Below are 72,089 nucleotides of genomic sequence, written 5' to 3' on the forward strand. Positions count from 1 at the left end.
TCTCTGTCATACAAAGATATAACATGTCCCTGTGTCTCTCTGTCATACAAAGAAATACCATGTCCCTGTGTCTCTCTATCATACAATGAAATAACTTGTCCCTGTCCCTCTGTAATACAAAGATATAACATGTCCATGTGTCTCTCTGCCATACATAGCAATAACTTGTCCCTGTGTCTCTCTGTCATACAAAGAAATACCATGTCCCTGTGTCTCTCTGTAATAAAAAGAAATACCATGTCCCCGTGTCTCTCTGTAATACATAGAAATACCATGTCCCTGTGTCTCTCTGTCATACAAAGAAATACCATGCCCCTGTGTCTCTCTGTCATACAAAGAAATAACATGTCCCTGTGTCTCTGTCATACAAAGAAATAACATGTCCCTGTGTCTTTCTGTTATACGGAAATTATATATTCACATGTCTCTGTGTCAAACAGAGAACCAACACGCCCCTGTGTCTATCTATCATACAAAGGGATAACATGTCCCTGTGTCTCCCTGTCATACAGAGAACCAACACGCCCCTGTGCCATTCGTTTAAACCTAGAAATGATCTGTCTATGTTTCTTTGTAATACAAACAACTTACAATATCCTCATGTCCCTATGCCTTCCTGTTATACCAAGATATATTCAAACACCAGAACTTGTAACTCAGAAAATGGTTATTATTTCATTTCAAAAAGATTTTAGTGAAAATTTCAATGGGTATTAGTGAACAGACTGAGCCTATATACGTCCGGCTTATATAACACATTTGAATTTGACCTTGAAATTGACCGAAAGTTATTCATCTGAACTAATAAGCTCCTGGTCTGTAGCTATCATACCAATGGCTATTGTTCAGCATCAGTAAAAAGATTCTCGATCACCTCAATCTACGTCACAATGACAACTGTAATGGGTGTTAGTCACCTCAATCTACGTCACAATGACAACTGTAATGGGTGTTAATCACCTCAATCCAATTCACAATGACAACTGTAATGGGTGTTAGTCACCTCAATCTACGTCACAATGACAGCTGTAATGGGTGTTAGTCACATCAATCTTCGTCACAATGACAACTGTAATGGGTGTTAGTCACCTCAATCTACGTCATAATGATAACTGTAATGGGTGTTAGTCACCTCAATCTACGTCACAATGACAACTGTAATGGGTGTTAGTCATATGAATCTACGTCACAATGACAACTGTAATGGGTGTTAGTCATATGAATCTACGTCACAATGACAACTGTAATGGGTGTTAGTCATATGAATCTACGTCACAATGACAACTGTAATGGGTGTTAGTCATATGAATCTACGTCACAATGACAACTGTAATGGGTGTTAGTCATATGAATCTACGTCACAATGACAACTGTAATGGGTGTTAGTCATATGAATCTACGTCACAATGACAACTGTAATGGGTGTTAGTCACCTCAATCTACGTCACAATGGCAACTGTAATAGGTGTTAGTCACCTCAATCTACGTCACAATGACAACTGTAATGGGTGTTAGTCACCTCAATCTACGTCACAATGACAACTGTAATGGTTGTTAGTCATATCAATCTATGTCACAATGACAACTGTAATGGGTGTTAGTCACCTCAATCTACGTCACAATGACAGCTGTAATGGGTGTTAGTCATATCAATCTACGTCACAATGACAGCTGTAATGGGTGTTAGTCATATCAATCTACGTCACAATGACAACTGTAATGGGTGTTAGTCATATGAATCTACGTCACAATGACAACTGTAATGGGTGTTAGTCATATGAATCTACGTCACAATGGCAACTGTAATAGGTGTTAGTCACCTCAATCTACGTCACAATGACAACTGTAATGGGTGTTAGTCACCTCAATCTACGTCACAATGGCAACTGTAATAGGTGTTAGTCACCTCAATCTACGTCACAATGACAACTGTAATGGGTGTTAGTAACCTCGATCTACGTCACAATGACAACTGTAATGGGTGTTAGTCACCTCAATCTACGTCACAATGACAACTGTAATGGTTGTTATTCATATCAATCTATGTCACAATGACAACTGTAATGGGTGTTAGTCACCTCAATCTACGTCACAATGACAGCTGTAATGGGTGTTAGTCATATCAATCTACGTCACAATGGCAACTGTAATAGGTGTTAGTCACCTCAATCTACGTCACAATGACAACTGTAATGGGTGGTGGTCATCTAGAACTACTACACAATGATAAAATTGATGTTGGTTACATGCATCTACGTCACGGTGACAACTGTAATTGATGTTGGTAAGCTGTATCTACCGTCTCGTCACAGTGACAAGTGATATGGGTGTTGGTCACCTGCGTCTAGGTCACAATGACAAGTAATATGGGTACAGGTCACTTCCGTCTAGATCACAGTGACAAGTGATATGGGTACAGGTCACATCCGTCTAGGTCACAGCGACAAGTAATATGGGTACTGGTCACCTTCGTCTAGATTACAGTGACAAGTGATATGGGTGTTGGTCACCGCCTAGGTCAAAATGACAAGTGATATGGGTACAGGTCACCTCCGTTTAGGTCACAGTGACATATGGTATGGGTAATGATCACCTCCGTCTAGGTCACAGTGACAAGTGATATGGGTATTGGTCACCTCCGTCTTGGTCACGGTGACAAATGATATCAGTACTGGTCACCTTCGTCTAGGTCACAGTGACAAGTGATATGGGTGTTGGTCACCTCCGCCTAGGTCATATTAACAAGTGATATGGGTACAGGTCACCTCCGTCTTAGTCACATTGACAAGTGGTATGGGTACTTGTCACCTCTCTCTAGATCACAGTGACAAGTGATATGGGTACTGGTCACCTCTCTCTAGGTCACAGTGACAAGTGATATGGGTGTTAGTCACATCGATGTACATTTATGTGATACAGTTTGTATATGTTGTAAATGTTATTAAACAAGATGTCCTGTATAAGATGAACATTGCTCCTGGACTAAATGCGACATATGTGCCACCGCCGGCGAGAAACATTTGATTCTGTGAGACAGACAAGAATGAGTACTGGCTTATTTCTATTAAAACTGTTTATAGAAATATAACTCATCGTACCAAAAATTAAAAGTATGATAAATAACAGATCGAAAGGTAATCTATGGTGTGTCCTTACCGACCGGCAGAGCAAGGTATACCACTACTGTTACATAGATCTTATTATATATACTGAAATATTTAGTCTACCATCTTCTTTACAGGTTTAGATCTGAAGGGTTGGAACCAGAAACTAGATAACTAAATATTTTATGAAGGAATGGCGTGTTTTAATTGTATGGCTAATGGAAATAGTCGAATACTATTATCAGAAATGTATTACATATAAGTTTCTGTTTGATTTCTGATAAGTTTATGAGTAATTCGGAAAAGAGACCTCTTCTGTTTTATACAGGATCAGTTCAGATGGTATAGTTTGGTTGTCTGGGTCAACCCGAGAACCCCTACAAAAGTCATGTACCACATATCCCTTACAGTAGCAATCAACAGCGGAAAGCGAATGTTGTTGACAATACTGTAACAGGGGCCGTTACGAGTCCATTATGGAATGAATTATATTAAGTTATTAGCTGAACAATTTGTGTTGCTTTCATCATATAGCTGTCACTCTACGCCGAGGACATTACATCAATTAGAAAATAGAAATTGCCATTTCATAATCAAATTCGATCCGCGCCTTTGTTTGGTCTCTAGCCTGCCCATTAGAGCGGTATCATAGACTAGCTGTCGATATGTTTCGGGCCAGATCACATATCGCTGAGTGTAGGGATCGTCACGGAGTTCTAGTGAAAAATAATAACATTATAAAAATGTCAACGGGAAACATCCAATAACGAGAAATAAAAACAGAATTTGATACAATATTGTAGAGGATGACTAATACATGTGTTTTACTGTATATCTCTATGTAGAGCTGGCACCGAGGATTTTTTTCTGTCATTAAATATTGGACTGTAGAGGATATTGGTACTAAGCTGAAAATGATATTTCAAAAGCCTGTCGGTATCGGGAGAATTAAAAATTTAAGATTTCTATCAGCTTTCAAAGCATCACTCTCTCTGGAATCTGTTGTCAAGGCCCGTGATATTTGGCCGTGTCGGATCTATACGATCCCAGAAATTTAAAACTAGCGAGTTCTATATCATGTTACACACTCGCCATTTAGACGACCGGGAAAACAAAACACTGCGCTGTGTTGTAACAATTTAAATAAACAGTATTTATTCAATGTAAAATTAAAAATTGATTTTAAAAAAATTGGATCCGATAAGTTTAATTACATTTTATTGCAGCAGAAATGTGTTTGCCGTGATTAAGGTGTTTATCGCTAACTGATTATTTAGGTATTCTGCTAAATGCATGACAATACCGGTAATACAAAACTATCTACTATGATTTCGCCTGCCTTGGTGTCGGTATTCATCAATCAATGAATTTTACCTTTAATCGATATTTTTTGACTCTCTGATTTGAATCGATTTGAGTCACCGTATTCTAGTGAGTAACTAGATATAAAAATATTAATTGTGTTTGTTTTCCAAACTCCTTATTCGTTACCATGTAATCTGAACAGTAAAACAGTATAAATTTAATTTTAACTGGTCCAGACTTATGTAGTTAATACTCACTAATGTAAATGTATCCTGTGATAATTTGTATACAGGCTAACAGCAAATATAACTTATGTAAATATTAAAGTGAAAAACAAAAAACAAACGACGACAGGAACACTGGAACGTTCCCAGCTGAGAATGAAAGATTTCAGTATCAGTGGACATCAACTTAATATCATGCACTAAATCAAAATTCTTCTTAAAAGAGAAAGAGCTAAAAATAGATTTCTATCATTCATTTGACCTTTAGGACGTGGATCTCTATTTCTTAAGAGGGGTGTATACTTTTGGTGTTGACCCCCCTCTCGTACTCACCGACATACAATATCTATATAGGTCCATAGGTCCAACTTTATACACATCTAATGTAACATCACCAAGTCCGTCACTTCAAATAACTTAAGTAAACAAAACGAATTTTAAACCGTTTGATTTTACTTCTCAATGAACGGTATTAATGTGAGTTTAGAAATAGATAATCTTTCTTTCAAAACTTGTTGATTATAATTCACAATGTACATCATATTTCATGATGATGACTGTGTTGTGACAATCCACTATCTGCTATTAGTCTCCGGCTGAACTTGTCTGTGTATTATCTAGATTTCTTCTCTTATTGGAAGAAAAGTTAAACAGTCATTACGACCTCATATCAACACAGAACGCGCTTACTGTTCAGGTATCCTTTAAAATGATTCGGCAATACAGGGCTAAGAACATATAAAGGGAGATAATCCCTACAGTAAGTAAACACAATCTCGCCCTTTATGAGAACCATCAAGATCAGCCATCCCATCACTAATATAATCCACCAAGATCAGCCATCCCATCACTAATACAATCCACCAAGATCAGCCATCCCATCCCTAATATAATCCACCAAGATAAGCCATCCCGTCCCTTATATTATCAAACAAGGTCAGACATCCCATCCCTTATATAATCCACCAAGACCAGCCATCCCATCCCTAATATAATCCACCAAGATTAGCCATCCCATCCCTAATATAATCCACCAAGACCAGCCATCCCATCCCTAATATAATCCACCAAGACCAGCCATCCCATCCCTAATATAACCCACCAAGATCAGACATCCCATCCCTAATATAATCCACCAAGATAAGCCATCCCATCCCTAATATAATCCACCAAGATAAGCCATCCCGTCCCTTATATTATCCAACAAGGTCAGACATCCCATCCCTAATATAATCCACCAAGACAAGCCATCCCATCCCTAATATAATCCACCAAGACCAGCCATCCCATCCCTAATATAATCCACCAAGATCAGACATCCCATCCCTAATATAATCCACCAAGACCAGCCATCCCATCCCTAATATAATCCACCAAGACCAGCCATCCCATCCCTAATATAATCCACCAAGATCAGCCATCCCATCCCTAATATAATCCACCAAGATTAGCCATCCCATCCCTAATATAATCCACCAAGATCAGCCATCCCGTCCCTTATATTATCCACCAAGACCAGCCATCCCATCACTAATATAATCCACCAAGATCAGCCATCCTATCCCTAATATAATCCACCAAGATTAGCCATCCCATCCCTAATATAATCCACCAAGACCAGCCATCCCATCCCTAATATAATCCACCAAGATCAGACATCCCATCCCTAATATAATCCACCAAGATCAGCCATCCTATCCCTAATATAATCCACCAAGATCAGCCATCCCATCCCTAATATAATCCACCAAGACCAGCCATCCCATCCCTAATATAATCCACCAAGATCAGACATCCCATCCCTTATATAATCCACCAAGACCAGCCATCCCATCCCTAATATAATCCACCAAGATAAGCCATCCCGTCCCTTATATTATCCAACAAGATCAGCCATCCTATCCCTAATATAATCCACCAAGATCAGCCATCCCATCCCTAATATAATCCACCAAGATCAGCCATCCCATCCTTAATATATTCCACCAAGACCAGCCATCCCATCCCTAATATAACCCACCAAGATCAGACATCCCATCTCTAATATAATCCACCAAGATAAGCCATCCCATCCCTAATATAATCCACCAAGATAAGCCATCCCGTCCCTTATATTATCCAACAAGGTCAGACATCCCATCCCTAATATAATGCACTGGTACAGTTCATCCAAACTTTCAGTAACAATTTTACATAAAACTCTCACTGTACTTTTACGGTTGTTGAAACAAGAGGCCCAGAGGGCCCCTGTCCCTCACTTGGATCTTTATGACCAACAGTACTACATCTGTGCATATGTTCCACGTTGAACACATTTGACCCCTGTGACCTTGACTATGGGTCAAGTTCATTTCTTTTTGCAAACTTTCTTGGATTTCATAAAAGGAACATACTTTTCAAAATATAATGATTCTAAGCATTTCGATATTTCATAAAAATTTGTTTAAGGTTTTAACACAGTTGACCTCTGTGACCTTGAATATGGGTCAAGGTAATTTCTTTTTGCAAACTTTGTAGGACACTATAAGAGGAAAATAGTAACCTAATATAATGATTCTAGGCCTTCCGGTATTTGGTGAGAAGTCGTTTTAAGGTTTCAACACATTTGACTTCTGCGACCTTGAATATGGGTCAAGGTTATTTTTTTTTGCAAACTTTGTTAAGCTTCATCAAAGGAAGCTTCCAGCCAAATATAATGATTCTAGGCCTTCCAGTATTTTGGAAGAAGTCATTTGAAGGTTTCAATACATTTGACATCTGTGACCTTGAATATAGGACAAGGTAATTTCTATTCGCAAACTTTGTTGGGCTTTATCAAAGGAACCTTCCAGCCATATATAATGATTCTTTGCCTGCTGGTATTTTAGAAGAAGATGTTTAAAGGTTTTAACACATTTGACCTCTGTGACTTTGAATATGGGTCAAGGTCATTTCTTTCAGCAAACTTTGTTGAGCTTCATCAAAGAAACCTTCCAGCCAAATATGATAACTCTAGCCTTTTGGTATTTCAGAAGTTGAGACGCAGGACGGACAGATGGACGACAGACGCCGCGGTATGCCACAACCTCACTTGGCCCTTTGGGCCAGGTGAGCTAAAAATAAAGAAAATCCATACCACAATTTGTATGAAGTATATGTGCAATATGCATACTTTTATTAGACAAATGCATGATACAGCAAAACGATGTGAAGAACTTTATCCCAAAGAGACAAGACTGAACTTCTTACAATATGTTACAATGACAGAAGAAAGCACAAAAACAATCAGAGTCTCTCACCAGTAGTAAGGGATCAAAGAGTTGGCCCATGAGCATTTAAACAACTAGCTGATGAACATCCATGATTTAATGAAAAATTATAAGACAATATACTGTTAGTTGTAGTTATTGAATTAGATATTTGAAGCCTTGCTTGTTAAAATTAACACAAAACGAAAGTTATTAGAAAAAAATATCAAATTTGGTTCAATTCAACAATAAGCAATTAAGATATAAAACAAGAGCCTTTGAGGAAACATACAAATACATGTAATAAAGAAAATATCAAAAACGTTATCTTTGGAAAAGCTGTGTTACTGTAAAAAGTTCCAGGAATAGTGTCATACAACAGTTGTGGAATGTAACAACTAACAAATTGTAACAATGATAAACATAGTGGGCATCATATGCCACTTACTTTGGAATACAAACAAAATCTGGCTCACACTTTGGAATCAGAACATTTCATAACAAAACAGTTGTTTTATAGAAAACATTTAGTGAAAGAATGCCTTGCTGGCTTGTGATAAGACGGATTCTGATGAATTTAATAATTTTAGTGTTTCCAACATCTTAATACAAGACAAAATCTGTAGTTCAGTTCTGTTGTAGGGGAAGCAACTCTTCTGAAGAATCTATACAGCACGAGTATGTATTGGTTATACATTACGCTACAGATTTTAAGTTATAACCTCAGACATACCAAATTGAAATCCTCTGAAATATGTTATAGAATTGTGCTAATACCAATAATCCCTATTAGGCTGATCCAATTGATTACAGGGAGGTAACTCCAAGGTAAACATATCAACAAGGAATACACAACTTTCATACAACTTGTGTTTTTAGTACATTAAGGAGAACCATGTACATAAGGATTTTTGAGACCAATTATAGTTGGTACACATACAAGTTACACTTGGCGAGACATTATTCCAAGGATTTCAATCGTTAGTTCCTGAACTTGCCATTCTACATAAATACATATTCCATTGGACTCTGTTAAGCTCTTACCAGAATCTTATTTATCTCACTTAAAATCTCAGGGTTTTATAAAATATAAGTACAAAAAAATATTAACACACTACATAGTTTATACTATTGAATTAATGGGTACTTTGAATCGATTGTAATTTATTACGATGTTGTTAGGAGTATCAGATTGAATTTGTTTACAGTATATTTATATAAACCTAATCAAATTCAAGTATAATTATGTAAAATGTTATTACAGAGAGATAAAATGAGACAGTAAATAATATATATATATATATTTACATTAAGTACTTTTTTACCAATATGTATAATAACAGTTACCTCCCTTCCATAAATTTAGACTTCATATGCTAAAATTACACAATGAGGTTGACAAAATCTCAAAATTTCAACTAAAGATATTTAAATTCAAAGTCAAGTTCTACAAATGTCTGATTCCTTTCAATATAAAACATCTAAAAATTAAACAGAATTATCTTATAACAAGCCAAATGTAAAAATATATTTTACAAATTCTATCCTAAACAATGAAAATGAGTTTTCCATATAAACCCAATTATGTAATGTACATATACAGATGTATATACATTTTAAACTATAAATAACACTACTTTTCAATGTAAGTTGTATGGATATCTATTAGTAACATCAGAAGTGTGCGCTACCTGTTCTAATCTACCTCTCTAATCAGTCAAATTTATTAAAACCGTTAGTTTGTGGTTATTTATTCTGTACACATAATTCTATTACTTTACACAAGCTGAGCAGAAACACAAAGAAATGAGTAAAAGGAGAGATCTGCCAGTCAGCATTTGTAGGAAAAAGAACATTAACTTTTCTTAAACAGTCTATATATAGTTGAGCTCAAACTTAATAATCACACATATTTTCCTGATGGGATGGAGCTTCACGAGTTTGCAGTAGGAAAGAATTGGATTCCCTCTTAATTATATACCATCAACTACAAACTGGCAAAGAAATGAATTCTAAGCTTAATAATATTGAACTGAAGCCCAGTTTAAAGAATATATATTGATATAGGGATACAATTCTAAATAGATGTATGAATGAGACTACATGTACCTATGTGTTTAACAGGATGTAAGTTGAACATGGGACTTGTGATGTACCGGTATTACAGTGTTTGACTGAGACAAGTGTGTCGTAGAGCCTAATAACTGTGTGTCAATTACAAGGCCAAGAGGACAATGCAGTTGACAAAATCTAACCAGGGACAAGAATCCAGGAATCCAGTAATCAACTACATAATTTTCATATCTGCAATTTCAATTAAATAAATGGTAAATTAAAGACAAACATGCCTTACTGATCATAAAAAAAGACAAAAAAAAAAAGAAAGAATGAATTGAATACACTTGAAAAATTCAAATAGTAGTCTTTCTAACATATGATAAAATCTGAGGATATACAGTACAGTAACTGGCAATCCTTCATGTAATGTCTTTATATATCAGACACTGGATCAGTTTAAGATTCCTATAAGAAATATGGCAATACATAATTCATATGTCCAAAGTTGATCCTTTAAGACATGAAGTTGGCATCGACCTTCTTTAGGTTGTCTCCCCTCAATAGTATCTGGGTTTTTTTATTACCAGGAAAACATGCTATCCAGAAATGAAAGTGAATGTTTTAATTTATTTCAGTGATTTAAATGTATGTATCATATTAGACTTTACAAAAAGTTAATGTTTTTTAGAATTCTAAATGGTTAATATTACACCTTTATAAAACAATTACCATTTCTACATACATTTTTTTCACTTCCTAAATTGTTCCTACTTCTGATTAAATAGTTTATGTATTTGAATTCTCTGAACAACCCATCCGAGATATGTCACCTAAATACAGGGAAGGATGTTCATGCTACGTACATAATCACCTAGTTCCACTGGAAATAAAATCATCAGCAAACATTTCAATATTTAACAAATATTTTACCAAAAATAGCTATCAACTGTAAGCATATATGTACAAAAACAGATGTAAATTAAATAAAAAAAATACAACTTGAATTCAATTGGAATTACATTATTCCCAAAGATGAAAATTTGCTATATTCATGAATACTATACCCATTTACATCTTCACAATTATACACAACTATATAACATATAGAAACAAATACAAAATGAGAAATACCATCTATATATATACAAATACACAAATATATACTATGACAACAATCACTGCGGAAAATATGTGGTCCCCTTCATCCCAAAATGTATATGTAAAGTGATTTGCTACAGTACATTTAGAGAAACCAGTATATATTGAAGGTCAAGGCCCTGTGCAAGTATTCAAACATCTAGATATGTAAATAGCTTGATTTTACTTGTTAATTCTAAATTTCTGAAAACTTGCATAATAATTGGGTATCAAATACAGAGTTAATTTTGAACTATACATATAAAATATTAGCTGATCAATAAGTAATCAACTATATCATTATCAGTAGACAATATTTTGACCAATCAGATCAATGGATTAATCAAACTGATAATCAAACACCAGTTACTTAAAACAAAAAAGTACAATCACCCTGACCAGTGCTAGTTTGAGAGTATCATGGATAGACAGTATCAAACCATTCACACTGACAGTAACACAAAGATACAATGTTGTACTTCAATTTATACCCATGAAGTGTATCTAACTAGGAACTGTTGAACACCCACAATACATGTATTAGTAACTGCTACATACATTAATTTCTACTTTCGTTTTCCATATAATTGGCACATGACATTCTCACAAATCTGTGAAGTGGTTTTCATGGACTACATGACAGCAAATGTATGATTGAAGTTTAAATGGTGTTGATTTTCCTACATATATCCCAGACAGCTACACATTTACAGATTGGTAATGATAATTAACATCAATTCATAGCATAAATTAACATCAATTCATATCATTCACAATAGTCTACTTAATACGCCCATCAAAACAAAAAATGTCAATAATAAATTAGCTACTGGCTTAATTCTACATAGAACATTTTAGGTGAGAGACATATTTACAATAACAATTTCCAGATCAACTTAACTGATTCCTGGAGACCAGCTCCAATTATAGGTCAAACAAGTCGACTTTGCAATGGACTAACAACTGATTTGTCTCTTGTGCTAACATAGTTGCTCTGCTTCAAAGTATTGTTATCAAACAAGGTTCAGTCATAGGCATTCTATCTGTATATCTGTACTGCTTGTGAGTATTTTTGTTTCAATAAAGCTTGAATGCTTATCAATTTGAAGAAAGTTTCTTTCAGGTTAGCCTTTTTTATCAATCTATTTTGCTTCATTTTTAGCAAAATTTCCATGAATCTTTTGAACAAATTTAAGTAAAAGTTAAAAAAATGTAAAAAAAAAAATCAATATTTTCCTTACTTTTTCAAATGTTTTAAACAAGAATCTTTGGTCTATTGAATGTTTGGCAAGACTCCTGGTGTCTACTGAACCTCAATTCAGTCCAAGTAACTAGGAAATACTATTTTCAAAAATCAAAGAAAATATCTTGGCTGGATGAATCATTTGATTTGAAAATTAAGTTGTATCAGGACCTAATCCTGAACTCTACTTACTATAACAACTCACAATATTTGAATACTTTACACACATAATGTATATACCAACCCACTTACATTCAAGCTTCATAACATTTAAGGTAGAATTGAAATATCTATCTAAGTGCAAAATTACTCAGTTTTGGTTTTACCAAGGGAAATATAATTGAAGAATAATATCTCAATGAAAAATACCTATACTGATAAACATCAAAGAAAAAAAAACTTAAAACAAAAAAATTGAAAAACGTTTTTTTTCTCCCATTTCTGAGCAATAAGCTTTCGGAATGTAAGTTCTGCAATGTACACAAACATTCATATGGACAGTTTTTCATTAAATGTTTTTTTTCATTCTTTTCCTAAATAAAAAAAAAACAAAAAAAAAAAAAAAAAAAAGATACTGTAAATATAACTACCATCACTGACAACCACACAGGACTTTTGTGCATCCACAAACAGGCACTCGGAGCCCACTCTGACCACCGCAATTCTTTCTAATATGTACCTTCAATCTTATTACCATGTTCAAGGAACAAGGGATGAATTATCCCCAGACAGAGGAAACTCTTCATCTGAGGTCTAAAGAATATGTCATCCAGTGTTATTCTTATAAATAACAACTTTTATTTATCATGTCAATCAATGAAAAATTGACATTCTAATCTTTTTTATATCTTGGGAGTTTTTCCACTGTATGGCTACCAGGTCAATGACAGTGGGGTTGTGATGCTGATATCTACCAATGAAATACCCCAAGGTCACAGATGTGTATTTCTAATGGATGGATGATACTGAAGTAACATTTTTGCTCTGCAAAATAGAAAGCCGCTAACTGAATGCAGTTTTAACACAACATCTTGAGCAGCCTACTAAATGTAGGTTTTTCACCAAACCTACAGCATCTACTGAATATAGGTTTGACACATGACCTAATGCAGTCTACTGAATGTAGGTTTGACACCAATTCTACAGCATCTACTGAAAGTAGGTTTTACACTAGACCTACAACAGTCTAGTTAATGTAAGTTTAACACCAAACTTACAATATTTTACTGAATATTGATTTAACACCAGATCTACAGCTGTCTACTAAATGTTTGTTCAACACAAGACCTACAAATCTACTGAACATAATTTCAACATCAGACTTTGTAAACTGGTCTGACTTGTAATCCTGAAGAGAAACACATTGAGGATAAAACTAGAACAAGAGATCAGCACTGCTATTGTCTGTCCAGTTAAATGTATCATCATCAGCAATAGGTAGAATGTCAGTTTCCTCTGAATCCTCCACAGGGTCAGGGTCAGGGGAGGCAACTGGAGGTTCTTCAACCATAGACATCCCAAACTCAAAGTCTACAGACATCTTGGATTTGTAGCCACCAAAGGTACCTGTAAAAAAAACAATAATTCTAGAAAATTTCAGAAAATGGAACAACTGTTTCAATATTTTATATTGTGTACTTTTATCTTAAAAATTTCTGAATGACAGATTGTGAATATCTACTCATTGCTTCAGGGATTTTATGTTTTACTTGTTTAGTTTTTTTCAAATATGATCTACAACTGAATGTAGATTATCACAGGACACAACAAATGCATACAAAACAGAACTAACCAGAAGTTTATATCTACTAGTAATCTATATTATTAGGTACCCATTTTAAAGCAGATCATATCAAGTTTGACTGATATACAGTAACCATATATATTTCAGCAATAATCTTATCATAGTGACTTTTGAACTAAAAATATTGTACCAAAATATGATTGTGATAACTAGATTCTGTATGTTGTTACAATAATTAATGTCAATGCATGAATCGTATCCTGATTTGCTAAAAATCAATAATTCATTAAAATTTAATTGTGCCAAAATAAGTATGCTTTCAGTAATATCAGCCTAAAGCCAGTTATAGGTAAATTAGACTGGCATATACTCAGAGGATTGATTTTGTTGTGTGTCCTGTCCTCCTGGTGCTATATAATAAAATCGTCTAGACTATTCCCCAGTAATGCTGTTTTTTTGTCATTATTCAGCACTATAATTTGGTTGATCATCCTTATGGTTAAACATGACACATCAGGAGGTAAATGACCCAATGCTGGCCGACCACCTAACTAATAGTTACACACTTGCCCTTTTCTTGAAATGAACATTGTTTCCTTGTTGAAAAAAAAACTTGAGATATTGAGATTTGCCACTGAAGAAACTGATTCATTGTCTAGACATAGATAACATTTATCACTTGATAATGTGCAGCCCTCCCCCTTCCCTCCCCCACACCACCAACCTTTACGATCATTGTACTGTTGTTGATACCTGTTGATTAAACTTACAATATAACATTCCATCTCAATATTGAACAGAAATAAGACAATTCTGTTGCGGAGAGGTAAAAACTCCACATTTTATCTTTCTCATCATTATCTTACTCAACACATCATCTTTATCATACATGTACAAGAAGTGTGAAAATTCTGATCTTCTGTCAATGATTGTAAGTTACAATACAACAAGCCTTTTTGAAACAATGTTGGTTTCCTGGTAATAATGAACTCATTCTGTGCTTTGTACAAGAAAATAAAGCACAAGATCCACGGGGATCTTGGCATCCACCAGTTTTTAATCTTCATTTGTTCTTTAATATCTTTGGATATTTTCCTTTTTTCTCTTTTTTCCTTTGTTTTTTTATTGAAAATAATGTGAAATTTGAAAATTCCACTTAGATAATAGTGATAATGGGCTGTTCAAATTACTCTCCGTCCATAAAAGGAATTTAAAACATCAGTACGCTAAATGCTAAACGATGCTATACGGCCAGCTTTCATTCCTACTTTGGTATTTTTGTACAACTATAGTTTTCCATTGGATGGACCAATAATCAGTGAAAATGTGCCCAGAGAGAATTAACCTCAAAGATTTCTACACTCACCATGAAGACAGTAATGTACTCTATAAATCCCAGACATGATTAATTTGAAGTAACCTAAATCCCCCGGCCTACTCTATCACTCTGCCAGTCAACTGGAACCTAATACGTAAGGAAAACTTTCTAGGACACTTTATATAATACAGTGCAAACCAGCCTGGGAAAAACATTATGATCTGGATAAAACCAAACCCTAGTTTAGTGAGTAATATACCAAGTACATATTTGTTATAAAGACTGTGTCAGATAAAAAGGCAATAGGATGATATATTGTTTTCTTTTTCTTCGATTAGAATTTTTTTTATTTTTGAAATAAAATAGAACAAGTAAAAACCAGATGGACCTCGGCACCCAACCTTAGTTTGTTCTTTATTTGTTCTATAAAAATAGGATATTCTCCTTTTTAACTCTATTTTTTTCTTCTTATCTGCTCTTGATTTTGTGAAATTTTTATTAAGAAATATTGATGATAAACTTTAATTCATGATAGTTGCCATTTTTTTTCTTTGAATCAGTCACAAAATCAGAAGGGCACATCTTGTGACTAGGGGTGGGGTGGGGGGGGGGGGGAGGTGAGAGACCTACATAAGGAATCTCACAAAGGTCATTCACAAACTTGAAGACCCATTCAAAATCTGTTAAGAAATAAAAATAGAAAAAAGAAAAACTTTCACATTCAAAATCCGAGTCATTTACTTTCTCCTAATAAGGAATCTCACAAAGATTTTATTCATACAGTACTTTCCCAGAAACAATGATTACAAGAGTTGTTTAAAGACCAATAACTGACCATAAGATGCAGGTGATTACCTATCAGATGATGGTGGGTTAAAAAATGTCCCTTTCATGGTTCATGCCTGGCAGGATTTATCTACTATATAGCAGGGTATAAGGAAATTCTACACACAGAGCAAGAGGAATTCCAGGTGCAGGAACAAACATTTTCCTTGTGTAAGAAATTTTGAAAGTACATAGTACATCGGGAATTCAAAGCAGGTGAAAAGCACTTCCGTGCGTGAAGAATAAGGAAGTTTTTTGTGATTCACAGGAATTTCAACAGCAGATCAACAAATTTCATGGAAAGGAAAATTTTGAGAGATGACCATCCGCTATGTGACGAACTGTGTTGATGATATATACATTTTCATCAAGCTTTAGGCAAAACCTCAAAAATTTTAACCACCAAAAAAATTCTTTGTAGTTGTAACACAGTGTGTTTGTGAAAGGTTGATGCTTTACCTGCTCCTGACAGTGGTGTATTGCTACGTATAGAGCTGTCACCCGGGCCTCCACTGCGAGGAGTTTCTGCCACATCATCAGATGACTCATCTGCATATTCAAAGTCTTCTAATTTGATGACTGGTTTTTCCTCTTCTGCCTCTTTCTTAACTTCTTCCTCCTCCTTTGGGTGAATGACCAGGTAGTCATGCAACGCTGCATTCTCAGACTGGTACTCATGTGTTGCAGTGGCTTGATCATTGAACGAAATTTTTAACTGCAAAGACAGAATAGAGTTCAAGGTCAAAATAAGACAAGAATTTAAAACAGCTTTCATTTGACTTATCCAATCCTATTACATTGCTCATGTGTATATAAAATCATTTTAAACATCACTGTGTTGCAGTCCTTAATCAATTAATAAATGCACACATTTAATTTTATGTTACACTTTTGAAAATTAGAGGTTTGCATAAGGGTTAATGATGTCGTAAACACATAAATCACTTCAGTGCTACATTCAATTTGTATGTCTATCATGTAGAGGACATCACCACAGAAGGTTTCTGCTTTGTATCATCCCTCTGTGGAGTGTTAATAGAATAAAAGTCACTCTATAACGTCCCTCATCCAAATGTGTACCGTCATAGTACAGAAGTCTGTGGCTGTGTCAGGATAATATCAAGAATGTAATTATACATCTTAGTAATCAAACTATAAACTTACAGCTATCTGTACAAATTCACATCCGAAGTCAATTACGACTCATTACAAATAGTCAGTATAATCTTCTAAGTTATTTCTATCCCTTGAATTCTGTCATCAAACAGATTTTAAATGCTCTTTACTTAAGTTTTAACTAATTCTCCTTTCAATCATTCTATTAATAAGCATTGATTTAATTGGGTAAAGGTGACAATATGGTATATCACCTTAGTGGACACTTTGGCCCTGACCATTGGTATTAACACAATCACAGGTGTCCTTGGGACCTAGAAATGACCACTGACAATAGATTAGCATTGTCTTGCACCAATGATCTGTACATCTAGAACATTAGCTGACATTTTTCCGAAGGGCAATATAAAACAGGCATTACAGTGACAGTTTTCTACGGAGTGTAGCCAACAGCTGAATTTAATCACTTGTCCATATGGTCAGAGGCCTGGTCTTAATGGACTGTGGACCTGTTAAAGTTATACTGATTAGTGTACATGATCTGTTATCATCACACTACAGTGGTGCACTCTATACATATGTATAGGACACACCTACATGAATCATACTGTACACACTAAAATAACTATAGCTTAAGGCAGTACTTGTATGTAATTTCCTTCATTGAATTTCATTTTATTCATAGCAGATATCCCTTTATCTACAATATAATGGCTACAGTGTACAAATTCAATAAAACACATCGACTTAAGTCATTACAGTTTAACCTCTTAGTAAGAACCAAATTCTACCACCATATCAGTTATATCTGTCTAAATAACATCTATTATAATTATGATAGTAAGTAAGATAATCACTGTTGGGATTCAAATCTTTTCTCTCCCGAATTCATCACTTCTACTGATTGAAGAGTTGGGGTTGTTATCGTCTGAAAAAAATTCCCAGTTATCGTGCCAACACTGGAATTTCAAATCGTGCAACAATTTTTTGTCATGTTCATGTTTATGTCTGGTGTAGACAGATTTCTGTATAGTGTTGATATCTCGGACTATACAATATTTATATTTACTGTAATAAGGCCAGCAGGCCAACACTTTACTTCCACTCAAAGTATGGGCCAACATTACAGCACAATAAAAATACTCTACTGAACAGTGATTGATAAGGATAGACTGATTACCAGACATGGGCTTATTGTTTGATAAATACCAGAATGGTAGGTGTTAAACTCTTATGTTTAACAAGTTTATTTTCCCCATTTCATTGTTGTGATGTTTATGTTAATGTTTGGTCTAGGTTGCCAGTTTCAATGTTTAGATAGCTGTTGGGATCCTCACTGACATGGAATCATTTGCTTCAGCAATACAAATGAATTAGGTAAATGATCACTAGGCAGACACTTGACTGTCTTCAATGTTTATGTATATAAAGAAACATGGATAAATTCTGCATAAATCTGCACAATATATATATCGTCTCCATGTATATTAACGTCAACATATATTTATGATATTTACATATATCAGCTTTAAAGATGTATCAATGATTTCTTTACCTGACTTCATTGACTTTTTTAAATGAATATCCTCAATTGAACAATTTTCAATGCAGACATATTATGTAATACCACAATCCTCAAGATGTTCACATGTACAAACCGGTCATAAATCAGGAATCTGACATTAGTAACAAATCAAATAGAAGTCAATTTTAAATTTACGTATCTTCAGCATTAAGCACCCAATAAAGACCAACTGTAGTCACCTTTAATGTGTACAATACTGTGTTCATACTGCAATAAACCTAGGGGACAATCAGGTCTTAATAAAAGTCTTGGGGAAGCCTGGGAAAGGGGCAACATATACTTCTTACTTAAAGTCAAAGTCAGGGAGGGGGGCAACATATACTTCTTACTTAAAGTCAAAGCCTGGGAGAGGGGTTAAGCCTGGGAGAGGGGCAAAGCTCGAGAGAAGGGCAACATATACTTCTTACTTAAAGTCAAAGTCAGGGAGAAGCCTCAAAGTCATGGGGAATCAAAGGGGCTATCAGTTCTTATTCAAAGTCAGGTGGGAAGCCTAAGGCAACATATACTTCTTACTTAAAGACTGAGGGGAACCCTAGGAAGCTTTCAGATGGGGAGAGGGGTGGGGCTGGTGGTGGGGGATGAGAGGGAATCATAGGGGCCTTCAGTTCTTACTCAAAGTCAGGGGGATCCTAGGGGCTGACATATACTTCTGTACTAAAAGTCAGAGGGTAGTCCTTGGAGCCAATGCAAAACTTTTACCTCAAAATTAGGAGGTGGGTTTATCATAGGACAATGAAAAAGCTTTACTTTACAATTGTACAAATTAGCTTTTTTATATACAATTATAATAATAGCTTATTTCCAGGTATTGGGCCATGGCATTGGTTCCATATAATTCAGAAGTTTTCTTTCATGGCAAATCAAACCAAGACCTCCATACCTGATTTCACAAGAGTTTAAATGAGGAACTTATATATCTTACTATCTTACCAAGTTTGTCAATCTTAAGCTCAAATATCACGGAAAGATACTTATGTGGTAAAAACACATTTGCTCAAGTAATATATCATTTGTTTAAGGCTCCGTTGTAGGGTTTGAGAGTTGTTTAAGGCCCTATTGTAGGGTCTGAAAAAATATCTAAAAATTTGAAATTCCAGGAAGTGAAATTGACCAATCAACAATTCTGTTTACAGCAAAATCATATTCATCCAGCGATAAGCCCTTGCATGTTAACAAAACCACCCTTATATAGTGCTGTACAAATTAGTGATTTGTTAGCTGGGCTAACTGAAGGATAGATACGGTATATACATGGAAATTGAGTATCCTGGGGAAGTTAATACAACATGTGATCATGCAATTTTTAAATTATTTAAGGCATAATGTATTTTCTGAGCCTTCGTTGTGATACCCAGAAACCAATGGCACACATAAAGAAGTTTGAACATAACAATGAGACAGGGAACGCCCCCATCTGAGCCTGGTGCATAGAATTATGTAAATGTATGATCATCTACTAAAGGTGTCTTTACATTAGGACATCGTGATAAAGATAGAATAAGAATATTGCGTACTAACTATTTAGTTAAAAATAATCCAATTCATTAACCCTGGAAATAATAAACTACAGCTGATCTCTACCTATATATCTTAACATGGACCGCCAGATTACTCATCTCTCAGTGTGAATAAATTAAATCTTTATGCTAAATCATTATGCAAACAGCGTAATGTTTTTTACCTTTTTTTTAAGTTTTCCTGTTTCAAATTTACAAATCATTGATCTAACATGATTTCTGCATGGGACAACTCGTTCATCTACAAACAAATGAAGTGTCTTGGGTTGCCCTACAACCTGCCGGCCTGAGTTAGACTGCCAGATAAGGCGACACTCTCCTCTTCTTGTAGTACTCAAAAACTCCGTCATAATTTTCACATTCACATACATCCATGCTAACAAACAAAACTTCCTGCGGGATCTAAATCATTTGATGCCAACACCAGATATAAAGTGATTTAATATTACATTTTTAACTGCTAACGTATCTGAAGGCTCTGTTTTTTTTGTTTTTTTTTTAATATTACGAATGCTAATGTTCGATCTCTGTCTACAACAAAGTTACATGACTGTATTGTTTCAAACTACAGTGCGCAGAACATTAGAAATGTTTGTTAATTTCCTTACAGCTATACACTTGACCTTGACAAAGGTCTCCTGCAGTGTACTGCAAACTTTAGATATGTATGTTTGAACACCGGAAGGAGCCAGCAGGAAATCTTAATTACACAGAAACATCACATGTCTCAGAATCCACATCTCATAGAACAGCAAGTATGTACTCCAATATGTCCTGATCTTCTTAAGAACAAAAATATCCTCATTGTCTCTTTGACTGAAATCCCATCAACAGACAAAATCTTTTGATGATTCACTTTAAATTATCATGATGATCTGCTTATATCTTTATGATGTCTAAACAGTTCACATATATATAGACTACATCATATCCAAAACTGCAAAAGTTAGCTAGTTAGTTTCCCTGCTTGGATGACAAGTGCAGTTTTGGCGGGGGCTAAAGCTATTTACCCTGGGTCACAGAACCACCTGACTTCCGTAATGAGTGGGTATCTATGTTCGGTCCCACCACCCCTGGTATGACTGATTATACAGGCCGGTGATGAAACAGACAGCCTGTCATTGCTAAAAGCGATCCTTTACAGGTAGTTTATATCAATACTTCTGTTTTACATGTCTCAATGTGAAAATCTGAACTGAATCACAACTGTCACACACTCCTTATCTAAAAACTTTTGAAAATAAACATAAATTCTGAATTCATCAGCTATTATAAAAAAACAAAGGTTAAAAGCAAAATTATGAAACTCAGAAAATTCCTACAATTCAAGTTAGAGATATTTTGCAAGGTTCCTTAACTTTAGCTTATATACTCACCTGAAGTTCAGTGGTCATGAAGTCCTCGTATATAAGTTTTCAAACATCATTTCCCTAATTTTCAGGTCCTAATTGATAAGTAAAAGATCCAAGCTTCTCACATTCTTATGGTCAAATCCAACAGGTATAAGCTTGAGAATCAACTAAATCAAATATTTGTGTCCTACCGAAGTCTCTTTTTGAAGTGTTTAACTTAGATGAAAACTAAGTAAGTTCCTTAGTATATTAGTGTTATGCTGATTATGTATTTCTGCATCAAAGGACATAACATAGAACAATACTATGGTGTTCAATCTGTTCATTCAATATATATGACAACAAAATGTAGGGAGCACATGCAGGTAAAATCCATCCCTTTTAAATAGTTAACTTAACATACCAACTTTAAGTGCACTGTGTTAAAAAAGATCAAGATGAAAATCTGTTATCTTAATGAAGCATTTCAAATTTCTACAGCTAAGTGTTTTTTCTCATTACCTGAAAAGTCAGGGTATGAATTAAACATTCAATACCCCTCTTCTTACTAACTCCCTAATTTTATTTCTAATTTTTTTCAGATATGGTCAATCTTAAGAATACTGAAGGTACAAAGGCAAATCACATTTACATATTTGTTATAGTTCATCATATGTCACATCAATGCACAGCTATGTACACTACAAATTGCTGGAGACAGTTCGGACATAAAACACCTGTCATAAGGCCACCTTTGTGACAGTTATATCATGTAGATGTCTTGGGTCTTTATCTGTGTGATAACATGGCGCTCTCAGATCAGGGGATATGACATAAAGACAGCATTAACACTCATCAACACTTCCACTAGCCTTTGTATAGATGTTTGTGGATGTCCTAAAGTCTTGTTTTACATTAGGATGGGCAAATTAATTGTCAACACAATACACATACATTATGATGGTTTATGGTATATTGTAACACATATTAGGATCAACAGGCCAATCGTGCAGTTACAAGTATACACAACACCACGTACCTCTAATACCTCCTTAAGTTTGTATCAATTCTCAAACTGAACAACGTTGTTACTTGAATATGTAAGAATTAATGAACTTCATTTGTGAATATCAAACTCAAAGTTTTATAAAGACTGGTTATCCTTGTATTGTATGACCGTGCTAAAGATGTATATCACAAATAACACTGATAAAAAGATTTAATGAAATGTTGATAACATTCACAATATATTTACTAACTTCAGATGATATATATATGCCTATATATAGACAGAGTATCTGTATGTAAATAGCTGACTAACACGACATGCACACAGGACATGTCCTGTACTTCCTTGATCTCACTGATATGTCACTCACAAACCATGCAATTAATTTTTAATCAACATGATTTCTCTTTCAAATACAATGACCATAGAAACAAAGAGAGACCACAGAATTACATCAGTATACCCAGTATATCTGGTTTGAAGACATTAGTTTTAGAAATCAAATATCAACTTTCTTTTCATATCATACAGCTACATTAATGTGTATATTGGTTTCATTCAAAGCCATATCAGATTTAGATTTTTTTCCTTTTTAAATTGTATTTCATGAATGAGTTAATAATTTGAAATTGAATTTTGAAATTATTAAATTACAAGATGTGTCTGCCTATTAACTTGGATAGATCACATTTGAATATCACTTAAAATGGAGTTTCAGTATTCCTATCTGAAAGCATGTGGCAATTTTATTTCAAAATCCTCACTGTGTAGTAACATAGTATATTGAGGGTCTTAGTGCAGTGAAATGGGTAATCATTTTTTATAAATCAAATGATTTACCACATGCAGTCATTGTAAATTGAAAAGCAATAATGTACCGAATTGGACCCTGACTAGCACTGGTTTGATTTTTTGGTGCCATGTATATACCCTATCTGTCCTCCAAACTGTTATTGTGTTACCTTAGGTTAAGATTTGACTGTTTAGTTACATCAAACAGAAGACTGTCCATGACTTATAGTCATTATAATTATGGTACTAAAGGATTTTGACTTTCATAGTACCCAACCAGTAGTACATGGTCAAGGTCATTCTTCTTGTATCTCATATAAAACCTACTGGGAATGACCAAATAAAAACAGTTTTCTGTAAGGCAGATTTGTTAAAGTATCCGATATCAAAATCACTAGGAAAAAAAATATGGACCCAACAAAAGAAGTTGTAGCTTTTGAAAATAATATTAAAAAGTTTGAAATACAGAATTTATTAACTTAGTTAAAGACTGTCAAACAGCTAATTAACTTCAAATTCCAGCAATAATGATTGATACTAAGGGAGATAACCAATGTAAGACCTACAATTTAAAGTCCGTGACCAAAGAAAGAAAAAGATGCCGTACAAATCGCTTGAAAATTTTACACCAGAGTTTTGTAAAACGGATATCAATCAAATTGACATAACCTTTAAATGTTTCAACAGTACCAGATGTAGAGCAGAACATTTGGCCAAATCTAATGCCTGTAAATGTAGGGTTAGAGATTTGGTTTAGAACCAGATAACTCCAATGGTATTTATCACAAGCAGTGTAAACAGTAGTGTATTTACACACTTCTTACTTAATCCCTATGCTAACTACCCAAGGCTCAGCCCACAGCTATGAGATACACACCTCATTCAGAGAAACACACCCATTTACCTATAAATTCATGTATATATTGGCTGCCATAAGTGTCCTTTACCAACTCAATGCCTTTAATTAAAATACACATTCAATCCTATCTTTCATCCACTTTTCATTACCAAACATTTATGCATCATAATGTACCAGCCTATAACCCAAAAAATGAATATTACAAGTGACAAGGAAAGGAACAACATGTCTAAGAGAGGAGATCTGAAGAGGCCAGTTTGATAAACATATTGTATGAGAGAGAAGATCTCAAGACTCCCCAGTAGAAGAACACCTTGTATGAGAGAGAAGATCTCAAGACTCCCTGGTAGAAGAACACCTTGTATGAGAGAGAAGATCTCAAGACTCCCCAGTAGAAGAACACCTTGTATGAGAGAGAAGATCTCAAGACTCCCTGGTAGAAGAACACCTTGTATGAGAGAGAAGATCTCAAGACTCCCTGGTAGAAGAACACCTTGTATGAGAGAGAAGATCTCAAGACTCCCCAGTAGAAGAACACCTTGTATGAGAGAGAAGATCTCAAGACTCCCAAGTAGAAGAACACCTTGTATGAGAGAGAAGAACTCAAGACTCCCTGGTAGAAGAACACCTTGTATGAGAGAGAAGATCTCAAGACTCCCCAGTAGAAGAACACCTTGTATGAGAGAGAAGATCTCAAGACTCCCCAGTAGAAGAACACCTTGTATGAGAGAGAAGATCTCAAGACTCCCTGGTAGAAGAACACCTTGTATGAAAGAGAAGATCTCAAGACTCCCTGGTAGAAGAACACATTGTATGAGAGAGAAGATCTCAAGACTCCCTGGTAGAAGAACACCTTGTATGAGAGAGAAGATCTCAAGACTCCCCAGTAGAAGAACACCTTGTATGAGAGAGAAGATCTCAAGACTCCCTGGTAGAAGAACACCTTGTATGAAGAAGATCTCAAGACTCCCCAGTAGAAGAACACCTTGTATGAGAGAGAAGATCTCAAGACTCCCCAGTAGAAGAACACCTTGTATGAGAGAGAAGATCTCAAGACTCCCTGGTAGAAGAACACCTTGTATGAGAGAGAAGATCTCAAGACTCCCTGGTAGAAGAACACCTTGTATGAGAGAGAAGATCTCAAGACTCCCCAGTAGAAGAACACCTTGTATGAGAGAGAAGATCTCAAGACTCCCCAGAACACCTTGTATGATAAAGATCTCAAGACTCCCAAGTAGGAGAATACCTTGTATATGATAGAGAAGATCTAAAGACTTCCCAGTAGGAGAATACCTTGAATAATAGAAATGATCTCACGACTACAGTAGAAGAACACTTTGTATGATATGGAGACGACACAATTCTCAGGACTCCAGTAGAACAACACCTTGTATGACAGAAATGATCTCACGACTACAGTAGAAGAACACTTTGTATGATATGGAGATGATACAATTCTCAGGACATTGATGTGAAACACCTGAAATGACTCCATATAAAACTGGAGTTATCAGATATTAAACAGACAATAGACTAAAGCTACAGGTGTAGATGCTACCAGTGCAAGGTCAAATGTCACATTCCAAAAATTGTCAACACAACAAGAATGCAGGTTTCAACACCAGAGATTTTTGTTTGTATCCTCCAAATTCCAGATTAATTGTAAGCGTCCTGTGTAATATTGAGGTATTGTAGTTATTTGTATAAGAATTAGTACAATACAAACCAGGTATTCCTACTCCACCAGACAATATCATATCTACGTTGCAAGCAATGCTCGTTCACAAGAACTCTCAAATTAAAGTAATACATATTTTATATCCAGTATTCCTTTTTCATTTTTCTTTTATTTTTCTTACTATATAATAAAGCTGGAGCTAATCATTTGCACCAGTTTTAATTACCACACTAGAATTTTTATTAATGCAACAATATTTGATTATTTGTATTCACTATTGCAGCATCATACAGGGTAAACAAGCTGTATTTGTTCTGATGGTTATAACAATGGACACACAATGACAGGTGTTTTTTTAATATCCCTGTATACTTATTACCATGACAATGGCACACACAGTTCTGACTTAAACTCCTTGTCCATAGGGAGACCAAGTATCCCATAGTTATACATGTGTATAAAGACTGGGCTTATAAGCCATCGACCACAACAAAGTTATTCATGCAAAAAAAGCAGTGACATCTTGCAAAATTTTACAAAAAGCTTTCCAATATATGCCAATAATACTAGGCTGTATGTCATGTTATTCACTGCATCGACCAAGTGTGTGCAGATTTTTTTTCAGTATTCGAGAGAAAAAAAGGAATTAATTTATCATAAGAGAAACAATCTGATACCTTTGTAAAAAACATGAAGGTAAGATTGTTCAGCTGTGTACCTTAACAATTTAGCTGACAATATCAAATTCCACATCAATTTCCCCAACATTCCTCAAGTTATACAAAGTCTAGGATTTTATCCACCCCAACCCCCCATCCCCTTTCCCACATGATTTCACTCATACTTATCTGACCATATTACAATCTCAAGTTTTACAGAAAAGACTATGATACTGTAGGGAAATTTTAAGGTACATATCTAGTTACTATGATATCATTTGGAAATATTCTTATTACTTGAGCGACATAAAGTTACCATGACTAATTATATCATCTGTATGGAAAGGTCTGTTGCTTTTTATCATCACTACCCTGGTTCTTGTTTAAAGAACGTGACATTAATTGGCTGGTACTGTCACTGAAGCAGAAAGCAGAAGACATATATATATATAAATATTTCTTTTCTTCCTTTCAGGTTTTAGCTGGAATGACAATTTTGTTATCATGTGTACATATGATATTGATTTAGTTAAATCTGCTATTGCAATCCTTTATTACACATGGCGACATTGATCTGTTCATGTTAAAACTGTTATACACTAAAGACTTTATACGGCTTCCCTAACTATAGGAATACTTTAACAATAGTAGGCATTTAACATGCACAGATGTACAATTACGTCAAAAGATTTGTTTTTTGTCGAGGTAACTAATACTAAAAACTGATCACATCAAAAGTAAGATTTTACAATGACAGTTATTATATAACCATAGAATGGAACATTCACAATGTATATATTCCATTAAAATATATGTGATAGTGAAAATAACTTGATAGTTTGACACTCCGAGTGTTTGGTAGTAGGAAAATAACAACATATTGTGATGTTTTCTGTACTGACACCACAATGCAGAGTCTCAGCTCTCTCTGGCAATTATATATAGACTAAAAAAATATTTACATAGCATGGTTAAGTACTGCCTTTAAAATCTTTCTTTTAATAATAGCCATTCCTAAAAATGGAGAGTAAAATATATTTCAGTCAAAGATTTCTTGATTCTTAAATAATTTCTGAAAAAGAGACAGACATAGATCTACAGGCAATCAATACACACCAACACAAATCTTGATGTTGCCAAACCACTACAAAACACTTAAATCCAAATACCAGATAATGCCCGACATATTTATTGTTATCTGACTTTGACATTTGTGTAATCAGACTTTATAATGGGTTATCTGGTGATCCTAAAATGACAACTGCCCATTTTCGTTTTAAGAAAACATTCCTCTTTTAATGCTGTCAATTCCTTTACTAACAACAAAACCTTGAATGCTGAAGTTTCAGAAATTATAAAAAAGAAACATGTTTTTAATATAAGAATATCTGCTTCATTTAGTTTGGTTAACATAATTACACACTGTTGTCTACTGGCTTGTTTCACTTTGCTATAGTTTTCCTGGGAAGCTCTATCTGACCCACTTCAGTCTTACAGCTGTCCAAGTTGCTCCCAGTGGTCCAGAATAAGGAGCTATCTGTATTGAGAAGTCCAGACAACACATTCAGGAATGTTATCATCATATTATCTTTTCTTGTTTCATTTGTAAGATAACATGTTCAGGTGTTTATATTGCTACATTTTGAATGAGACAAGCTATACCTCTTGGTAAACTTACTATGTACCTGAGGTATATGGATCTTTCTGAAACAATATCAAGGGAAAGAACAACCAAAACCTTATTTATAACGATATTTTCTATGAACCTATATCCTTGTAACAGCTATCATTTGTTATGTTATTAAGGTTCCTCAACCACCTTGAATACATGTAATTATAATCATTTACTCAATATCGATCATTTAAGGTTTTAAACATTAAATCTTTCCTACATTACAAGATAAAAATTTCTAAAATGTTAATCCACAGAAAACAAATCAGTTCTGAAACTTCCCTTTACAGATTAAAAAGTTACCTCTATGATGTACCAGTTCTGAAACTTCCCTTTACAGATTAAAAAGCGTTACCTCTATGATGTACCAGTTCTGAAACTTCCCTTTACAGATAAAAAGTTACCTCTATGATGTACCAGTTCTGAAACTTCCCTTTACAGATAAAAAGTTACCTCTATGATGTACCAGTTCTGAAACTTCCCTTTACAGATTAAAAAGTTACCTCTATGATGTACCAGTTCTGAAACTTCCCTTTACAGATTAAAAAGTTACCTCTATGATGTACCAGTTCTGAAACTTCCCTTTACAGATAAAAAGTTACCTCTATGATGTACCAGTTCTGAAACTTCCCTTTACAGATTAAAAAGTTACCTCTATGATGTACCAGTTCTGAAACTTCCCTTTACAGATTAAAAAGTTACCTCTATGATGTACCAGTTCTGAAACTTCCCTTTACAGATTAAAAAGCGTTACCTCTATGATGTACCAGTTCTGAAACTTCCCTTTACAGATAAAAAGTTACCTCTATGATGTACCAGTTCTGAAACTTCCCTTTACAGATTAAAAAGCGTTACCTCTATGATGTACCAGTTCTGAAACTTCCCTTTACAGATTAAAAAGCGTTACCTCTATGATGTACCAGTTCTGAAACTTCCCTTTACAGATTAAAAAGTTACCTCTATGATGTACCAGTTCTGAAACTTCCCTTTACAGATATAAATACAATAAATATGATGTACCAAGAAAGTTGAAGGAACCTTAGAAGACATGAAGTTCTGAAACTTCCAATAACAGATAAAAATGCTACAACTTATAATAGTGTACAAATGAACCAAATGCAAGGAAAAGCATCCAAATTTTATCCTTTTTTACTGTTTATAAAAAAAAATCAAATTGAAGTGAACTTTGAGTATATATATTGTCACTACTAGAAAATTGTTACCTAGATATTATCACATAGCAGATATATTGGGTAATTGAAATTCTGACCATGATAAAGCTGTAATGTAAATATTTGACACAGGAGCTGTTACTTAGGCTGAATAGACAATATACAACTAGCTAACCAGACCACCTGTCAACAGTTGATCCCAAACGGCCAGTACTATGTTCTGTTCCAGACCACACTTTCATGTCATACTGTGATTGGGATAAAAATAATACTATTGTTATACTAGCTGTCTGTATTTATGAAGAAAATATATACACTATACGACTACACACAAATTGTGTAAGGCAGACATATATGATATTACATCTGGTTTTAGTCTCTTCAAATTTGTACCAATATCAAATATCAAAATATGCTACATTTTGTTGCAATCTCATCTACTCATTTATTTAGGTTATGTTTTTCATTGAATACAATGAAACTAAATGTATTCAAATTCTTTTTTGACAATTTACAATTGACTGTCTTATATTACATCAGTGACTTCTAGTGAAATTTAATGTTACACCAAACATCAGTAATGAAATGGGTTTTTTTACAGGAAGAGGGACAGAAGAGTCAGGATGTAAGTTATCATTATATAACTACAGTCTAGCTAGGTGTCCTCCCAGTATTGGTGGTGACATCAGTAAATTGCCCTGTATATACAACACTGATTGATATGTGATAGTACTAACGTAACGTTTATTGACTTATCAACCTTCCACTAGCATACATCTATGTAACATATGGAAAGATCATCTCACCAGTTGTTAAAATATGTATGTCCAGGTACCTACTCCTTAATGCATTTAGGTATGTTTAATTAGTACAGGTACCAGTCTTCAATGTGCTCGGATATGTTCAATTAGCTATCTAAAATCTAGAGCTAAATAAAATCCAAGCCCAAAGTACTCACATTTGTGAGCATCCTGCTTTCTAGCATACAAAAGTTTTTCCACCTTATTTTGCTTTTTTTTTAAAAAACGTTTCTTCATAGCAACAAAAAAGCTGTCTAGAATTAACTTAGTGACCTATTACACAGTCTATAATTTCTTTGTTAATTGTTGCATATAGACAATGTCGCATGGCTATGCATTCTTTGACCACCAATGTACAACACAATAAATTTGCCAGGCGGACAAATGTTTGCTGTCTATGAGTTCTTTGTTGTAGAGGTGATTCCGATAATGCTTGTATACAATGTTATCTTCTTTGGCCATCAATGTCCATGGCTTAGATTTTGCATCAGGTAGCATTGTTTGTTGTCTATACAAGTTCTTTGCCTGGATATCTGTGATTTCTGTCTTGAAGGTTGCATCAGTTTTTGGGTAGGCAATGTGAGCTGCCAGCACTTTAAGTATGGAGGGCAATACCAGAAGGAAAGATTTTGCTACCAATAGGAAATGTTGACTGGTGAGCAAATTTCTAGGATGTTTATCATTGTTCTGCCTTTTGTGCAATGTTGCCTTTTTGTGATGTCCGTGCATGAAAAGGTGAGCAACATTGACTGTTTGTGATTTCTTGGATTGCTTGGTGGACAACATTGACTGTTTGTGATTTCTTGGATTGCTTGGTGGACAACATTGACTGTTTGTGATTTCTTGGATTGCTTGGTGGACAACATTGGCTGTTTGTGATTTCTTGGATTGCTTGGTGGACAACATTGGCTGTTTGTAATTTCTTTGTTTTGTGGGCAATGCCCACTCTTAAAATCTGTACCTGGCTAACAATGCTCACTAGCTGCCTTCACCTTTTTTTTCTGGTGGGAAATACTTGGAAGCAGATTGGCACTGTTACTTTTTATCATTTATTAACAAGGTAGAAGGTATATTAATACTGACTGTTAATAGTTTCTTTAAATGCACAGTGAGCAATATGGGCAAATCTATTTCTTTACCAGATTTTAACTTCAAAAAAGTATGAAATGTGGATCTAATTCAGAAGCTATAACCAGCATTTGGTAGTTCTCTACTGAAGGCATCGCTCTCTCATACAAAGTCTTCAATGTAACATGTCAAGGTTCCAAGATTTTGACTGCAAAATTCCTGTTTACTAGATTAACAGAGCCTATCAGCTTTGTTGAGAAGCTGGGATATGCAGGATATGAGGGAACAAATGAAATCATGACCCAAACATCCTGCTGAGTAATATAATTTAAAACATTGTGTTGTTTTAGAGATCTAGTCTTGACATCATAAATTTATGATATAGAGGCATCTAGTATTCATTTTGTCTTTAAAACCTGAGTTCTATTTTAGTAAAATAACAGTACACGCAATAAAATGACAGTACACACACTGACAAAATCATGGGATAACATTAAAGAAAGACATCAAAGGTTTTGCTAGAAGGTGTTCTTTGTCACACCTGTTTTAATGCTACATTATATACTATAAAATGTCTTGAAGTGGGCAAAGAAGGGCTTTTCAATATGTTTATACTTTTGTATTTGAAATAAAAAATGCCCTATCCTTGATCAGTGTCCCTAACTGAATTGTGGGTTTCCGTCCTGTCACCACTTCAGTTTTATCAAATTCCACAACATGGAAAGGACAGCTTTTTAGTCGTTATTTTTTAGGATTGTGGAAAATTCTCATGTAACGACAATGTTTCAGTAATACCTATAAATAGCACACAATTATTAAGACTGAATACACTATTATGCCTTTTCGTAGTTTAAGCTATAAGTTGGCAAACAATTTAAAATATACATTTCTGATGTTTACATACTTACACCTGATCACCTATAATCTATCAACGTCATCAATACAACTTATCATATCAAATGATGCAGAAACATTTACTGAAATTACCACATCAATGGCGTTTTGCAATAACAAAATTATGAATATTTCAAACTAGTTTCAGACGGTGGTAATATCTAGGTTTAATACATGTAGGTAGTGATCCAAGTGCATTTGTTGAATAGAACAGGTGAGGCCCTACTGAGCTTGACTTAAGAGATGTGTACTGAGGGAGATAGACACTAGATATTTGTGAATCATTTAAGGAAATGTTGCCAAGATTGGCCAGGTAGGGATTAAACACTTGTCAGTGTATCCTTATATCTGTCTACTTATCATGCTTATATGTGAAATGTATTGAAATACAGCCTCAACACCGTCACAAATATTTACCTCCCATCCTACATTCTTCCATCACCTCTTGGTCACTGCCAGTACACTATCTAAAAGCCACCTAGTAGTAATTTGTCCTTAGATTTACACAGGTGTGACATCAACATCAACACCTGTCTATAAAGACCACCTTGGTTATCTGAACAAATGTTTAACGATGTTTTTGCATCTTTTGAAGAAGAAAAAGTTGTCTATATTGCATTGTCGCAGGATTAAGATCTGATCTCAGACAAAATTGTGTCTCACCTACCTACATGGAAACTCCTCTTATGCATAAGTCTATACTACTTGGACAAGAAACTAACTCTCTCTGAATCATGATTTCAGTGGAGGGAAAACAGGACTTCAATTAGTAACTTAGTAAGTTCTCTGCCTTAAACCTATAACTTACTAGCTGTGATTTTATTTACAGTAACTCTCCAAAATAACTTAAGTCTTTGTTAACATGCAGAACTGCTAACAGTCCAGTACAGTGTACAAGTCTGAACCTGAAAAGGATTTATGCATTTATTGCAAATTATCATAATAAGCTGTTTTTTACCCCCCAAAAACAGGACATAAATATTCTACATCAATAATTTGGTCATGATTTTAGTTGTCTTAAATGATCTAACAATAAATGAGCATTATTACCAATTTTTGGTGCTGAAGTCCAAGTAAAAATCACCTTCTTTAATTTCAACCCTCTGTGGATTATCAGGATATGACAAGCTAGATATACTTTACAGAAAATGGCTGTCTCACATAATTATTGATTTATTGGTAATATTGATATACACATGGCAACATGTTCCTACAGAATCACTTGTCTGGACTGTGACAGTAGATGATGTATCTACATTATCACAATGTTGATCTATACAACACTGCCAGCTGTCACTCTACTATAAACATTGCAGTCTTAGGAAATTATGATGATTGGATATTAGATCACTGAGGTGAAAAATTTAGTTAAACAGCTGTAAATTCATAGATTACTATATTACTGTTTCCCAAACCTTAATGTGTAGATGATGGAGGTGGCACAGTGTCACTCATATACAACATTCATTTAGATACCAATAGGAATAATCATGTCAAATTTTAGTCTTAACATTTATTTTGATCGGAATTCAATAAAATTTAACGTAAGAAAATTATCAATGATTTCTGAATGTCTTACCAATACAAGTACTATAATTTGTAATCACCATGTTAAAATAACTGAACTCCGATACAAGCTGAACATCAACAATACTCTTTACTATATCACATTCTCCATTTGATCTTCCCATTTCAATTCCTTGATACTATCAATAAAAATTACCTCCCCTGAGATATCAGACATAGCATTCCTTTTGTTGTGTTAGAATGTCACCAAAAATCAATATGTATACCACTAAAAATAGATTACACAGCTCACATATATATACTACAAAAATGTGTATGTTTGGCTAGACAAGCTGAGGGTAATGTATTTCAAAGGCAACAAGATATTTTTCAATGCTGATTTGATTATTCCAAAAAAGGTCCATAGATCTTCTCAGTAGCATGTCTGTCTCTACAAATGCAGCTGTTGAAGCACTATATCATTGATATCATGGTTAAATTATTCCCCCAAGTCTTCCCTACAAAGTAGGTGTCTACACACAGAAGGAATCCTTACTTATCCTAAAACTTGCATGATAAGATGCGCTTTACATAAACCTAAAGGAAAAAACTGGTCTGAAATATGCAACAGATCTGAATTAGTTCATAGCCATGAAATCTTGGGCCATCTCTTTTTCGAAGAAAATCATAAAATATTCACCACTTGTCTAACACTGCTGAGCCTTGACAGTGTGCTGGTGTGCTGTACATGGCCTACATAATGCCAGCTTTCATAGAACACAAACAATCAACAACAATGGTACAACACTTCCACCGAGCTGAAAGTATCATGCAGTTCCAGAGGAGCTGGAGACAAGTCGACGTCAAAAAAGAATGCATTACTGTTAATGAATTATGCATGAAGTTTAATTCCTCAAATCAATCTGCATTGCAATTTAAAGGGGTTATACAGGGCTCAGATTGCCTGTCCCATTTTGAGGCCAACAACAGTGTACTCATTGATCTGGCATGTAGAAAAGCTCAGTCATCCATTTTGCACCTTTTGATCTGACTCATCATAAGCGACTCAATCAAAAAAGTATCAGAAGGAAAAACATCTATTCTGGAGTTAAGACAGCTTAAAAATGTAGGTCACTCATAGGTATTCCATTGGTCAAACAATTCCTCAATAAATAAAGCTATGACATACTTTTCAGGCCAAAGATCAATATAGCGATTATGTAATTGAGTTATGAATGCCATCACTCGGGTATATCGGGGTACGTTCATTGTTATCTATAGGACGAGAAACTTATTTCTTGTTAATTAATATATTTGAAATCCGAGCTAAGAGTTCAATCAGGTCATCAATTATGATCAACACGATAATATTTTTCACTTACACACCTTTTCTATTAAGGATATAAAATTATATCAAATGTCTATATTGGACAGGAAAATAGGAAAGGTCACAGAGGAAAACCTATTTTCAACAATCAATTAGTTCATCAAACTTATACAGATGATACATGAAGGACAAAGCACAAAAATCCTGTCAGCTGATACTACCAATCAATAACTCACACAGACAGATCCAGTGTTGACAGTATACTCAAGTTATTTGATTTCGTCAAAATATTTTTTTTCATTAATGCAATGTATTCAAAAGTTAAGATTCCTAAATTTACACTTCTAGTAATTTATAGGATGTAATAAAAAAAAACTACCAATAAAGCAAACAGACAGTGCAAAATGACAGGTGCTTTACCTAAATATACTCATGATAGGATAATTATGGTTTTCTATTGTAGGTAATGATCTACTGAAATGATGGCCTCAAAGAACATGAGACTGTCCAGAAACCACCCACCTCCTATCAGACCAAGCTTTCTGTTTTGGGAGAAGTGTTTTAGTATAATGGTCGTCAATAGTAAGGTAACAATCTAACCAGTCTGGAATGTCCTGCTGTGAGGCCTGTATAGACCAAGTACCCATTATTGTCCTGTTAAGGGACAGTTGTTTGCCAGGTTATTATATGTCCAAATATGTCAAGCACTAGACTAGAAACTTTATCTGTAAACAATTCAAGGACGCCAGGACTCATAAACATCCAACACTGACCAGATTTAGGTTAAACACCTCGCCTTGTAGAGCCATTAACATGGGGGGTTTACCCTTGTAATGATTTAAAGAACTGAAATTTCAATTGTTCCAGATTTATATTTGAACAAGACAAGCTTGATCTAAACAAATAAATATACTGACATAACATACGGAACAATTTGCTTCCTCGTAGCTGGTAAAGCAGCTCGCTGATGTTTAAGCATCTTCAACCACATTACACCAAATGTGTTTTTTTCAAAGTTTCCACTACACTAGCAATTGAAAGGAAATATATGTCAAAGTCTCTGTATAATACAGGGGTAGAACACATACACTGAATCACGGGCTTGTAGAAATGGGGCCTATGATCGTCACTTCTGTTTTGTAATTAGGTACAGAAATATATCAGCTTTACGTACTGTGCTGTCTTTCCCTACAAAAGTACAGAGTACCATATATCTTCCTCATCAACATAAAAGTGTTGTCATCATGGTGCTTATTCAGACACTGACCTGTTGAACCACCACAGATATTTGAATAGAATAAGAAATGTGTTTTAGAAACATTTTCACAAAAAAAAACAAGAGCTGGCAAAGTATAAACATCAAATGATTCTTCATTTAGATTATTATACCTTAAAGCATGTTTCTTCCATCTTCTAAGTTCAATGACCAATGCAGAACCTTAAACCATATGTGACAGTCTTTGTATAATTAATGATCTGATCAAAGACCTAATAAAGGGTTAAGATATAGGCCTGAAGAGGAAAGCTTTCAACATACAACATACACCGTTAGTCTTTCATGATCACTGTGGGTTGATACCCACCAGTCCTAACAAACAATTATGTGATCAGTTGTATGGTTATAGAATATTGTGTCTGTACTAGCAGCAAACAGAGACGTGGTTTTGAATTCCCTTCATTACATAAAGTCTAAGTAAAAATATCCTTTAAATTCTTAAAACTGACACTATACTATATATATATATATGTATTGTGTAGAGTCAGTCAGACAACAAATACACCTAACATACTTGTCAACACATCTATCTACCTATCAATATTTTAGAAACATATTAAAGTCCAGTGGTGAGTTGACTAGTGCTAAAGGTACAACTTCTAAGTAAGAAATAATTTGTGAGTGTGTCAGTGTATACATAAACAGACAATCTCAGTAGTATTCTATATCTAACTTAGCTTGAACAGCCTACACGGGATTAATGGGGTATAATGAAAATACATGTGGTAAGCTAGATCTTAGATTTAAGTATAGCTTTCCAGAGATATTGTTTTATCTAATCCAAGGCTGGCAAAATCACTTACAGCAACATGCCCTATAATGCTGTAACGGATCGTGATGAAACTGTTGACACCAGCTCATGTGATTCTTAATCATAAAACTTTGACAAGATCTATCTGCTTAAGCTTTGCAGGTGCCACCTTTCTATACTCACTGTCTGTCGAGCTCTAAGCAATAACCAACTATAAGTGCCGAAATCTAAGATGACTACCTGCTGCTCATTTTTCCCCAATTAGACCCAAAACAGACAAAGCACAAGAGAATAAGTGTTCCACCTAGTACTTCTAAAGAAGTGGCAATAACACAACTACAACTGTCGAAATCCAGGATGGCAAGATGTCAGCCATCTTGTTTTCCTGATCAGTTCCAAATTAACAACTAGGAACCAAGGTGACTGGAAATTTAATAATCCATTACATCTTCTCTAAGAATAGTGATAAACTTTATAACTATCAATATCCAAGATGGCCACCTGTCTGCCATCTTGTTTTCCTAATCTGTTCAAAACTAGGGGCCAATGTATTTGGAAATGATCCATTTAACACTTCTCCAGGAATAGAGATAACAAACTATTACACTTCACAATAAAAAATGGCTGTGCTACTTCAGCTATTCTGTGCTTCCAATTAGACTCAAAATGACAAATGCACAACTAAAGATGTTTACTCCCCTCCCTGCGATCAGTACCAAAATACGAAAATGCACAACACTTAGAGGTTTTAAAATAAAATTCCTAATCTATAAATTATCTGTTGACAGAAAATCAACTGATACAGTATCAGGTCATCCGTCTATATCAAGCTATCAATATTAAATTTCAAGGGCCACAGCTGCAGTTTAAAATCAAACAGGAAGTTTAAACATGCACTCATAAAAATCAACAATATTGTGTGATATTGAAGTGGTCAACATGAACAGTACACCATACACTTTTTGATGTCATAAAACTTAAATCATCTGTATGCATGTTGAAACTTTTGATAAAACATATTCACTTGATATTTTATCAGTTTATCTACTTACTTAAATGTAACCTAATATCATTGATGAATAAGCTTGGAAATATAATTTTGGTATGAAGATATTTGCATTTGTTATCATTGTCAAAAATAAAAGAATAAATAAAAATGCTATGCAATGTTTTCTGGTTTGAAATCATGATCAGTTTTAAAGATTTGTGTAGATGTGTTTATGGGACTATGGATAATTCATATTATATATCATTACCTAACCACCATTCTCCACCCTCCCCCATCCCCACCCTCTCTGCCTAACGCCCAAAGCAGTCTACAAATTTGTTACATTAGGATTGGGTAAAGTCAAGTGGGATGAGGTCATAAAGGATGGATATAAATTATAAAACAGAAGTCTCTTAAATTACAGGCACAATGTTGTTTGATTAGTTATATAGAGAATGGAAGTTAAAGTGGGATCCTTGTCACAGAAATATGTTATGGGAGTAGGGAGTACACAGGTTTAGGAAGAATGTTGTTAAGATGATTGAAAAAGACTTTGAAAACATCTTGGGGTTTTATTTAGAAAGAGAGATGTGTAACTATAGAGGGTTTTGGTGTTAGGATTGTGTTCTGGGATTAGGTGGGAGAATCCAAGATCAGGTAGACATAGTAGATTGTCAAGTTGGCTGAAGGTTGTGGGTTAGTGCAGCTCTACAAAAAGAAACTGTAACATAAACAGTTTCTGGATATACCACAATAATGTAAACAAAATGTTAATCCACAAAGGATATCCCTGCCTTTATCCAGATACTTTATACTAAATGGAATTTTTGAAGTGATGTAACTTATAGTAAACAAATAGCTTTGTGTATCATACATTTGAGATTATACAATATGTACTTTGTGTGGAGATCCCTACCATAAAAGAAAACAGATGGTTATACAAGGTGGATACAGGGATTATCCATGATGTAAAACAATAAAACAATTTTTGAGCTTTTACCAGTTACACAAAATCAACAAATAATATATTGATTTGTGAATAGAATATGATACTTCAAACATAAATATGATGAAACTAGACCAAAATATGAAAAAAGTAAGATTTTCAGAGAATCCTGAAAAAGTACAGGGAGAAAAAGACCAGGTACCCTAGAAAAGTTAATATGACAGATCTACAGTTCAGTCACTTTTAAACAGCATAGCTACTGGGCTTGGTTTTAGGTACATCATAATAGGTATTGTAAAGCAGGAAATAACAGGACAGTTAGGAGTGGCTAATCTCATCAACGTTAGGATAGACTGACTTCAAATGTTTGTATTATAATACTTTGAAGTGATATTTATTCTGTTCAGAAAGACAATGATATAACAAGCATTAAATCAGTAAATATGCTAAAGAAACATAATACAGTTCTGAATAACATGACTCATGCTACATGTACAGCCACAGGCCTTACTCATGTTAACATCTTAATGGTCAGCCATTATTTCACATACAAACAATTTCAACCAACTGACTTTTCTGCAAAAAAAAAAAAAAAAAACTCTAATGCATGCAAATGGGTGTTACAAAATGAAAGCAACTTATATATAATATGGTATCTTCTAATTGGAGTACACTCGGGTTACTGGAGTTCTTATTGTAAACATATAGTTTTATTGTAAAGACAATATTCTTTCCTAGAGTCTTTCTATAAATAACAGGATCCAAAATCTTGGCCATATCTATGATACTAAATTACTTATACTAGGCTACAAGGGAGTATTCTAAGGACCAGGTATTATGACACCTCCAAACCAAATACGTGTGATGTTGGGGAAAATACTAAACAAGCCATGGTGACTGAAGAAAAATTTTATGACACGATCATGCCCCACTTAACTTTTCTCCAAACCGGACTTACTCATTAGGATAAGTACTGTAAAGACAAGTAATTAATGTTTTATAGGATGTTGTGATATACTAGGTTAAGCAAAACCACTCTAATCTATGGTTATATCGACAGTAAGAGTGAAAACACAAGAACAATAGGTTTTATGGAATTTTTGGCATGCAATTGAGATGAATCAGAACAAGATGTGCTGATTAAGAGCTATATATGTGCCCAAATGACATGAATTAGTCTGTAACTATACCAGCATTAATGGCAGCTACAAGAATTATTATAGAACCTTTGCCTTATATGATCTGACTGTACATGTGTACAGTAGGATTATACTGTCCAGGTCCCCTCTGAACCCTATACACAAACCAAGAGATAGTTCCTATAGTTTACACACAATGAAACATGATCATCATAGCATGACATTTGTATTACCATAAATACACCTACTCTATATATCTTACTTGTGTTGACAGTGGAAGGTAGAGTTGTTCATTTACAAAATCACATTCTTTCATGTCGATTCTCTTTAGTTATGCTGAAAAGGCTTTAATCCTTTTTTAAGAATCATTCTAGTGACATTCCAATAGTTAAAATTGATAAAACTTATGTAACAGTAACACAGAACTCAGTAAATTCTGCTCGATTGTTGACATTTAATCAGAATATGTATACATATAATCAACGTCCACTCGACATTGACTTAGGTCATAATCACTCATAGCAACCTATGATATCATAACCCTTGCAAATTTGATGGTCATCTAGAATTTGCATTTAACTGATTACTAAGGAGAAGTATTAGTTAACATGTATGAAAAAGTAAGACGACCATGATGTTGTCATGGTCATCTTTACCTATTGATAACTCTACGAATAGCCAGACTCAATGTATTCTCTGTGGAGTCAGACAGCTAGGCACAACAGAACTTTGCTGTACACTTTGGGATTTGGATCTCCCATTCCTCATTATTCAAGTATGAATAAAATCAACTCAACAGAATAAATGTATGTTGGCCATTTTCTGTTATCTGATCTGAATATTAGTAACCTTGTTGACTTGTAGTACATAAGTACTCATTACCTCCATGTACCAACACTGCAAAAACAACATGATTTATCAGTCTTGGCCAATAACTAAATCAGAAAAAAAAGAAAAGGTTATCAAATAATTATCAATAACTGTCTTGATTTTCAGATCCTAGTTGGAGATTAAACGATAAATTCAATACCATAATATCTTATGCTGAAGTACTCATTAAAATTATACAGAACAATTACCATTTATCACCAAAAATGACAGAGGAAAGCAAAGCTCAAATCTTAAAACCCAGCTGCACCAACAATATACAATATCAATGTATAAATTGTGAAGATCTTACATAACATAAGGCTGCATAAACTTAAATATATGTACAACAATAATCTAATGAGTGCTATCAGATATCTAGGCCTACAAGGCTACTGCAGCTTGAAAGAGGCAGGAAAAAAACAGGTGGTTCAACAGGAGGGACATATGACTTTTAAAGTAATGATGTCTCATTTTTGCTTCTGGTGACATGATAGAGAAGGATGGGAGAAAAATAACCAATCACCTCTGTGTGATGCAGACAGTTACCTCAACTCTTTGGATAACATTTATAAACTTCAGTACTCAGCAAAATATGCTATTAAACATAAACCTATTGCTATTATACCCCTGGGTTTTGATAACTGTCCACATCACATAGAGGTGAATGTTCAAACTCTATATACATGAAAGACAAATCAATATTATGTCAAAAAGCCTGAGTAGTGCCAGTATACAGAGCCTACCTTAGTCTTTCTTGTCTTAGCCAAGGGTTGTGTGGGCCCCTTCATACCAGCACCAATAAATTTGATCTTGCAAGGCTCAATCTTTGTAGGTATATAACCTTCTTGATAAGGATGATTCTTCTTTTCTTCTATTAATGTAAGATCCAAAGGAGGAACTCCGTTATTGGCAGCACTAGTAGTGGATACCGGCTTAGCCGGAATCATGTTAGAATTGAACACAGCGGAGGGACTATTTTTTTTCCCTCGTATAAGATCATCTATGTTAGATGACCCAGTGTTATTCTTTTTGGCAATAACATTTTTACGAGTTTTATCTAATGCAGTTTCTTCACTAGATTGTCCTCGTTTCTTTGGCACTGGGGATGATATAGCTCCATTCATGAGTCCTTTTGCCCTAAACTGACTTGGTTTTACTAAACTATGATTAGTTTCATCATCACTATCATCTTTGTCATTGTTTTTGTTCTCCTGAGAAACATCTTTTCTGTCTTTCAAGAACCTATTAGCGATAATTGTGGGGATTCCTTTGGTTGGTCTCCCACTAGCACTGTTAAGCTCTTCATTTTTTTGGTTCAAAACACCAACAGGTTCAAAGTTGCTTGTTTTAGTTGCTGGAGTAGAGCCAGCATTGGATGCCAGAGATGATTTGTTGCGGTCATCCTGTTCTGAAGTTTTGAGCTTATTGTTGTCATCACTCTTGGATGAATGAATTACTGGGGAGAACCGATTCAGAATTGGCGGAACATCAGATTTTGGTGGTAGTTCAGCTTGTACAACTTGCTTCATTTCCTTCTCTGGTTTCGTTGCTGCAGGGGTTTGTGATTCCTTTGGAACTGACTTTTCAGCCACAATTATTACTTCCTTATCTGAAGCCTTGTTAGGATCTTCTTCAACAGAATTTGAACGGCTTAGTTTTCGTGCCATTGCTTTTGGTCTTGGTGGAGCTCGCTTCTTTTCTGTCTGATTTTGAGAGTCCTGATCACTCGATGAAACAGGTACTATTGAAGCTGAATCGAATATCTGTTTTCGTTCCACTGGAATTTTTGGCTTCTGATGTAATTCTATTTGAGGTGGAACTGGAGCTACACTTTTCTTTTTAGGAAAGTCTAAGTTAGCTTTTGTTTCATTGTTTTCCATTTTGGTATCAGAAACCACAGAATTTTGAACAGATATCCCGTTAGGTCTTGAGGTTGAAGTGTCTAGTTCCTTTGCCTTTTCAACAGTAACTCGCGTAACATTCTTTGGAACAGTTTTTCTTGGTTTTAGAACAGGTATTGGTTTTGGTCCTGAAGCTGCAATGATATTGGAATCAAATATGGATTTCATTTCACCAATATTTTTCTTCTTTGTCACAGGGGAGTCAAAAGCTCTTGGTGGTTTGCTAGCTATGCTGCTTACAATCTCAATGTTATCAGTAGATTGTTTGTCTTTTGAAACTGATGCAGGTTTTTCCATTACAGCATCATTTTCATTAGGTTTGTCATGCATTGGCATCGATGCAACAGTATGATTGTCACTGAATGAATCCTGGGTTTGAGAAGAAGATACTGTTACCTTTGCTACTGTTTGTTCTGACGGTGAACCTGATGGTGAAAGGGATGGTATACTTGGTGTAACTTTTGAGGTTGGAGGAGGAACTGGTGACTTGTCATCAGAATCTGTTTCCTGGGAGCTTTGTGTCTCAGCTTTACTGGTCATTTTGTCTACTGCTGGCAGCTTCTCTCTCTGTGGAACCTGTGGTTTTGACCTTGACACTGGTGGTTTTGGAGTTGATGCAGAAATGAACATAGGTGACCTTGGTGCATCAGGAAGAATTTTTCTCCTACTGACTTTTGTGTTAGCTTCAAATAATGTCCTAAATGTTGAAACAGTGTTTGGTTTTGGAAGTTCACCTTCCTCATTTTCACTTTTTAAAGTTTTCACATCCTGATTATCAGCACTTTTAGGACTAGCAGAAGATTTGCAAGGTTGTTCAATGATTATGATGTCATCTGATGAAATTTGCATCTCTGGAACTGGTGGTTTGGGTGATTTTTGTTCTTCCACACTTGAGCTTGAATCATTCCTGGTAACTTGAGTTTTGCTGGATATGATTTTAGGTGGTTTTTGCAATGCTGGTGTTACTGTATCTGTAGTTCCATCCCTGTTGTCTCTAAAGCTCTTACATTCCAAACTATTTCTTTTGCCATCAGCTCTGCTTCTTGAACTTTTAGAAACATCAGTTTGACTGTTATTTCTCAAATAACTCTTCTGACTGGGTGATTTTACTGGTTCTGATATTTCTGATTGTAAAGACCCTCTTCCAAGCAAATTGTCCAGGCTTCCATATCGCTTAAGCCTTGACGCAGCACCCTGCAGAGTCTTTTCATGGCTTGAAAGTGAGGTAAACTTTTTACGTAATTTCTCAACTATGCCAGAGTGTGGGCTATAGTCATTCACTTCATCCTCTGTGGTACAAGTACTGACACTGTCGCTGCGTGATAACTGGGGACTTTCAGGAAGTGAATCATTTATCAACTTACCATGCGGATGTGTGACCCCACCAAGCTCCACGAAAAACGGGTTGCTCTGAACATGTTTTAAATGTGTATTGTCAATAGCCACCTTACTATTTAGAGTAGGCTGTTTCTCCGAGGTAGATGTCTCCCTATCTTCCTTCATATCACTTACTTCCGTAGTGTCGCCCCCTAAACTAAACTTCACTTTAACTCTATTTCCCTCGGCAGATGTATAGGGGATGTTATTGTTTACATGACTAGATCTAATATCTACCGAGGAACTACTACTGGACCGTACATTATCACGAGGTTTACTATTATTAGTGTCCGGATTCACAAAACTTCGTTTCCATGTTGGAATGTCATTTATGTTGTTATACTTATCGTTGGAATGTCCTCCCGGTTCACCTGAATCATCAAACACACGTCCATTTTCCATAATGTTCAGCTTCCACGGTGGGATGGAAGCCACTTCTACCATTCCAGTCATCAATACGAATATTCAGACACTAAATTCATGAAGAACAGTATGACTATCCCCGGATGAGTTCCCCCTTCTCTTCTCACAGACAGCTCATTTTATCCCATGACGTCACATCTGTTAGGTGCGAACCCAACATTCCCAAAGGTGAAGGTCGTAATATATTAAATTTAATCATCGACACAATTATTTTCTTTTCTTGATTAAATCAGCGTTAGCCATTGCTTGTAATTAGCGTTATTAAGGCTGTCATGTCAAAAGAACGAGTGAGTTGGGACTTAAGGTTAACAAATGACTCACATTCCAGTAATGACCTTGTTTCGTTTTACCTTACCCTGTGATCAATCGATAATTACAGGTATACTTTATGTTTTGATCATTCATAGTAAATGTTATTATTTGATAAATACTTATATATTTTAAAATTAATCATGGTAGTGAGATTGTTGACATTAGATGCTTATAATTTGAACAAAATTATTGCCAATGAGAAAGAAATAGGTAAACCGGAAGCACACGGACGACGGAAGTGGTCCGCGAAGCTCCGTTTCCATGAGCAACGTCACACAGAGAACGACGCCAGTCTTGGGTTTGTAGAATTTGTCAATAATCACCAACACGTAACGGGATACAGGGAGCAGTTGGGTTCTGACAGCCATTGTTTGTGTACGGAGCGAGGTGTTTAAGCCACAAACATGCTGGGAACTAAAGCAGCAACCACCATAGGACCTGAATCATGGAGAAACAATACGTTGAAAGGGATAAAAATATCTCAAACAATCGTTCAAAAGAGTGACAAAAGTTGTGATGTTGGAAGGGCATTAGACCCTCTCCCTCATCTTCGGGATACAGTTGCTCAGTTGAGCAACGATGAAATTCACAGATATACAAGAGAAGTTAGAATTGTGGTAGCCAGGCTTAGGGAGAGTCTTTTGGACACAAATGAAGAAATTAAAGCTCTCTCGAGAGGAAAAGAGGCACTTGAAAAATCCTTGGAGCACACCAGAAAAGATATCAGATTGAACAAAGACAGTCAAGATATTAGAGTATCCAGACCTTCAAAGGAAAGGGTATGTTGATGAACTGTGCTGCTGCTTAATGTTACATTAGAATATGCATCTGTCCATTTATTGTTCATAGGTCTGCTTTACAGTTTATACTGTAGCTTATGTATGCTAATTCCATTGAGAGCTGTCTGACAGCTGACTAACATTCAATTCAAAGAAGTAACCTTGCTTTTGTCAGATATGCTTGTCGCTAGGTTAAAAAAAATCATTTTATTGTGTCAAAACATTGTCTATTACATGCAAATGTATACCAGAGTTAGCACCATATTTTCCTCAGCTTATTTTGACATTATATCTAGTTTGGTCATCTGTCTGCCAAAGTGTCTAATATCTTGTGTTAATGGAGGAAACTAGATAATATTTTATCAGGCTTACTGTTTACTTAAAATGATACTCGTTTGGAGTTAGGTTCTGGATTCGAAATCCTGCCAGCTTGGTTTTGTTGTTTTCTGCTGAGATTTTCTGGCTTTTGTGGGGATTTGAACCAGCATCCCTGAAACCAGAGACCAGCAAAAACTAAAAACATTTTTTTGCTCCTAGCAAGAAAGGGTCAATAATATTTCAAAATTTACCTTGGAAGAGTCTGTTGTATAACTTTGCAATATAGACTGATGATTTTTAATATTACTTGGACTTGGGAATATAGCATTCCAAAGAATGTTTCCACAATACTGCTACCATTTTGGTAACTCATTAAAAAAAATGGGTATTTTGGCAGTCTATCTTTGCAACCAGGAGCAACTCAGCCTCATTCTTTATAAAAGCCTTAAGTTTTAAAGTGAAATGATCATTGATATCACAAAGAAAAAGAAACCCAATATTGTGTAAGAACTTGGGAAAACAGCCATTAAAGAAGACATGGTATATGAATGTGTTCGTTATCATAAGCTATCTTAGGACTCACTAGTACCATTCATATTTACAATCAGTTACAAATATTTCCTGAAATTTACTGTATATGGGTCAGTTTGACATGTTGTACCATAATAAGAAATTGTACACTTGACTTCTGCAGTATGATGTAGAAGTTTCTTTCCAAATTCAAGATAAAATGAAAATATAAACCCTGTTAAAAGCTACTAATTAATTTCCTGTTGGTTTATACCTAATGATGTTAAATTCAGTCTTCAAAATAAAATGTTGTTCTTACAAAGGTGAGCCTTAAGTTCAGTGTTACCAATATGTAATAGGCCCTTGATTGATAATGTCACTCAGTTGCTGGACAAGGTAATGTAATTTTGTGTTTGATTGAGAGACAGTATAACCTGACTTTCTGGTGCAAACATGTGTCGTCAATACAAGTGACAAATGTTCCCTTCCTTGATGGGGCTCTATTGAATGTTATGTATCCATCTTTGATTCCTTCATGAAGACAACCAAGCCAAAGTTATACAAAATTATATGTAAAAGTTGGGTTGCCATGATTGGTACAAGTAAATATCATTAGTTAGTTTTTAGGTGACAATCAGCATCCTCATGCAGAAGCCATTTAAGTGTGTATAAATTTGGAGCGAAGTAGGTTTCATTGACCCATTCACAAATTAATCACAACCCTGATGTTTGAATGTTACAGTAGTTCTATTGATCTGCATGTAATGAATCATTTTCATGTTCATATATATATAATATTTATACGGTCAGACTTTGTACCTGTAACAAACCCCTTTACCAGTGGACCCAGCCATATGAAACTTTCAAAGCCTTTATTTAATATTGTATTCACCGTTAATTGAAGGGTAAAGGTTTTTAAGTGTAAACAATTACAACTGTTCCATTGTACTTTTGTCACCTTTTGTAACACAAACTATAACAAATATTAATAGGTCCATTTGGAACTGTATTTGTGAAAAATCCATTACCAGTTTAATGAAAAATAAATTATCATAGTCAAAGAAAGGATGCAGTCCTTTGTTCAGCTTTTGGTATATAGATTAGAAAATCTTGATTTCACAGTAAAGGTAAACAGTTTTAAATTAATTTTATTTATAAGATATATACAAACATCCAAATTTCTTTTTACTGTGGTATATTATTGTAAAGAAAAAATACATAATGGAGCTAATTATGTAATGAAGCTACTTTGTATATATTTTATTGTATTATAAATATGTTCCAAATTCATTAATTGGAAAATCAATGTTTGTTCTAGAGATTGCCATATCATATTGTTTCCATAATAATATTAGTAATAAATGCAGACATTGGAAAGGGGTGCAGTTTTACTTTCATTGGTCAAATAGGTACCATCAAATTAATCAGTTTCTCTACACATGCATGGGTACCGTTTATTTTACTCTCTTTCTTAAGTTACAATGAAAGAGAAATCTTACAAAGCTGCAAAGGAAATAAATTGATAAAGATAATCAAATGCTAATCTCTATATATCCAGTCCTTAACATCATGGATATGCTAGTGAATCTTGTGTCATTGTTCAAAAAATTGTGAATGCTTATTGTTACTGTTGTACAATAAATCTTAATGTATTTACCTGGCCAGACATGTAAATAAACACACACAAATTAATTGCTAAATATTGTTTTGCAATTGTAAGGTAATTAAAACTAATACCAAAGTCACCAAAAGTTCCACACATTAGAGAATACATGAAGACTAATTGGCCAATTTTATATGTGAATAAAATACTTTTCTATTAGCATATGGCCTGATTACAAGAAAAGAAAAAAATTATTAAGTTTTCCTTATAATCATCAAAAATTATGTTTTATTATAATACCAGATTTAGTCATTTGTTTGAAAGCTATTGTATGCTAGGAATTTTAGTTATATGGCATAGCTAAGTGTGTACGGCCATTTACAGTATAGGGATCAATGCAGGTGGAACAGATCACTAGTATAAATGATTAAAATTGAATTAGGTAGATTTATTGACGTCTGTCAGGTACTGTTAACCATTTATTGTAGAGCAGAGACCATACCCACTGTAGCTTAAAACACTCCATGGTAACTATAGAAGAGCTTACGCAGAGCAAGTTTGTGTGTAAATAATTCAAGACCAAATTGTATCCAAGAATGGATTTGTGTATTATAAATCAAGGGGAATATTTGCTATTCAGGTTGATTATAATGAAGGACATGGATATATATTTGCTATTCTATGATCAAGAAAACTTTGAAATCATTATCAAATGTATATGAATTTTAAATTGGGAACTTCTTGGTCAAAGGGAGATAATTTTGAATTGTAATGCCTGTATATATCAATCATGATAACAAATAGAGAAAAAAAGAAGAAAGAAAAATAAGTTGGTTTTCTTACAATTACTTTATGCAGGGTAAGATATTATAATATATCAGCAATTGATTTACAAACATTTAGTATCATAATTGCAAGTCTACATATGCATACAACAAACATGGAAATCACATTGCAATACCTCCATCATATATATTCCATAGTAATAGTGAGTTACAAGTTATGACTTCACTTTGAAGTGTATTGATCAAGCCCACAATGGACATAATTTCCTCTATATCATGGTGGAGCTGCTATGAAAACTACATTATAAATCAAGGGAACAGAAATTAAAGAATAAAAAAATACTCCATTACATTTTCATGTTTTATGTGCCATGCAGTCATTTAGGAAGTTATGCTGCAAATTTCAATAGATTTTGCATAACGTTTGTAGCTAAGTGATCAATTTCACCAGCCTGCCTGCTGCATCATATGTAGATTTCAATATCCACTTCAATACTTAATGACTGCTAACTGTTTGCATGTGTTGATTTTTTTTTCATAGATGATTCGAACAGGTATGAATAATTTCCCACTGTCTGTTAGAAATGACATGTTATTTCAAATTGTGACCACAAGGACTTGTAGTTTTCTAGGTTTAGACACCTAAGACCACCTTTGATGATAATTAATTAATTATTTATAACAGTACTGCTTTACTTAATAAAACTTCATGAAGACAAGAGAGTATTTTAAATACTCTTTAGTCTAGATGATAATTATTATTATCTTGATAAAAATGTGTTTCACTATAACATTACATTCCATCATTGCTTGGTGGTCACCATGTTCAAATGTCTCTGAGGACCGCACCAATATGTTGTGATGAACTGAAAATCAAACTTGGCTGAATTCCCTGTTTTGTGTTTATTTAAATCCCCCTCCTGTATATCAATGATAACAAGTAAATTATTGTCTGTATAGATACCAAAGTCCAGGTTGATATAGGTACCAACCAGTTATTAAACCAAAGAAAACGAACAGAAATGAACAAGACTTAGTTAGTGTTTCTGTGACGGAAGTAAAAAGTACATACAGCATCATTACCCGTGGATACACAGCTACATCACTTGGTAACGATTGACTGGTTGTAACCAATGTAAACAAATCATCAGATGTGGCAGCTATACCTCTATGTGATGAGGCGTCCTTACAATTAATTATTAAACCTATTCCCCTATATACTTACCAATTAGTTTTTTTACCACAACTTGGCTCCAGTAAGTGAAGCTAGAACCACACTGCTATACCGGTGGCCCGAAGAGTGTCTTAATGATACATGATTTGATCAAAACAAAGACAATATCAGAGAGTGGCAGGATTACAGACTAATAGGATGTACTGCATCCCTTTCCTGGTACTTGGACATGTACCATTTCTGGTGATGAATATCTGATACATATATATGTTCAAAAACATCACAAACCAGACAAAGGAATTGTGATTATAAACTTCATAAAATTTAGAAATAGAAACACAATTTTAATATAATATAGATTTATAATCAATCTGTGGCCATATGTTTAATATAATGTTTGAAATCTAAATAGCTAAGAGGCCTCTTTTTATAATTGGATCATTGAGCTTGTTCAAATACATGACCTTGACCCATTTCCAGGTCACTGGAGGGAAACATGTCAAAACCATAAATTTACATACTATGTTCTTGTTCCGAACAGAGGACAGCCTTTGGGTCAACATTTTAGCAGTTTGTTTGTTGTATTGAGAGTCCAACATCATTCAATCACACATTCTTTATGATACTAAGGTTTGGTTTATCAAAAGCTACACATCCCATAAAACCATCTCTTTTCTTGATTCTCAAAAATCTTGGTGAAAAATCTTGCTTCACGTTCATGTAGATCAGCTATGATATCAGACTGTACCTGTCAGAATCCACTAATCAAATATAATTAGGCTGCCATTACCACCAACAGTATGGGTTGGTATGAATAATTCAAATGTATTGATTAGTTCTGGTAGCTACCTGTATTAGGACAATTACTTTTCCAATTACAAATTATTGTTAATTATAATGATGACACAAACTTTGAGAATTAATAGATTCTGTATGATTTTTTTTCTTTTATATAAGTATGTCTATAAGCAAAATTTAAACTAGATATATCCATCCTTTCATAGTGGTTATGACATTGTCTTCAGCAATATTGGCTGAGACATTATGGTATTTTAATTTACTTGCTGTGTCAGCCTTTACATGTTGGTGTGTGAATCCTGATATAGCAATTAATTCTAAAACTATCTTGCAAGAACATTTTTATTGGAGCAAAACTTCATAGTGGACTTTTGTTTTGCTGGTGTAATGTGATATGCCACTTGCATCAAAAAAATTTTAATAAAAAAAGATTATTTTTAAATGTATGCCCTACACTTTCATGAGGTTGCACCAAAATGGCATTAAATTAAGACATTTTAATTATGGTAAGCCCTTAATCTTCATGATCTGTCAGTTATATTCTCGTACAAACTTTATAATGTGGTCAATTTCTATATCAATAAACCACTGCTTCATAAATTTTGAGAAACAAAAAATTCTGATACATTGAGCTTTTTCCATCAAAGTGGGAATTGCATTTAAGCCTAGTATGATATTCTACTAACTAGTTCTTAGTTTTAGTATTTTAAATTTTACTGTAATATACAGTATTATAATACAACTTCATGACAGTTGAGTCGTTAATATGTTAAATGTATTTATACAGTTGTGTAATTTTGGTGAACAATCACATGTAAAAACAATTTTGCTGTTTTAAAAGATCAAGGCTGTTTTATGTTTACTTTTAAAAATCCATTTAAAATTCTTTTAATTATTTTGCATAAATGTAGCATCTTAATGCCAGTAATATTAGCTATATGTATACATTTCAACATCTATGTATTATGTTATATTGTACTTAAATGTGTAAGGGGTCATCATATATTTACTACTATGACAAGGCTCTAAGGCGACCTATGGTGAGATCAAATATCTTATATCAAACATCAAGTCAAATTTGTATTAATTTATATGTCATATCACAAGAGAATCATAATGTGTGATTAAATCAAGCCTTAACTTGTCCCTATAACTAAATATTAACAGAAAACAATGGAATTATGACAATGACTTATTGTAATGACAAAATTACTCGTAGACTTTATCAATATTGTCACATGCAATAGTGAGTTATTTTAGGAACTTACCAAAATGTTTGATCATTAATTGTCAGTATAATAATATATATACTAAGGTCACCATATATACAGCACAAAATGGAACTCTATTTTGTCTAGAATATATGTATTGAGATTTTATATATTTGATTGGTGTGACTTTTCTGTTGAGTAAGGTTGTCAGTCTACATGAGTGTGTCTGGAGAACTGTGCCTGGTTATAATACAAATACTTAATGAACAATAGCAACCATTCATGGTTACACACCCCAAACACCTAGGTCAAAAGTATGTGTTATTAAATACAGACCAAGCCTAGCATACAGCTCATAGCACACTACAGGTATATATGGATTAAGGTGTTTAACAAGTAAACCTATTTCAATACAACAGAGGTACAGCCATTGTTCTCAACACTGGAAATCTGGCAACATTTTAACGCTTGTTCACTTTTCTATGGCACCATGTAGAAATAACAACACAAATTTTGTGTATAGTCTGTATATAAATATACATATATACTACCATATTACAGGTATTATCTTTGCCTCTGTTATATCAAACAAACCTTTATTGTCATTCTGTGGTAAGGAGGGTCCATTGATGGTGTTGATGAAATACAATGTATGGTAGCATGACATTCTGGTGACTATCATTATTATCCGTTTGAGTTATTCTTATTTTCTGTAGTAGGAGTCTTGAGACAGAAACGTTGAAAACCAATCTCTAAGTAAATGGTGCAACCATAAACAGCGTTTCATAATCTATTGCTTCAGTGTATAGTTTCTGATGGAGCTAAATAATCAAAGAATTTTCAAATGGACAACAATTGCCTTTTTATTTTGAATCCTTGTTCTCTATGTTTATTGGTTGATGACCATCAAAGCTTGTTAAAATTGTCTCATCACTGTCAGGAAAATTATCGTTGAAGTCCAGTACATGTTTACATGATGCCATCATGATATGTCCCTAGTGTGGATAATGTACAGTTATCATGTGTTATGCTTGAGGTTCTGTACTACAGATTATTATACAATTATAACATGAAAACAAAGGCAGCATTTTTCTCTTTAATGTCATATCATTGGTAGTTTTATATACAAATGTATTTATGACCTATTTACCTTGCTGTGTAAAATGAGATTGTTTATGTTTTGTAAACAGCAAATTTACCACCATGTTAAAAAAAAAAAATTGTTATACAATTATCATTTGTCTGATTGATATGTACATGTAAATTCAATTCACACAAATGGTTAAATTTTGTTTTATCAGGAACATGATGGGGCTGATGATTTGCTCAATGCTGAGCGAGCTCATCTTTTAAACTGTAAAAAGGCACTAGAGGCACAGCTGAAATCTGTTCAACAACAACTTCAGGTAAGGGTTGTCTGCGAGCTGAAACATGTACTCTGGTAGTTAATTAATCCTAATCCAGAATAACGTCTCTTTATAGAGTACTCCTGTAGATACTGGTGGCCTTATTGAATTCCCAAATACTTCGAAATAATGTTTATAGTAACAGAAGGTTTTTATTTTTCTGTATATTTTATAAGTCAACAACTGATATTCCACTTTATCAACTGACTCTTTGTTTGAAGGCAGACTGAAATTTTACTGTAAGTAGTCAACAAAAACTAAATACTAAATTGATTTCATACATATTTTGAATCTAAACAATATCATGGTTGGTTTTTGTGTTATTTTCATATTTCTTTCAAAACTTGGTTAATGTATCAAAGTTTGTACAGACAATAACATTGTATTGATGTTATGTAAAACTATGTACATGTATTTGTATTTTCCATACTTACCTACAGTAAACTTTGATGTATAGAAGTACTGACAATTAAGCTACATTATTTATAGGTACTAGATGCTGCTCGTCGTCGCCTCTTTGCCACTCTACAGGAGCGTTCACGTGTGCTGGACCTACTGAACCATGCCCTGTCCTCCATCAGTAACACCTCAGTCAGTATGGCAGGTCCAGGGGGCCTCCACCGTAGTAAAACTTCCTTGGATGGACGTCTGTCTCGTCTGGCTCTGGCCACAACCCAGGCTGACCCTCTAGGGCCCTTCACACCTGAGGCTGATCAGGCCCTGTTGGATGCTGAAGAGGCAAGGTCCAGGAGTGGCTACCTTAGGAAAGAGCTGAAGGAAGCAATTGAAAGAACCGAGAAACTAAAGGAAGCTGCTCACAAGTCTGTCAATGATGGCATCACACAGAAACTCTCTGAGACCATCACACTGAAAGTAGGTGTTGCAATGCATGCTGTGTCACTGTAGAATAATGCCTGATTCAGCAAATTTGTATTACAAAAGAAAAATGTCATTTATATTAACTAGATGTTGATGTCTGTATTGGTAATGGAATGTCGGTTGAACCTATAAAACAACCCAAAATCTGTTTTGTTGTCAGAAAAAATTATCATTAAAATGATTTTTTCCCTTAAAAAATGATAATGTTAAGTGAACCAAAACTTGACCATGCATATCACGTTACATTTACAAAAGAATTAATAGATTTTCCAGGTGTACTTAATTGCTATTTTCATCTTCTCTTGGCCATTTTCATCTTCTTTCCATTTATTGACTGATGGGTTTCAGATTTAGCTTCTCCATTACATTGTTCTTGGTGGAAAGGTGTTGAAAATCTTATCATTGTAATTGTACCAGAATTTGAGCATTTTTATCTCAACAAGTTTCTAGACAATTGATGTCTTGATAACAAGTTTCTAGACAGTTGGTGCCTTTTCAGTAAGTTTCTACATAGTTGGAGTTATGATAATACGTCTTTAGGCAGTCTGAGTCTTGTTTAACATGTTGTTAGAATGTGGGAGTCTTTCACAGGATTTAAGGCACTTGGAGTATTGATAAACCTTAGTTTCCAGACAGTAAGTTGGAGCATGGTCTATATATGGTCGCGTCCTCGTAACTAGTTACTATTACTGCTATAGAGCTTACTTGTGACAACTAGAGGATTTTTACATCTGTATTTTATACTGCCTATAATAATAACTGATGTCATTTTGCATGTAAATACAATATTGACCATTAACACCATGTTTTTCACATAGCAACATCTGGGAGTTACTCTTGGAGAGAACAGACATGGAATCCACAGGGCTCAGCGCTGGTATGATGCTACAGAGAAGGCCAGGGGATACACACTGGTAAGTATATTGGTGTCTCACAGAACAGGTCAGGAGCTATACACTGGTAAGTATAGGGGTGTCTCACAGAACAGGTCAGGAGCTATACACTGGTACATATAGGGGTGTCTCTCAGAAAAGGTCAGGAGCTACACACTGGTAAGTATTGTTGATAAAGATTACTCTCCAAATAGTCACTGATGAAGTTGATGAACTCAGTATATGTACAGACAACATAGACATTGTCAAAATAATGAACAATATAAAAATGTTGATAGTAAGCAGACTCATCATGTAGCTAGAAACAGTGTGGCTTTGTCACTGATTTAATTGGTATTAGACACACTTATTTAAATAGTCACTAGACAATTATCAGTCATTTATGACATCACATGTATCACTGATCACTGTCTGCATCTTCAGGGACCAGTGACCAGTGCTGATTTGACCACCAGAGAGAGACTTGACCGCCCACTTGTGAGGGTGTTCCAACGACATCCTGGCACACAACTGCCAGAGGCTCAGGAGGTCATCAAGGTAAGGGACACACACACCTGTACACCAAGCTCATCAAACAAGAAATTTTACTGAGAAACATTTGAATAAAATTAAGGCATTCATATTTTCCTATGAGGACAGGAAATGTAAAACTGTGACAGAATATCTGAATGTGTTTAATGTGCATATATATCATAGAAGGTATACATAAATGATATATTACATAATGATTGAAATAAAATGGTTCATGCTCTGTCTACCTGGTAATGCAAAATAAACAAAATGTTCTATGAAATCATAAATTATAGTGGGGCTGAAATTGTTTTCTTATCAGATAATTCGTGGCTGAAAATTATTCCTGACAACTACTAATACAAAATTTAACAGTTCTCTAATATGAATTTCTGGATTAATAGTATTGGGTACCCTCACAGTCACTGATAATAAATCCTACAGGAAAATTAGTGATTTTATAGAATGCAAAATCTGGTTTAAAATTTCTATTTGTCAGTGTAGTTCAATTAGTGGGTACAACAAGCTAACCTCTTGTGTTCTGTTTGTGTTGTCTAGAATGGCGGTGGTTTGCTCCAGTCACTGACAGCTACCAGTAGGAACATAGGATTGCTCAATTTGGCTAATATCAAACTCCGTGAGGACATCAAGAGCAAAGGTGCTGCATCATCTGTAGACGCCAGCATCATACGACTCCGACGCAGGAGAGGTGATCACAGATGGACCTTAGGAGCTGCATTCTAATTCCATATACTGCATGTTTGCTGTGAACATTGAGTATTAAACAGGTTCAAGGTGTCCACGATAGGATGATATCATCAGGATAGAAACCACACCATTCTTACAGTTTATCTAGTCTGTTACCAACAGCTTCAAACAATACCTTTTTTTTATTCATAAATGAATAATTGCCAGAAATATTCTACAACTTTTTTGTGTGTTTTGTGTTCAAACTGTTCTCCAGGAATGATGCTGAATGTTGGTGTGAGTGTGAGGGAGAGAAAATGAGATTTACAAATCTAGTTGTAGAAAATGGAAAAAAAAAATTGTAGAATTTTTTTGGCTGTTGATAAGAACTGGATTGAATGATTTACAATTCTGTTTGATAATTTAGTGGATGACTTAAAACCTTGACCTTCTGTTATTAAGTATTAAAACATTTGATATATTGTTCGTGTTTTGTTATGGGTATGCCAATAGACTTGGTATATGTTGTATTCTTAGTGAAAATAAATTATTTTTAAAACTACAAAAAACATGCAAGATTGCAAAGTGTATTGATATTGTCTGACTTCCATTTATGTGGAAGCTTGCATGTTTACACACTAATTATAATATGCATCATGTATTTTTCTGAAACAATTCTGCTGATGAATAACAGCAAGCATAAGTAACTTTCTTGCACACCTTTTGAAATCGGTATATCTATTTGTGTACATCATAACATAATTATAGTACATATGTATCATGTGACATACTCAAGTTACTTTTAAAATATCTTGTTAATTTACAGGATTTTTTTCCCTTCCATCATACAAAATGTTTTTTTCCTGAAGTAAAAATTAAAACTCTTTGTATAATCTTGGTATTTAATCCAGCTTTAGTGCTGCACTTTATTTATCTCTGTCAAATGAGAATTGTGATCGTTTGTCGCTGCCCAGACTAGTTCAGTATTACATATGATTACAGTAGTTATCATCTATTGTTACATGTTATCAGTATTATATATATGCTGCAGTACTTGAGCAGTCATGACCCTGTGAAGAATCAGATCTGATTATAATCAGTATTTAACAATGAACCAGTGTGTAGAAGTATTAACATAAGTATTAGAAAAATAAACAATAATATCAGGGATTGTTTTTCAACCTGTATACATTTGATTATTGAAGCAAAAATAAGCTGATAAGTTTACATGGACATTCCAGATATTGCTCAACCAGTATTTTTTTGGATTTTATGCATTATATGCATAATACAGTATCGAAACAACATTTCTATATTACTGGCATTTTATTCATTGTTTGCAAATTATATTATACAATACAAAGTATTTGTTAATTGCTTGTTGTTACTGTAAAAAAACAAGTATTATATATTGTTCTGTTTCCATGTAAATACTATATTTATACATGATTATCATTTACATTGTGTATTATATACATTATGACCTGCTGTCCAGCTGTGATAACGTTTGTTAGTGTTTTTATTGTTGAGTTGTTATAAGCTGCTAAGAATCCTATGCATTCGTTTTTTCAACCCTTTATTTACTTGATCAGTTTTCAAAAGAATGTAATAAATTCTTGGTAAAACATTCCTTGCAGGTAGCGACCCCTAAAAACTACTCAATATTCTACTGAGGATTAATAGTAGATTGTGATAGCATGTCACCAATTTGCTGCCAAGGATACTGGCCTAAATGATCAAAAAATATATATATCAACCTGTGATGTTTATTTGTTAGTATTTTATTTCAATACATTATAGTGAGAGTCTTCTTACATATTATTTTTTTACCATAGTACACAACTACAAGTCAACAGCGTAATTAAAAAAAACTGCTCTATTCGCAGTTGGTATTTTCTTAAATTAGTGAAAACTTTAAAACTAAGTACTCAAAATTAATTGTTCCTTCATTTAAATGATTAAAATGTAAATTTAGAGAAAGCTTGAGTGTGCAGTTAAGAGTTTAGAACTTAATAGTCCAGTAGTATCAATGGTTGACTCCTCAGGCCTTTCAGCCTCTTTTCACTTGCCTCTGTAATAAGTTCATCTGCACTATACCATTGCACTGCAAACTTTTTTTGTTGCACACCTTGTCCGACTATTGAGAGTGCTAAATAAAATGCTTGATAGGCCTTGATTGTGTTGTGTTTTCATTGGTTCTCAGTTATATATATAGAAGTACAAGTGTCTTATAATGGACTGATGGTCTCAACAATTTTGACAGATGTTGACATCCGTAGTCTGTTTTATGTTGATTTTTGTGTAGATCCTTCCTTAACTAATATCCATTGTTGCATATTCAAAAAATGACAAAAATATACAACTATTACAGGTATATCCCATTGAAAATGAAATATTTTAGACTGAAGATTAAACAATTGCTGATTGTGCTTGGAAATTGTCATTGTTGCTCTACACCTGCCATCACTGTACATCAGAGAAAGGAATCCTACAGCTAACTCTGTAAATCGTTGCATGCTTTAAAACTGATTCAAATTTTTAGTTATATTTCAGAAATTCTAAAATGATAAGTAATATATATAGTCCTTAGATGCACTAAATTGCACTCCAAAATTGTTAATTTAAAGATATTGGCAATACCAGTGTGTGATAATTCTGTAGATTTCTAAGCTTACTTCCAGACCTCTATTTTAGTCATTAGTACTAAGGGATTTACTGACATTTGGATCTCTTTTCTAAATATTTAGATATGATAAACATACTGATTGCCATCAAAGTTCATGTAAGGTACGAGAATCCTAACAAGTTGGAACATTGTTTCAATATTTGTAAACCATCCCTAACCTACAGCAGAATAATAAAAAAAAAACCCAAACAAAATCAATTTGTACTGAGGCAAATGTCTCCATCACAGTATATATATATATACACTCTTAAGAGGAATTCATTTACAGGCAACTGTTGTTGATAAGTTAAATGTGTACAAAATATGTGCCAAGTAAATTGACACACTGAACAAAGGGCTATAAATCTGTAAATGTATGTTGTGGGACTTGAACCATCATTTTATTCTGGGACTGATTTGAGAATTATAGGTATCCCAGCATCCTAGTATTGTAATGACAGACCTCAATATTTAAGTGTATTATACCACAACTTGCCAAGATCTTGGCACTATAATGACTCGCCAATACAACTGGTACTGTGCAGGATTATTTTCACTAAATTTCAGCAGCTGATATCAGGTCTATTCCATTTAAAAAAAAAAAAAATACTAAAATGACACAGGATTTTAAATCAGTCCTGTAAAGGGATTGGTCTAGGCTGTACACAGTTAGGGAACTTGAATTGAAAGATGAAGTTTAGTTTAATGAGTATCATAAGCAGTAACTCAGGTGATTCTCATTTGAAATAAAACTAGTTTGAAACTGAATAGTTACAAATAACCTAGATTTAATATAATACAGTAATTGTTCTATTATGCTTACAAAATAAGTCTTTCTTGTCATCTAAACATCTAGCTTAATACTTGTTTAGATTCGATCTATAGTATCAAAACTTTCCTTTGACATAGCATGTTCTTCACAAGCAACAAATTAATGTTACAATTAATCTTTCACTTTCAAAAGCATACATGTTGATGACATCTAAACGCTGGATGAGTTCCCTTAAAACTGATTTAATGTAATGCTATATTTACCTTTATTTAATGAGTATAGAAGTTATCCTAATATGTGCAAGGCTTATCAAATTATGTAAGACAAGATGATATCATTCCTGAGCAAAAGTACATTGTACGATGTCTTTTTTACAGCAAGATACAACTACATGAGTTCACATAGGAGGATGCAAGGGACGAAACACACAAACAAAGGGTTTTCTAGCTTTAATGCACTTTCCTGGTCAATCTCTGTCATCTCGGTTTTTTTAAACATGAGATGGAGAGTGATATTATGCAATGGGCAGTGATAATCTCTTAACTCATTTTTATGTGCTTTTCTTCACTTGAAAACCTATAGCATATATATTTTTTTTTTTTCAAAACTTTTATTAACAAAAGACAATGACATATACAATACATACAAAACATGGACATACTTTACATATACAGTAACAATACAAAACAATTTTTAACATTGATATACCAATAATCTTGACATTAATACGATAACATATATATATATATATAAATCACTACCTGATTGAGAAAGTAAGGCTGTCACTATGCTGTGTAGGATGTAGTTTTGTCCCTTTAAATGTTCAGGGGAGACCATTTTGCTAGATATTTTTCAAATGAATTATTAATTTTTGAAATAAATTTTTCAGTTTCATTTTGTTGATAAATGAGAGTTTTACATTCTGTAAATGTTGGTTGAATTTCTTTGTATCGGCAGATATAAATGTAATATTTCGTGGTTAGGATCAGACGATTTATAACTTTTGGGCCCTTTTCACAAATGAAGAGTATGTCATAAGCATCAAAAAAATCAATTTCAAAATTATCACTTACTGAATTTATCCATACCTTAAATTCATTCCAAATTCTTTTAACAATTACACAATTGAAAAACAAATGTATTAGTGTTTCAGTTTCATTTTTACAAAATGTACATTTATCATCACCAGTAATTTTGATTTTATATAAAAACTCCTTAGTAGTCAAAATTCTGTGTAGTAGTTTAAATTGAAAATTTTGCATTTTTGTTTCTATTGTACAGTATTTTGGTAATGTATATATTTTACTCCAACCTATCTTAGTTTCTATGTTCACATTTAAATCTCTATTCCATTTGGCTTGTTTTCCTACAGGATCTATTTTATGTTTGTTCAGTAAGGATTTATATACAAATTTCAAGTCATTTTGAACCATTTTTTTTCTGAAAATCAGATAAATTTGCTTCATCATTAGGAGTAATTATATCTCTATTTTGTCGTAACTCATGTAATTTATTTTTGGAAATTTTACTTGTCAGAGCAAAGTATTGAATAAAGTTCATAGTAGGACATTTAACTTTAATATTTTCAAAATTTAGAAAATAAAATCTATTATCTAACAGGTCTTTAATCTTTTCAACCCCAGATTGTTGGAATGCTATAAATTGTTTGAAATCTTGAAATGGAACATAGTTTAATATATCTTCATGTAATAAGTCTATAGGTTTATCTTGGGATTTTTTAAAATCTATCCATGCTAAAAGTGTATCTTTCCAAAAAGGATTTGATATTTTTTTACTTATTTCGTTTAAAGTTACATTGTTAAAATTCCAAATTCTCTCGTTACCAAATTGACTAAGTAAGGTTTTAGTCAAAGTTTGCCATTGGCCATCACCTGTGTATAATCTTTTTAACCATTTTACCTTTAAGTATTTAATAAAGTTTTCTATGTGTATCATTTTCAAGCCACCTTCATCATAATCAAGTATCAAAGTGTTTCTTTTAATCCTATCAGGTTTGTACCCCCATATGAATTTATAAAAAACAGAATTAAATTCTTGAAGCCATTTTTTTCCTGGGTTAGGTAAAGAGTAAAATAAATGTGTTAATATGGGTAATGCAAGTGTTTTGACTATTGTGATTTTTCCAATAAGTGAAAGTTTACATCTCGACCACATACCTAATAGTTTTTTAATGTTAGTTAGCTTATCCTTAAAATTGATTTCAGTAATTTCAGACAATTCGAATGAAAAGTTTATTCCCAAAAGTTTAAATTTATCAGTTGACCATTGAAGGTTAAGCTCGGGGCATAAGATCCTATCTGAATATTTATTCCTTCCAATCCACATGACCTTACATTTGTGTATATTAAGTCTAAGGCCAGACACCAAGGTGAAATATTGAAAGGTTTTAATTGTATTTGAAAGTGAGTTTTCAGAACCATCCAGAAACAGAAAAGCATCATCCGCATATTGCCCTAGTAAACATTCTTTGTCTTCTATTTTTATACCCTTGATTCCATTGTTTTTCTTGAGAGCTAAACCTAATATTTCGACTCCAATTATAAACAAGTATGGTGAAACAGGGTCACCTTGACGACAACCCCTCTGTATATTAAAAAAATCTGAAAAATGCCCATTATTAATCATCCTACTTTTAGTATTATGATGAAATGTTTTGATCCATTGAATAAGAGATTCACCAAAATTAAAAGACTGCAATGTTCTATATATAAATTTCCATTCAACTGAGTCAAATGCTTTCTCGAAATCTACTAATAATAATATCCCAGACCTGTTATTTTTATAAGTAATGCATCAAGTCAAAAACTAATCACGTATTTTCCCCAATAAACCTTCCTTTCATAAAACCTTTTTGTGTATTGCTAATTATGTTTGGAAGCACCTGTTTTATTCTATTTGCAATTGAAGCAGAAGCAATTTTATAATCAATATTAAGCAATGTTAGAGGCCTCCAGTTTTTAAGATAACGTCTGTCTTTTGATTCTTTGGGAATACATGTAATTATGCCTTGGCATTGAAAATCTGATAAAGTCCCATGTTTATATGCAAAATTTATTGAGTTTCGAACAAAGTATTGTAGGTCTTTCCAAAACATTTTATAAAATTCAGCTGTTAGTCCATCAGATACCGGACTTTTCCCGTTCTTCATATTTATTAGAGCCTTACTACATTCTTGTACCGTAATTTTACCTTCACAACTATTTTTATCTGTCTCTGTTAATGTTACACCATGATTAAACATTGAAGAATTTATATTACAATTTTCTTTAGATGTGAAGAGGTTTTTATAGTATAATTTTTCTTCTTCCAAAATTTGTTTATTATCTGTTATAAGATTATCGTTATTTGTTATCAATTCTATTATAGTTTTATTCACATAATTTCTTTTTTTTGTAATCTACAAAAATATTCTGTACTTTTTTCCCCCATTTCATACCATTTTGCCCGGGATCTGAGAATTACACCATCTATTTTCTGTTTTTTTGTATTTTCTAACTCTTTTTTAACCTTTTCTAGTTCCTCTAATACTTCATCATTTACATTTTCATTAACTTCATCTTCCAACTTTGATATTCTAGTTTCAATATCTTTCTCTTTTTTCTTCTTTTCCTTTGAGCATCTGATTGAGTATTCAATAGAGAGACTTCTAATTTTCATTTTAATAATTTCTAAAAACTATTGATCATTAATTCTAAGAGTAATATTTTCCAAGTCATTAAAATCTCCTGATACTATAAATTCTTCTACTGTGTCCTTTATACAATTACTTACTAATTCCACATATTTTTTATCTCGAAGTAAAGCAGAATTTAGTTTCCAGTACCCTTTCCCACTATTGTTATCTTCTTTTATACATTTTAATATAATACAAGAATGATCTGTTTTGTACCCTGGTAATATATCTGTATCCGATACAATAGTTGAAAGTTCATCAGATATCAAATAATAGTCTATAGCATATTTGCCTGTGGAATGACAGTGATGTTCCACCTTTCACTTGCTGATTCCCTTCTATATATCGCATGTAGTATTTGGAGGGGTAATCAGCTAAAGTGTAGCACATCAAGTATACAATAATCAGGGCAATGATCACTGATTTCATACTCTGACAAAAAAAAAAAAAAACCCTGAGATGCTGAATGGGTCTGCAGAACTCACCTGGTATATATATACCAGCCAAATATCATACTTCTAGACCTTTTAGTTCATGAGAAGGAGTTGTTTAAAGATTTAAAAAATTTGACCCGTGACGGTGAATATTGTTCAAGGTCATTTCTTTTCGCAAATTTTGTCAAGCTTCATTCTGGGAACATACCAGCCAAATACCATTCCTCTAGGCCTTTACGTTCATGAGAAGAAGTTTTTAAATGTTTTAACAAATTTGACCCCGGCGACCTTGAATATAAGTCAAGGTCATTTCTTTTCACACAATCTGTCAGGCTTTATCCTAGGAACATACCAGCCAAATATCAAAACATTTGTTATTGAGAAGTTGTTTAAAGGAAAAAGTTGACGCCGGCCAGCTGAGCTACAAATAAGAGGCCCAAGGGCCTTAACGGTCACAATGCTTATTGTAACATGTCATAGAAATGATTTTGTTGAAAAAGTAATTTAACTTTAACTATATTGTACACATAAGGCAAATGTAAATTGTGTATACATTAACTGTTGTCACATACTATGGCTTCTAACCAAGTTTGAATTGAAAGAAATTACACTCAAGGATTTTCCTATATAAAACCTTCAATCCAGGAACAGTAGAACATCTTTGAAATTTCAGTCAATTTGACCCATTTTTGACCCCGCCCATCTATCCCTCAGGGGGTAGTCAATATCAATATGTGCCTCTCATCAAACTATCAGCTTACACTTATGAAAAAATATCAAAACTATTTCTGAAAAAAATAAAAAACAAAAAACAAATTATGCTCAAAAATGTAATTTTCCTATATGAAATACAGCTAATGTTATCTCTTCCCCTAAGGGAAATGTGACACCCTGGGGTCATGGAATTTACAGTTTTGGTAAAGAATCTGAAGATTTTAAAAATTTCAGTTAATTTGACACATATCTGGTCTCATCCAACTGCCCCTGGAGATCTGTCGAGGTCAATGTGAAACTCATAAAACTGCTATCTTAAACTAATAATTCTAACCAGGTTTGAACGTTTTCCATTAAAAAATAAACAAATAATGTGCAAAAATGTGATTTTCCTATATAAAATACAGCAAATTTTACCTTCACCCCTCGGGGACATTTAAGACCCTGGGACCATGAAATTAAAAATTTTGGTAAAGCATCTGAAGGCCTTGCCATACATATAGAGTACTTGATTCTATCATACCTAGTCTTGAGAAGAAGAATTTTGAAGTTTCAATCATTTTGACCCTTTTCGGCCCCATTCCTCATGCCCCTGGGGTTTGGGGACCATACAATTAACAATTTGTTGTGCCTTTAGCTTTGGAAGATTTTGGTAGTTTCATTGAAATTGGATCTGGATTTTTTTCCAGATGTCTAAATTGTTGAAAGATTAAGATGAACAACACACAGACAAAAGGGGATTGTAATAGGTCACCCTGAAATTTTGTCTCAGATGACCAAATAAAAAACAAAAAAGAGCTCCTTTCCTCTCATTTATTACAGTATTTACATACCGATATCACAATGTGTTTATAACGAGTGATGGTTTGTTGTACAAGCACTTCAGATTTAAAACTGATTAATGTAAAATATGGACCTCCTAAGAATGAAGTACAGTGGACTATGAGTCACACCAATACAACCATGGTCCTCAGTGTACAGTATACACAAGGTCAGTTTACGGGTTTTTCAAAAACTTATTTTTAAAGTAGTTATTGTAGCCATTTCTGTCATTATCCAATCAATGTACAAACTAGTTTCAACAAATACCTTACTGACAAAAATTTACATGAGGTTAATAAGAGTCCAATGTCTTTACGCTTAAATCACAGCGTACATACAATTCACTTTTCAAGTTTGCCAAACATTCACTTTCTAAATAAAGAATATGCTGAATAAAAATGTACAGTTAAATCAAATGAAAAAAACATACAGCAATGTATGGAGTATAACTTACAATAAACAAAATGAGCATAACTTCATAAAAAGTACATACTGGTTTCATTCTGCTAGCTAATTCTGAAGAAACATTGAGGAGCTTACTAGACAAATGTACTGGTAGCTCTCAACTGAAAGTTGAAGACTTGACTCACTGCATTTTTGTTTTATTGATCTGTATACCTCATTCACATAACGTTCCCCCCTCCCCCGCATTAACTATTTACATACCTTTCTACACAGTTATAGATCAATGAAAACATAAATTTGTACCCTAAATTAGAGTTTTCTGGCTTGGTTACTATGGAATCATTAACCACAAGCTGAAAGTGAACTACAGAGAAGTGTTAGTTAATTCAATCACAATTCCCTTGATGTTTTCCCCAGAGAAAATCCATCAAATTTTTTAGTATGTGCTTCTGAATTTATTCCTTGCATAAAGGTGATTGAAATCTTTACCAAGACCTGAAGTCTGTATCACAATGACAACACTGCCTAAATTCCTAATCAAATGAACTGGTAAAAAGACAGAAGTTCAAATAAGCAATATCTTAAATATCTGAAAGTATTCAAACATACTTATAAGAAATAATCATGAAATATACATATATGTTGATTAAAATGTCCACATTCCTCTTAAGCTATACATGTATTCTTTTACTTCTGAAAACCACTCAAGGTAACTGATCCCAGTATAAATGTGTAGATGAAACAGATCTTCAGATGTTTAGCACAACACATTCATCTGACAAAAAAACATTAGTCTCTCAGGGAAATAAAATCACACACAAAAGAAATACATCAGATTTATTACTCATAAAACCATACCAAAATGACTAACTATGTTTCAGTTTCATCACCGACGAAATTAATAAGTAAATTTTTCAAGCTGATCCTCGGTCCACCTTTAACAAAGTTTATTTTGTAAAGGGAGATAAACCTAAGTTCAGTCATAAAAGCCAAGAATACAGTTTATCATTATGACAATTATGTTTTTGTTGACCTTTCCGAAAAAACATTATGCTTCTTTTGAATTGCTTCAAGTAAAATTGGATAGAATATGTCAAATTTTCCTCATTAATTAAAAAAAAACACTGTGTGATTCAATGAAGCCACAGTCATTTAAATTGTCCAACCTGTCTTGGTAACAAACTTCAAGCACTGCATTACTGTTTTTATTTCTAAAATGGCAGTAAGACATACCTGTTATGACATGTCAAGTGATACACAATAAATTATTGACCTTGTCTAGTAACACGAGTTAAACCTCTTATATCTTGAAACTGATTTCATTCACAATACACAGAATTTTAACGACTTATAAAACCCATGATCTCTTGCCAGTTCAGCTTTCAGAAAAAACATTGAAGTATCTAGAATTTTTCTTTGCATGAAAAGATCAATTGACAATTAAAAGGCAGTAAACTACAAAATATAGTAAAATGAAGAAATCAACATCAGAAGTTGATTTCCTTTTTATTATTATTTGCATGGAACATAAATTGTATAATCATATAAATAATACATTACAAAGATATATATATATATAGAGGGTAATATATAATTTTCACAAGTACTTGCACATGGAAACAAGACATTTCCTGTAACACAACAATATATATATATATAAGTTTTTCACATAGCTTCCAAAGTCCATACAAAATGGGTGGGATAAGATGGCTTAATCAATTTCCAATTTCTACCCTGTTTTACATGGGTTTGTGAAAAGTTCCAGGAGCAGTCAGCGTTTTTTTTCCTGGTGAGTTTTTATCGTGCAAGCTTAAAGGATATCTATATATATAATTACCACAGGTAACTTCAAATATTTCTTTCATTACTACAGACCTGTACAAATAAAGAATAGCTTCAAATAAGTATCACTTTAATCAATTTACATCATCTGGTATGTTAAAAATTTGTAGCAAAGTAAACATCAAATTCCATTTTACATCATCAATCTTTCTACTACTATATTTTTATTCAGGAAGTGTTTGAAGCATGCTTATTTCTTTGTTTTTCAGGATTGTAGTGAGACTGTACTGATCTAATTGACAAATATTTAATGTAAGAACAGGCTGCTACTCTTTGAAACAATAAAATTATTCGGAAATGTTTGACTGTGTAAGCAAAAATTACACTTTGGTTCTTGTTACATAACACAATATTTTTATAATTTTATTTATTCAAAGCTTTTCAGTTGATAGAACTTTTTCAAATTGAGTTCATTCTGTCCATATCTCTACTAGAACTGCTCTAGTTTGTTCTAAATAGGTACAAATTTTTTCCCATAAAAATGCAATAAAATTTTTTATATTTACAATAAAAAAGAAATCTTAATGTATAATGAAACACCATTTATTTTTGCTTTCAATTTAATTGAAAGGACAGTGAATTTTAAATATCAAAGAGAACTTCTTTTACCAAACCCATTCATTCTCTCACAGAGTGATAAATACCCTAAATATCTACACTAACCTAAAATAAATTTCAAGCTACACAAAGGTAATGTTAAATGAAAGAGCCACAAGAAAGAAACACTTCTACTCTTTATTTTAGTTGAAAATGTGCTCTCAGTATTGAAGTTCCTTTTCACATGTCATGTTATATTTCTTTTCAGAAAAAAACAGGATTTAGCTAACTAAAACCACCATGTCACCATTATGCAATGTAAGATGTGATAAGAGTTGGTTGATGGTGTCATTAATACACAGAATAATCTGATCAATCACTTTTAGCTAATTAACATGTTATCTGTTATTAAGACTATTTACAATGAAGCTAGATCACAATAACAAAGCATCACACACATTCCACATGTATATACACACAGTACAATTCGAATATGTAAGCGTTTCTGCTGTACAAATAACCTCCATGAAATACCTTGTTTGCTGTCAATATTTCAATTGTTACCAGTTAAAAAGAATGTCAGTTTCAACCATGAAAATTTTTAGGCAGATAGCTCAAAAACCAATAAGAAAACAGTTGCTGTTCCGACTGATATTTCTGTTATACAACGAAAAGCTTCTGAGGTTGATACAGATGAAGTGTTCATGAGTGATTAAATATATGCGTGAATATACAATACCGTAAAGTTATTTCACAATAGATATTGGTAAGGGGTGGGAGGCACTTTATATTGATCCAAAATATACAATTATATGTGGTAGAGTCTTCAAGATAGTAAACTATCAATTTCAACTTAAAAAAATTGTTGCCTTCGAAATCCTGCCTCCCACCCATCACATTGTAACCAATATTGAAATAGTAAAAATGCTGTAAATTACAAGGTAACTGCTGTACAGCATTATCATATGAAGAATGACATGCCAAGTAATAGTGTTCAGTGCTGTAAACATGTTAATTGCTTAGTACCATCAGTGACAAGAAGTTAGCTGTAAAAGTATTACCTTAAGACTAGTGAAGTGTAACACCTTTGTTATGTTTTCTTATTTAAAACTGATATCCTTCATGGTATATCTGACAAGAGATAACTAAAACCTGGCTGTGTAATAACCTGTCTAATGTTCACACAAGATTTATCTTTCTTCTTCATATTGCTTCTAATACTACATATATGATATGTATCATAAATTAGCCAGTTCCAAATTACAACCTATGTAAGACATCATACATGTCAGATAACGCAGAACGTCAGACATATTCCTATAACTGTTGGACATTCTATACACTAAAACAGTCTGTAAATCATACAAGTTTTCAATTTACAGTCTCCCTGTGATACAGAACTTATGTAAATACATCATATATACTGTTTAATTAAATCTATCTGCTTGACATAACTAAAAGGATACCTATTATATCGCTAATGAAATGAGAGATGGTGGTCAACTGTCACCATGTGATCAACATGAAAGTGGACTATCATTTAAAATGAATGAATTTGTCTTACCGTGGTTGGAAGTGACCAAATGATATAGATAACAGTACATTCTAGCACTTGAAAGAGAAAATGTGAGGTTACAACATCATAAACTACAATCAATTAAGTGTATATTGACATTGATATCACTTCAACTAGCCTGACAAGGTGGAGACATGATAACTTGTACTTTCAATGCACTTCAATGAACATGGAATATCAATCCTTTTATAACTAGATAACGTTTAAATCTAAAATCTGTTGCCAAAAGTCAAAGACAAAGTACATACCGAATTTGTATGTGTATATGTAATTTCAAAGAATGTGTCACAAAACCAAAACACCAGTTAAGATCAAAAGGAATTAAAGAGAAAGATAAATATTAGTGCTGGTATGAGGAGCTTAGTGTGTGTTATACCATATAACTACTAAACAATATCTGTACAGCAGCTGTGAGTTGGAAACATACATTTTTTTTTAAATGTCATTCAACGATTGCACATACAAATATGATGCGTGTAGATTCTCAACTTGTACAGAAAAAAATTGAAGAATGTTTTATCTCATAGGATATACATGTATCATGTGGACAAAATATCACATATAATATGGCTTCTCTCACACATCACAAAACTCATCATTCAGTCTCGTCACTCGCATGTCCACCATTGCCAAATACACAAGTCATGCTGACTAATAAACGCAGCATCCTGTTTCACATCCATATGCCTCTTCAGGCAACTCAATCCTCGTTGTTCATTGGGGCCATAAATTTTTTTTCATCAATAAGTAAAAATTCTTTTCTACAAAAAGAGTAAGAAAATCAAAGATACCAACCAATATTATATATTAAGCAAAGACAATCTTTCATCTACTTCAGTTGGACAAAATTTGACAAACTATTACAGCAACTTTTATAACAGAATCTTCGAAGTGACAAAAATTTTCATGCAAGATTTGATCATAAAGTTCTAAACAAATCATAAAATTATTTTTTTGTTTTCTTCTATTTTTAAGGTGCTTGGTTTTAACTGCAATTTACAAGTGAACAACAATGAGTTTTTGAGGTTTGGAAAATGACCCAAAAATACTCGTGTGTGTGAAAGAGTTTTCTCCCTTCTTTTTCACTCTCCTTCATGCATGTGTCCATGGAATGGATAGTTTGTAATTATAGATTTGTACAGTGTGTACAGCTCTCATCATACGTCACACAGCGTCCATGCTATTAACAAGCGCAGCCCTCTTTGTTGGGTGCTTGGTCATTATTTATCGCATTCCTTGGCGTTGCAGGTTTGTGCTGTACCCCAGACTCCGCTGCATTGAGGTCCAAACTGAAAAAGTTGACACAATGCGTCATGATTTGGAATAGCAACCAATCCTTTTTGTCCAGAAAACTTTGCCTATCAAGGACTTTTTCTGCTATGTTTTTCAAAGACAACTTACAACATTTGAAACATATTATTTCAATGCAAACAACTATAACATCATCCTTTTTATACAACACTGTTATTGACACTAGTAATATATATCTATGTACAATATCAAAAGTCACTCCATTTTGTTGTTATATCTGTCTAAGTACCTATAAAGATCTATACAAGTAATACTGTATTGAAAGATACTAGAAATACAAGTACATAAGTAATATAGATAGATACTAGATACTACATGTAGTAATACATGTCTGTATAATATTGAAAGATTCTAGAAATATTTGTGTATGTATAATGTTGGTAGATAATATAAATATTTGTCTATGTATAATGTTGGTAGATACTGGAAACATTTATTTGTGTATAATGTTGATGGGTACTAGAAATATTTGTCTGCAAAATATTGATAAATACAAATCTAAGTTTATATATAATATTGAAAAAGGTGAATTATAATAATTCAATTTTTTAATGATATATTGTGATTGCAAACATTTTTAAGTCGAAAAATACAACTTTTACATAAGAAAC

General features: G+C 33.8%; 3 protein-coding genes across 3 annotated transcripts in view; 1 reads left to right on the forward strand and 2 right to left on the reverse strand.

Annotated features, from left to right (window-relative positions):
- Positions 1–13,381: 13,381 nt before the first annotated feature.
- LOC132550094 (proteoglycan 4-like) lies at positions 13,382–44,871 on the reverse strand. The gene is made up of 3 exons (XM_060214108.1): positions 41,884–44,871; positions 16,645–16,900; positions 13,382–13,864 (listed from the first exon to the last, which is right to left on the reverse strand). The coding sequence occupies exons 1-3, from the start codon at positions 44,869–44,871 to the stop codon at positions 13,674–13,676; spliced, it is 3,435 nt and encodes a 1,144-aa protein (XP_060070091.1). The 3' UTR covers positions 13,382–13,673.
- A 575-nt stretch (positions 44,872–45,446) lies between these two features.
- On the forward strand, positions 45,447–57,414 carry LOC132550097 (coiled-coil domain-containing protein 105-like). The gene is made up of 6 exons (XM_060214111.1): positions 45,447–45,932; positions 53,633–53,737; positions 54,227–54,610; positions 55,435–55,530; positions 55,933–56,046; positions 56,578–57,414. The coding sequence occupies exons 1-6, from the start codon at positions 45,558–45,560 to the stop codon at positions 56,761–56,763; spliced, it is 1,260 nt and encodes a 419-aa protein (XP_060070094.1). The 5' UTR covers positions 45,447–45,557; the 3' UTR covers positions 56,764–57,414.
- Positions 57,415–65,790: 8,376 nt separating this feature from the next.
- The window catches only part of LOC132550066 (ras-related protein Rab-14), a 14,441-nt gene continuing 8,142 nt past the window's right edge, over positions 65,791–72,089 (reverse strand). Inside the window, exon 8 of the mRNA XM_060214076.1 lies at positions 65,791–71,456. Within this exon, the coding sequence (XP_060070059.1) occupies positions 71,351–71,456 (106 nt within the window). The 3' untranslated portion in view covers positions 65,791–71,350. The remainder of the gene's footprint in view (positions 71,457–72,089) is intronic.

Source organism: Ylistrum balloti, unplaced genomic scaffold (genome assembly GCF_031769215.1).
Source record: "Ylistrum balloti isolate Yb309-2 unplaced genomic scaffold, AGI_CSIRO_Ybal_v1 Utg370104, whole genome shotgun sequence".
Lineage (NCBI taxonomy): Eukaryota > Metazoa > Mollusca > Bivalvia > Pectinida > Pectinidae > Ylistrum > Ylistrum balloti.

Coding starts and splice junctions, on each gene's coding strand:
- LOC132550094 (XM_060214108.1), bottom strand. CDS start 44,871: ATGACTGGAATGGTAGAAGTGGCTTCCATCCCACCGTGGAAGCTGAAC. Junction 16,901..41,883: donor CTAAGACAAGAAAGACTAAG/GTAGGCTCTGTA, acceptor CTGTCTTTGCAG/TTAAAAATTTCGTTCAATGA. Junction 13,865..16,644: donor TACACCACTGTCAGGAGCAG/GTAAAGCATCAA, acceptor TTTTTTTTACAG/GTACCTTTGGTGGCTACAAA.
- LOC132550097 (XM_060214111.1), top strand. CDS start 45,558: ATGCTGGGAACTAAAGCAGCAACCACCATAGGACCTGAATCATGGAGA. Junction 45,933..53,632: donor CCAGACCTTCAAAGGAAAGG/GTATGTTGATGA, acceptor TTGTTTTATCAG/GAACATGATGGGGCTGATGA. Junction 53,738..54,226: donor CTGTTCAACAACAACTTCAG/GTAAGGGTTGTC, acceptor CATTATTTATAG/GTACTAGATGCTGCTCGTCG.